The sequence below is a fragment of the Lethenteron reissneri genome, chromosome 9, assembly GCF_015708825.2.
Source record: "Lethenteron reissneri isolate LAM-NWPU_2019-01 chromosome 9, ASM1570882v1, whole genome shotgun sequence".
In the NCBI taxonomy this organism is placed as follows: Eukaryota; Metazoa; Chordata; class Hyperoartia; order Petromyzontiformes; family Petromyzontidae; genus Lethenteron; species Lethenteron reissneri.
This window is the reverse complement of record NC_083787.1, coordinates 8,529,996-8,602,084: the sequence shown is the minus strand read 5'-3', so window position 1 is coordinate 8,602,084 and position 72,089 is coordinate 8,529,996. Positions and strand designations below refer to the sequence as shown.

General features: G+C 48.5%; 2 protein-coding genes across 2 annotated transcripts; one reads left to right on the top strand and one right to left on the bottom strand.

Moving 5' to 3' along the window:
* The first annotated feature begins 13,885 nt into the window (after positions 1-13,885).
* Positions 13,886-44,007, top strand: LOC133339443 (solute carrier family 12 member 3-like). Its single transcript, XM_061547612.1, is given in 29 exon segments — positions 13,886-14,348; positions 15,035-15,169; positions 16,036-16,102; positions 16,568-16,576; positions 17,622-17,717; positions 18,353-18,492; positions 18,966-19,076; positions 19,873-19,984; positions 20,931-21,055; positions 22,294-22,378; positions 22,860-23,191; positions 24,714-24,821; positions 25,192-25,315; positions 27,447-27,548; positions 28,082-28,237; positions 29,137-29,236; positions 29,827-29,938; positions 30,674-30,808; positions 31,339-31,445; positions 31,791-31,873; positions 34,272-34,344; positions 34,471-34,502; positions 37,319-37,417; positions 38,022-38,133; positions 38,487-38,573; positions 40,680-40,815; positions 41,281-41,348; positions 42,434-42,509; positions 42,511-44,007. Coding segments are annotated over 29 exon segments (3,246 nt in total). The 5' UTR covers positions 13,886-14,087; the 3' UTR covers positions 42,574-44,007.
* Positions 44,008-45,514: 1,507 nt separating this feature from the next.
* Positions 45,515-57,829, bottom strand: TK2 (thymidine kinase 2). Its single transcript, XM_061547581.1, is given in 11 exon segments — positions 45,515-47,555; positions 49,691-49,771; positions 50,335-50,349; positions 50,351-50,415; positions 51,246-51,334; positions 51,775-51,848; positions 52,471-52,560; positions 53,840-53,893; positions 54,131-54,205; positions 55,205-55,242; positions 57,595-57,829. Coding segments are annotated over 11 exon segments (741 nt in total). The 5' UTR covers positions 57,653-57,829; the 3' UTR covers positions 45,515-47,453.
* Between the last annotated feature and the right edge of the window lie 14,260 nt (positions 57,830-72,089).

The window sequence follows — 72,089 nt, the reverse complement described above, 5'->3', positions numbered from 1 at the left end:
CCTCCTCGTCCACACCGGCCAGACGTCTTGGAAGAGATGGAATCATTCGCACTTCATCCACACACACGGGCGATGAACCCCCCACGCGAACCGCAGGTATGGACACAGAGGCAGCCTTTTAAAACGCACCATTGTCTCACCAGTCACCGCTGTATTACAAGTCCAATGCGCTCGCCATTAGACCGCTGGAGCATTACTACAAATAGTAATACAATGGCTTAAATCGTGAAGGTGTTTCCCCCCCTCTCTCGCTGTTTACGTAGCCCTGCAAGCACGAGCGAGAGCTGCGGTATCGGGGCGCTTCGGGTGTTTGTTCACGCAGCCCGGGCGATGCCGGCTGCGGCCGGAGTGCTCCACTCGCCGGCCGCGCTCGCTCGCTGGCCACTCCGCATCCTCCTGGCTCGAGCAGAACTCAGCAACAGCCCCATCCCACCCCCCGTGTGCGTCAGTGCCAAATGTTCAGCGTTGACCAGCTCCTCGCGTGTCCCCGTCAACAACACCTCTCCTGCCAACCCAGCGCATCCCCAAGTGCCCCGTGTCCTCCTACTGGTAGTCTATGAAAGAAGAGCTTCAACGCTCATCGGATTCCTCCGGTCTTAAAATAAGGCTCACGATGTCCGTCCCTCCAGTGAACGTTACATATTCCACAAGCATTCAGTCTTACTCATCATCCTCCAGATTCTGCCCTTTACTCCTCCTACCCATTTCCTTCCATCTCCTCCCCATGTATCTCTCCTCCTCCAACTCCTCCCCACCTCTCACTTCTTCTCCTCCTCCACCACCTCCTCCTCCATCTCCTACTCCTCCCCACGTCTCTCCCCTCCTCCTCCATCTCCTACTCCTCCCCACGTCTCTCCCCTCCACCTCCTCCCCACGTCTCACTCCTCCTCCATCTCCTACTCCGCCCCACGTCTCACTCCTCCTCCTCCTCCATCTCCTACTCCTCCCCACGTCTCTCCCCTCCTCCTCCATCTCCTACTCCTCCCCACGTCTCTCCCCTCCACCTCCTCCCCACGTCTCACTCCTCCTCCATCTCCTACTCCTCCCCACGTCTCTCCCCTCCTCCTCCATCTCCTACTTCTCCCCACGTCTCTCCCCTCCACCTCCTCCCCACGTCTCACTCCTCCTCCATCTCCTACTCCTCCCCACGTCTCACTCCTCCTCCATCTCCTACTCCGCCCCACGTCTTTCCCCTCCACCTCCTCCCCACGTCTCATTCCTCCATCTCCTACTCCTCCCAATGTCTCTCCCCTCTACCTCCGCCCCACGTCTCACTCCTCCTCCATCTCCTACTCCTCCCCACGTCTCTCCCCTTCACCTCCTCCCCATGTCTCACTCCTCCATCTCCTACTCCTCCCAATGTCTCACTCCTCCTCCCCCATGTCTACCACTCGGTAGGCATGACCGGCAAGCTATCTCTCTCTCCCTCTCAACCAAGGGCCTTGTGGTAACTCACCACCACGGGGTGAGTTCGCTGCTCGCGCGCGATCAGCAGGGCCCAGTGGCCACGTGCGTGGACACGGAGGCGTTGAAGCTGCGCTGCGATCCGTAACGCGGCAGTGAGAGCGCCACGCAGGGGCAGCGGTGTTTTGTAAACAGTTTTAATTGAAAAGGGTCACAACTTGGTGCATCCGCTTCAACAATTCTCACTCTTCGCACGGTAACCCGGGCGGTTGACAAAACAGAAAAAGGCCGCTGATTTAGGCGCGCGAGTTGTTTTACTTGCAGGCTTTAGAACGTACTCACTCACGGCTGTTTGTTGAGACAGATGTGAAGAGGCACTCGGTGATGAGGTTGGCTCGGCACCTGAATCCGAGGGAGTCAGAGCACCCGAGCCAGAATCTCGGAGATCATTGGGGTTTGTGTTTGTGTTCGTGTTTGTGTTCGTGTTTGTGTTTGTGTTCGTGTTTGTGTTCGTGTTCGTGTTTGTGTTCGTGTTCGTGTTCGTGTTTGTGTTCGTGTTCGTGTTTGTGTTCGTGTTTGTGTTCGTGTTCGTGTTTGTGTGCGGCGTTGAATGTTGTGTGAAAGCAACAGCTCCGAATCGTACAGAGGAAGAGGAGGAGGATGGACTTACGAGGTGTAAGACGTGGGGTTAGGATTGGTGGGGACACGGGTCAAGGCTCTGAAATTAAATGTTGCTTGCCCCCTCCAACCCCCCACAATCATCTCTACTATCTTAGCGGGATATCTATAAATGGATCACCCTGTATCTCAAATATTCTACCATATTTTATATTCATTTCCAAACCATCGACCGCGTCGTAAACACTCCGCCGCTGCTGCCTTCACTCCTTTAAAGGAGGAATGGACGAGATCCACTTTGCTTCTGAGCAGACAATTGAGTGGTTAACAAATCTAAAATAACGTATCTAATTTTATGCTATCAATCCATACGAAAGAAGAATAAGAAAATTGTATTCGAACAATCAATGAGTCTTGAGAGTAACAAACATGTTTTTGTCACGTGCACACATTTCCCGAAATGTACAAAGGTTACGTTTCGCCACGCCAGCTCCTTCCGTGCTCATCGGAACTCGGAGCAGATCGTCACTTCAGATGCTTTCCTGAAAGCGGAGGGGAGACTGGGGGGGGGGGGGGGGTTGGGGTCGGAGCCGCGCGTGCAGTGCGCGATGAGTCCACGGAGAAACGAACTCCGTTGAGTCCACGGAGGAGTCCTCGCTCTGGGTACGGCGAGAGCAAACCGAGTGCCCGGGGCCGCTGACTTGCCCGCGCGGTCCGTCCGTGGTGCGAACGGAGAGGACGGGTGATTGGGGGTGGGGGGGAGGCAATGCCGTGGATGAGAGCGCAATGACTCAGCACGGAGATCTCGCTCCCCAGGAAGCCCCTGCCAGAGATTTGAGCGTGGCCACAGAAGCCCATCCTGAGCGTGCCCCGAAACCCAGGAGGGCGAGCGACGCGTCCTGCTGGAGTCTCTGGACTGTCGTGTGTCGGTGGGGGGAGGGAGGTTTGGCAGATGCCCGAGCAAGGATGGCGTTGCAGTCTTGAACAGCGCGGGAATGAATTCGTTGTGTTGTGTGCTGCCTTGGTCCTGAAGTCTTGCAACCCCACAGCACGGGTTCCTCCTCCTCTCTCACCCCGTCCCCGCGACTTGGCCATTACAGAGAGAGAGAGAACAGCTCATTCATTGTCTGTCCATGTGTCGAGACAGAAATTGGTTCTGCTTATATTCGCTTTTACCAATGAGGCTCCAAGGCAACGCATGATGAGTTTGAGTTGTGTATTTCTCTTCGCGTTGAACAGGGTCACCAGAGTTTGTACGGAGTGCTCTTGCACACGAGCATCTGCTAATCCAGAAGCATTTGTTGAGCAAGCCTGACTGCCGACGAGACCCAGATACTTGAGACTTGTACAGGGGTTTTATTGCCCCATAAACAAACGGTGCTGGACAACGTTGGTCTGGAAAGCCAACATGCCGGCGGACTAACTTTTGTTGTTCTATGTATACGTGTGCAGAGACAGACGACGGATTCGCACGGTTACATTAGCTTCAACCACTCCGCGGTGCAGCGTACTGAGTTCACGTTCACCGCCTTGTTCGGCACAAGGAGCTTGATTTGGGGAGAGTGATTTGTTTTGTCTTCTCTCGCTCTTAATTTCCTAGCACGTGTTTTGTAAACAGAGGCCGCGTTAAATGGGGCAGCACTCCGCGTGGAAGGAACTCTGTTGGGGTCGTGAATGAGCAAAACAACCTCGACATGCACTGGGGGACCCCGCGGCGAACACGTGGACGGCAGTCTCCCAGAAGTCGTGCACCCACAACGAATCGCTTTAAGACAATTTTTTTTTTTTAAATGTCAAAATGTTTAACACGTAGGCTTTTACGACCAATATTATCCATAATAGAGGGTTTTTTGGGCTAGGTCGCGTAAATATAAATGTGTCGTTAAACCCGCCACCACCCGACACAGCCAATTAGTGAGGTTTGTCACGTAAACGAAACGTGCCACTTCGTTGTTGAGTAAACAATGCGAGTACGACGTTTCGCCGGTAATTACAACCAACATCATCAGGCGGAGAGCCAAAAAAAACCTCTATTACGGACATTAATTCAGAAGATTGTATAAATAACTAGAGCATGGTTCGGCAACCAAAATAACAAGAAGGGCCATTTTTTTTATTCGGTAAAAAAAATGACTCAATCGGTAAACAAAAAAAAAATGCACGTGACTACGAAACGGTGGTTCCTGAATAAATGACGGTCACGAAGCGGTTCCTTGAAGAGCCGCACGCGGTCTTCGGCACCGCAGGTTGTCAACCCCCTGAACTCGAGTGAGTTTGTTGTCTGTGCTGCATGATGATTACTCCACTCGCTATTTGGCTTGCAGTCACTTCCCAAATTGTCTCATGAACACCCCTTGGCGCCTCGACACGTACTGCATGGTAGTCACCGTGTAAAACACATTAGAATAAGGATGGTGAATTGTTCATGGCGTGATTGGGGTGAACAATGCATGAATTAATTGCATTATTTAGTTATGTATTCACATTTATCTTGTTAACATGCAGACTCGCATGCCGGGGAACAGAACTAGATTTTAAATTCCATTTACATCGTATAATTCGATATTATATATCGTTTTAAAAGTTTTGCTGGCTGGCTGGAGGAAGGACTTGCTTACTGAGTTTTTGACCGCTAAGTGTGCATTGGAGTGGTGGTACAGTGGTTAATGCACCATGCTTTGAATCCGGCGACCTGAGTTTGATCCTCGGCGACGGCTAACATTGGTGGCGAGCCTTATCTGAGCTCGACTTGCTGCACACACCCCATTCACTAACCCACACTTACCAGCATGGTGACGTATGGTCAAACCATCCCCATGACAGACACGACGTCGGAAGCATTTACCCAACAATAGATTAACAAAGGGATATTATAATATATTTGTTCATGTTATGTTGCACGTGTCACTCGCTGGAAGAGCACGTGGCAGCGAAAAGAACGAGAGACAGAGCAGAGCCTCACCATTCTGGCGAATTGCCCGATGATGCTGGATGCAATTACCAGCGAAACGTCGTACTCAAAAATGGTAAATGTTGTGGTTTCACGCTTCAACACACCGGTGGGCTAAAGCAGTGAACAATTTGTCTTTTGTCAACGTGACACTTTTTTACTGATTGGCCGTGTCGGGTGGTGGATGGTTACGACACATTTATAAATAACGCGATCTAAACCCAAAAACGTTGATTATGAAAAAATGCATTATCAGTTAAATGATTAAATGTATTTCTTTCGACAACGATTATTCGTGCACCTAATATCCCCTACCGTAATCACTATTTAATGGTGTCCTTGCATATTCAGACAATCCTACTTTAATCGAGCTCGCCAACACATTAACTTCAATGTGCCGCAACGCATTGCGCGCAAACGAGTTTGTTTTTTCTCCAGAAATATTAGATAATTATTTTTTTATAACCAGCGGACCCTCAGAAATGCCTACAATAGTGGCCACTTTGAAAGACTCCACACCGAGCCGCCTTGGCACAGCACCGCTAGCCGCTGGTTCTGGCGAGAACGTCAAGGAGTGGACACGCGACCTCTAGCAACTTACTCGGGGGAGGTTAGTGGTCGTGGTGGTGGTGGAGAGGCGGCGATGCGGCACAGCAACCACCCCCGCACCCCCGTTGCTCGCCGGCCAGATACAGCCAGCGACAGGTAGAGGGCAACTTGTTACTGGCGGAGGAGGGCAGAGTCGTCCGACGAGACAAAGCGACGCAGCGGCAAACAGCTGCGTGGCTTTGTGGGAGATTGCGCACGGCGACAAAGCATCGGAATGTTCTCGACTTACGCGTGTGCTCGTGTGTGCGCGCGCGCGTGCGTGCGTGCCTTTGTTGATGAAATGTTTTCATTCACCGATGTTTGTTTACGGGCTTAAATGTCGGGAAAGTGTCCGCGAGGGCTGCTGTACTAACTGGCAGCTTGGTTTGTTTCGTACAGAAGATTGTACTCTTCTGAACAACGCAAACAATTGCGTACGCGGGCGGTGTTTAAGAAAATAACCTAAATATATCCATCTCTCAATAAAAGAAAAATAAAAGAGTCCGCAGAGAGACAGGGAGAAAGAGAGAGCTACAGAGTACCAGATACACAAACAAACACAAAGATCCCCCGTATAGCCTTTCACATAATGTTGGGGCAAGTGCTGTTAGCGAGCACACACAGAAACACAGACAGGCAGGCACATTGGCACCCAGCTCAACAGCCTCAGCGAGGCTGGAGAGGGGCTGACTCCCCCCCGCCCCCCACGCTGTTAAAGGCTCAGCCACCCTAACATTCGTTGGAACAACATTTTTACACTCGCCATCGATTACCGTCAAAGTTGGCCAGTTCGACAAAGAGCCAGCTAGCGATGTCCCCGTGGGAGGCGTCCGCTACGACGCTGGAGTCAGACACACGAGGCCGGTGTCGGGCCCGAGCAAGGACAACTCGGCGCCGGTTGCATACGAGAGAGCATTGATACGTACTTAGAGCGCTTTCAGAGGATGTCAATGGGTCTCAAACGGCGTTGTTTGTTTTTGTATGTATGTTGGACTTCTTTCGCACCGTACGTAGCCAACCGCGTTTATCGGAGGTGCGGGGGAAGGACACAAAGCCGCAGTCACCGTGTTCCTTCCACACTCGATCATGGCTCCAAATACAAAGATCCCCCGTATAGCCTGAACAGACTGTTGGGGCAAGTGCTGTTAGCGAGCACCTATGAATGCCGGTACGGCGCACAAGGGGTGGGTGGCCAACACCACGCTCGGTCGCCTATGTCTCCCTCGTGGCGATGTTTACACACCGCACCATTTGAGACTGAGTCGACCTAGGGGAGGCCCAGGACCGATTCAGATCATCGTCACCAGTATTGGCCGAAAGCAGCAATTGAACTCGGCCCGCCGGGTTCCTAGCGTAGCGCGCTAACCGCTTCACCACCGCTCCTCACACACGCGCACACACAGACGGACTCATCAGATGCCATGTCCTTGAATTCGCAAGCCTCGTTTGACTTGCACAGTCTGCAATAGTCGGAGGGGGCTGCCATCACCCCAAACGTCGCCTGTCGTATATGTGCAAGGAGCTTCATGAATTGTTGCAACGCAAGACCCGCTTGAGAGATGGTTGAGGGCTTGGGGAGGGCCTTCATCCAACAGTGGATTGATCATGGCTGATGATGATGACGATGTTGAAGTAGCTTCGTGCCAGCTATGGGAAGCGTGCAGTGGGGGCATCACGGGTATGCGCCTTGTGGGGCGAGTCACGACGCGTGGCGTGCCAGGTCACTGCTCTGACGCTCACCGCGGGCGTGGTGACGCAGAATGGGTATCGCCTTGCTTGTGTTGTATCGTAGACGGAGGTACTCGGAGACGGAGGTTGAGTTAGGGGCTTCCGCCAGGGTTTATTAACACTTATCACTATCCCTGGTTCCCTCTTTACCCCTTCCACTATCCCCGTTCCTCCAGTGACCCCGCTTACGTTACGGGGTCTCCCTTATATACCCTCGGAGGGGTGATGTCACGTGCACTGCCCAGCGCGTGCGACCCCACGTCCCGTGAGGTCACCGCACCGGACAGCGCACACGACGCCACCACTCTCCTCTACTCCTCTACACTTGCATCAACGCACGTGATACATTCAGTCTAACACGTAGGCTTTCGCGACCAATATTATCCATAATAAAGTTTTTTTTTTGGGGGGGGGGGGGGGGTTGGGTTAGATCGCGTAAATATATAAATGTGTCTATTCTAGATTTGAAGCTTTCGTGACTGCAAGGATTCATATTCTTCGGTTTTTTTTCGGTAAAGTCACGTAGGTGAAAAATTAAAATTAATAAAAGTAAAATATTTTATTTTAATTTTACTTTTATTAATTAAAAAATTTTACCTATGTGACTTTACCGAAAAAACCTAAGAATATATAAATGTGTCGTCACGTGAACGAAACGTGCCGATGAGTGACTACTTCAGCACGCCGGTGTGTTGGAGAGTAAACCCACAGCATTTACAATTCAAAGTACGACGTTTCGCTGGTGATCACAGCCAGTGTCATCAAGCGACAGCCAGAATTGTGAACAAGTCCTCCTGTTACATGCACCCCGGGACATTTTGTATTCATAGCGGATATTATATGACGTGTGTCGGCAAATGAAACACAACCGCGCATGTACAAGTGGTTGCGAGCGAACGATGTGAGTTTTAAAGCGGATTTGCAATTTTAATTAAAACATTTTTAATTCTTCCGCATGTAAATCGAAAGTTATCGATTTCCGGAAAAGCTTACGCTATGTATTTTATGGAAGGAGTCACAATGACGATCGCTATGAGTATTATTGATAATTACAATCACAACTCAGTCTTTCTCGCCCTACACTGCCGTGCCATAACTGTAGGGGGGTCTAATAAATATTACGGTCGTGCTCGGCAAAAGATGTAGATTCTAGGGGGAAAAAAAATCTAAACTTGTCACAGTGTTCGTCGTCTTCAAATAGGTCACTTTATAATGACCATCATAGTCATCAACGATGATCGATCCACTGCTGCATGAAAGCGTCCATAGGCTGCCGCCAACTATTTCGATGCTGCGCACGCCGAATGACCACAACGAGTGTTTGATGAGCACAGCATATAGAAGCCGACCCTGATAAGGAGCGAAAGACCAACTCTGCGATAAAATAATAAGATTATTAATAATGTAATTAATATATCCTGATTAAGCCTCACTGAGTCTAAATGCGTTTTCATCTTGGTTCTGCATTGGAATGTTTGGCCAATTCCTTTTGCTGTAAAAAAAAAACGTATTGAATGCAAAACAAATTCACGACTAATCTGCAGATTGTTTGTGCCAGAGGGGACACAGGTGGCAAAACACATCTGAGTTACAGGATGTGTACCTAGGGCAGAGACGTATGCTGGGACTTACACCCAGGGCAGGAGGGCCACATCGATTAGGAAACATACACAACATGAATTCCGATAATTGTTTTTTTACCCTTTATCTGGCAACAACAAAACAAAAGGTGTCAGTTTTGTTGCCAGATCAAAGGGTAAAACAAACAATTATCATATTTTTTCTTCTGGCAAATGTGGTTCCAATGGGGAACATGAATTCCGTTTTGGCGAGAAATTGTCAACAGCCGGAGAGAACCCGACCAGTTAGCCAAGACCTCTAAGATGCCGCTCAAGGCTGAGCGAAGCCTCGGGCGGAGTTAGCCGCGTCCTTGGCGCGGCTGCTGCGTGCCGGCACGCGGCCGGACCGAGCCGGAGTCGGCGTGGTCGCAGTGGCCACGCCGTGACGACCCCCGCCAGAAGCAGCTCCCCGGCTCGGCCCGCGGGCCGCGCGGGCATTGAGTGCGCCGCGTTCCACGGTCCCGCACCCACGGCACGCGCGTGTTGTTGTTGTCGCTGTCCAGGTCAAGAGGTCATCGTGGCCAATGCTGTTGGAGTCAACCCACCTCCCAGGTCACTAATGCGACGATCCTGACGGTTTGAGTTCTCAACCTGGATAAATAAATACACTCGACACCTCGTCATTCTGTGCTTCCTGCTGCCTGATAAATTATATAGTTGAAAATAAAATGGGTACTCAACCTCCACGGACTGATCTTACACTATACCACCATCATGTGGCTTTAGGTCTTTCCCGTCGTGCCAATTCTGTCTCGGTAGCCTGCCCTCCTCCTCCCTGCACACATGCCTCACCCTGCAACCTCCTATTCCTGATTGCATATTAGAATTTATCAATAAGGCTGCGAAGTTTTGGCTCAAGATTATTACGAGCGAAACAAGTCACGTAGACCAGGTTTGCTCAACAGCTGACGATGTCTGTCGGAAGAACACGCTTGGCAAACTCATCAGAGCGTGTGGGACCTCTGGGCCATGAGTTATTGTAAGCCAACTGGAGTTCAAAAACACATTCCTGCGGAGGGAGCTGGTAGGAACGTTGGGTTGCTCGGTCAATGGCCAGGGTCAACGGCGGCGTGGTGTATTCCGCAAATATGAGTAGGTTAAACGTTGAGTTTTATAAGGGCACCACGGGGTGACCAGCCTCTCCCCACCCAGCCCCACCCCTCCCACCCCCCACCCAGCCCCACCCTCCCCACCCAGCCCCTCCCCTCCCCACCCAGCCCCTCCCTGCACGACAGACACAATAATCCTCTGTGGGCTGGTGTAACCAGGAGGTTCCTACCAGTATAACGAACTACAGAGGCAGAGATGAGAGCAGCTTGGAGTGCTTTTGGAAAACTGAGCCGTAAGAATGAAAAGCACCTCTACCAACAAACCAAGAGAATAAAGATGTAGCATCAGTGAGTATCGCCTCCTATACGACATGGAATCAGAAACTTTGACATTGACATAGGAAATGAAACGCGGATCTTAAAGGCGTTCACAGAAGCGAGGGGCTCGCCTACAGGAATGACAAACTCAAAATAAAGATGTTTTTTTATTTTACCAGGTAAGGCCCATTGAAGCTATATATATATATATTTTCAGAAGCGATATGACCAGAAATATAGACTCAGCGTAGTGGCTTATCATGTGGAAATTTAAAGCAGCCAAATACTCTGAACGCGTGTTGATTACAAATGTGTAGGAGGAAAACTGTAGAGCCCCGAGAAAAATCCACAGGACCGCCGGGGAGAACACGCAAACTCCAAATATACAGCCGTTGACAGGTTCAGGGATCGAATTCACAACCTCCTGCAAGCCAGGCGACGTAGTTGAAACATCTCGCTACCGTGGCGCCGTAAATGTTGAGAGAAAGAGGAACGCGTCTCATCAGGAGACACGCGCAACCAGGGCCGCCAGGCCGGCTGGTTGAGCACACATCACGAGAAGCGGCGATGGTCAGTGGTTGAGACTCCACGACAATGGAAGCCCCTGAGAGATACAAAAAAAACCTCCACAGCGGAGATGACGCGATGGGTCCACGTGCACCAGCTGGCAGGATTGTTGCATCAAGAGGCCGTGAGAAGTGGTGGCCGAATTTCGATTTAAAAGCTTTAGTGACTGCAGGGATTCATCTTCTTGGTTCTTTCGGTAAAGTCTACGTGACTTTACCGAAAGAACCAAGAAGATGAAGTGGTGGTCGCTTGGGAACACTTTCATTCAGAAGTGGATCGATCATAGGCGACGATGACGATGATGAAATTGTAGGTTTGGCTGAATCCTGACCATCATATGTCATGCTAATCCCATCATATTAACCCTAAACCAGAAGCAATATCGAGGTGTACTGTGGGGTGATGCTAACGTCACTCGGCTCGTAGCCGAGTCGGGTTGGATCCAGTGAGTGAGTGCGTGACGCAAGCATTCCTCATACCCACATCTTGACTCATCATCAACATCAAGGTATGAGTTCACTCTGTTCACTGTGAGACAGGCGGGGCATGCGAAGGTGTGTTCATTACGCACGCACCGTTCATCCCCAGCACCCCCCCCCCTTCCTCAAATCCGGATTCTAATATTTGGTAATGTTAGATGAATTGATTCAAAGTCAGCCACCCGTTAAAGAGCGTGCGTCGAATTGGGACCCAAATGTTGAAGAGAAGGTCCATGCCAATAAACATCTAGAAGTGCACCGGTGTTGGTCGAGGCAGGCTTGACTCTGCTGATCAGACGCTGGATGTCGAAATCGATCCAGAGTTTGCTCGTAGCGGTACCATTGCTGCTGAGATTATGCACTCCCAGAAGGTCGTGTGGTTGACAGGAAATGTAATACGAACTTTCATTTTCTTATACGCAGGAAGGAGTTACGTTGTCTGCTTATTCATTATACGTCTCCACAACGACGTTAATAATTAACGTGTCCATTACAGAGTCGATTATCTCGTTGACGCGTTTTGTACCGTCTCGTTTGTATTGTTAGGGAACTCGTGTTCTGCATGGCTCGTCCCACCAGCCGCATGATCGAATGTTTACGAATCGCACAGGAATTTCCATCAATTGTACGCACAGGGACAAACTTACCTGGGGGGGGGGGGGAGTTAGGGGTCGGAAACTTGCGGCTCTATATCCGCACAAAATATCCATGAGTTGAAAATTAAAACGACGCTTTAAATCTACGATAATAAAGGTGTTTGTACATTTACATCGCTCCCGTAATGTAAGTTAAGCGTTTCGGAGCGAAGTAATTTTTTTGCGCCAAGGGCAAGGGTCGGAAAAACCCGCGACTCCAGAGTTGCATGCGACTCTTTGCTGCGGACTGCTTCGTGACCGTTATTCATATTCACCACACAGTGCATTGCGGCTCTTGAAATATTGATGAGTTAAAAAAAAAACTAATTCGAACAAAACGTCTCTTTTTGTTACACCATTTTGGTTGTCGACCCTTGCCGTAGGGTAAAAAAATCTGCGCTCCGTGACGCTAAACTTACATTACGGGAGCGATGTAAATGTACTACTACTCTTATTAATTATCATGCATTTAAAGTGTCACTTTCAGTTTAAGCTTACAGATATTTCGTACGAATATAGGTGTTCGCCAACAGCACTTGAGTTTGTTGACTGCACACGGGGACCTTTGTCTTTGTTTACAGTGGTGCATAAATACGCAACAAAATTCAACACATCCGTCAGTAACGCTGCCCTAACCACGGGGGGGAACATATACAGCAGTCAGAGGCAACGCTTTGGGCATGGTCCTTGTTCACAGCAGAGAGGCCTCCGTGGGGCGGACGTGGCAATGATGGCCCAGGACAGCGATGAGTGGACGAGGAGCACAAATCCGTGAGACTCCACACGACCGGGGAAGTGCTGGGAAGATGAAGAACGGAGAAATAAGTTAGCTGCTCCCCTGTCGCGAGTCGTGGGGGGGGGGGGGGAGCATCTCGCGAGACGGGCGTCCCAGAGGCGAGGAGGTTTGTGTAGCAAGTGGCGGTGTTGTCGCTTCTCGCCGAGCACTCGTGAGCGTTGACAGTCAACACGATCGCGCCCTCCTCCTCCTCCTCCCCGTGCTGCCTGTCAACCCGTGTCCACTTTCCCCAGCCACACGGATTGCACGGGGGGGGGGGGGGGATGGGAGTGGGGGGTGGGGGCGCGTGTTTACTGTCAAGCCTATCGAGCGTCGTCAAAGCGAGTCAACTCGATTGCAGACACAACAGCTATTTACACTTTTATTGCAGGTGTGTTATTGGGCTTTCCCTAAAATGTTGCCACAACTGCACTATCGGAGTTGCGCCACGAGACGAAACATCCGGTTGACATCTCTCTCCCAGAAAGAGTTGACAGAGGACGGCCAACGGAAGCGGACATCAAAGAGCTACCACTGAGGACTCTTCGAGTTCCCTCTAGTCCACAGAGGAGTAGTTCGCAGCATTTTTCCCACCCGCGATGCCACTGAGAGCAATCTTAGTCGCATGACAGTCGACCCGATAATAGTTCACGTTTGGAGATTCAGTTCAGCCAAATGGGGTGCAGCACCACGTGATTTGTGATGATTTTTGGTGCAACGCTTGGAGACCAGACTTTGATGATGATTATTTAACAGACGGGCACGAAGAGTGCTGTGAACATGATGTGCCGCACTTCTGGATTTGTAAAAACGTATCCGCGAAACACGGGAAAAAATGTGTCGAAATAGCGTCTATATCCTTTATAACACTGAAATACCCCAATCTCCCCCACCCCCGCTCCCCCTTCTACAAGTCTGACCTTCAGTCTGCGGTGGTGGTGGTGGATGCACATCTCCGCAGGTACCCTCCGTCTCTGCAGGTACCCTCCACCCCTCCCCCCCGCCACACCGCCGTGACTTTCCGCGCCGAGGGGGTTTGCTCCGGCGGGATCAGGATCGAGCACGAAAATGCGCACGAATTACGCAGTCTCTCTCGCGGCGTCCCCTCGGCCCTATAAAGTAACGGGCCGAAACTTTGTTTACGTCCCAGTTTGGAAGTCGCTCTCGCAGTCGCGGCTTTTGCTCGGGGGTTCGCTATCGCGACGCGCCAAGTCGCAGCCGGAGCAGATCCGTGAGCGCGCGGGCACATTCGCTGCGCCGTCTCTCGCGAAGCGAGACGCCGCGTGCGTGACGGCCGTGTAGGGGGTCACGGTAGTAAACCTCCCTCGCTCGCTCGCTCACTCACCAACCAAGAGCCATGGAGGAAATTTCGGAGGCGGCTCCGTCTGCCAACGGGCACGGCCGCTTCCAAGTGCAGCCCAGGGAAGACGGCGTCGGCGGCGCCCACGACAACTACGCGTACACGGACACGCACACCAACACCTACTACTCGCGCACGTTCGGCCACAACACCCTGGACCCGGTGCCCAACTACAACTACTACTGCCGCACGGGCACCATCCATGGCAAGAAGGCGGCGCGAGCAACCATCTACGACCTGCACGCCACCTACGTGAAGGTAGGCACACGCGGTCTCACCCACCCACTCCCCCACCCTCCACCCTCCACCCGGTGTGGTGGTGCCTTCATCCAGCAGCGGATAGGTCAGGAGCCGTGTGCTCTGCGTTCACAATGCTGATAAAGCGAACGCGTGAATCCTGCCGTTGTTGAGTTTTGTTGATTCCCTGCGCGTGTGTTCTTGACACGGAGCGCGCGATATCTCTTGGCTTGTGTTGAAGTGCACAGTCGAGAAACAACGCTCGTGACCCTCAGCGCTCTGTTACTCCTCTGCTAGGGTTGTTTGACCATACTTCACCACGTTGGTCAATGCGAGCCGTTGAAGGGCGTGGTGGGGGAGGGGGGGCACAACCGGTTCAGACATCACTCGACACCGATGTTGGCCGTGAATCCAACTCACACTTTAAACTGCGGTGGCTGCATAAACAGCGCTACACCACGCAGCCTCATGCGTGCGCGTGCAATGCGTGGCAAGCTCCCCCCCCCCCCCCCCAGGTCGATTCACCTTCAAAATGAGTACCGACGCGTGAACGTCACCACCAGGGAGACAAAGGCGGCCGGGCGTGGTTGTATCCACCCAACCCCTCGTGGGCAGTGCCGGCCTTCATAGGTGCTCGCGAATAGCCTCAACATTCTGGCTAAGGCGATGCGTGGGGATCTTTTGTCTTCGGTGTGTGCGCTGTGCAGGACCCTTCGGCGGTGCCGTCCACCCTGCAGCATGTGTACGGCGATGCCGTGCTGGAAGACGTTCCGGACGGGGAGCCGGTGGAGGAAGTCAAACCGCCGGAACCCATTCTCTTCGGCTGGTTCCGTGGCGTCATGGTGAGCGGCGGCGGTGGTGGTGGTGGTGATGCTGCGTGAATGTTTGTTGAACTTCTTTCGCGCCGTACGTAACCAACCGTGCTCATTGGAGATGCGGGGAAAGGACGACGAGCTAAACACAAAAGAGCAATTCTAAAAATAAATTAGTTTTCAAGCCCGATTCGAATTGGCATATTTGCAGTTATGGGGGCAGTGTTCCCTCTAGGGAACAAGCAATTGCAGGGCTGCGCCTTAACCTGCCGCAATCTTCAGCATTGGTCAACTGTGCCCTGCCTTGCTTTACAACTGTATCATGGTTTTAAGGCCAACTATCTCTCCTTTCTGTTTTCACGAGAGGAAATAAATGCGCGTTCACATCATTTCGTGAATTGCTTCAAAATGTCTCGCAACGCGAAACAGCAGAAAGTATAGAGTTATAAATGACACAGATCGCGACAGATTTCCGGGCTTCGTTAGGCTCGACTGGATAGCTAAACTACTAATTCTCATACTCTTAGGTTTTTTCGGTAAAGTCACGTAGGTAAAAAATTTAAATTAATAAAAGTAAAATAAAACAAATAAAAAAATCCATGACGTTTCGGAAGCAACACAAGCCTCCGTCTTCAGGTACGTGACTTTACCGAAAAAAACCTAAGAGTATGAATCCTTGCAGTCCCGAAAGCTTCAAATCTAGAATTACTCATTCTCAGTGGCGCCAAATTCACGGAGTGCCCACCGTGACCACTCTGCAGGTCATACGGCAGCCGTAGTCCAGGTTCCTTCCTTCCAGCAGTGAACTTTGAGCAACAACGACAACGCAGCAGCCGACGACGACGACGACGATGCCCGCCGTGACACTTTTGGCAACGTGTTCTGTCTCGGGGCAGATGCGGGTGATTGTGAACATCTGGGGAGTCCTCATGTACCTGCGCCTGCCCTGGATCACCGCTCAAGGCTGGAATCGGTAAGCAGTCATCTCCTCCTGGCGTACGGCGGCGGTGGTGGTGGTGGGGGGGAGTTTGCTCTTATAAAGTGTTAACTTTTTTGTTGATATTTTACCAGGTTAAGGCCCACTGAGCAATATATAGCTCTTTTACTGATAGCAACCTCCTGGTTACACCAGCCCACAGGGGATTATTGTGTCCGTCCGTCCGTCGTGCATTCAAAAATGGTAGGGGTGGGGCTGGGTGGAGAGGGGAGGGTGGGGAGGGGCTGGGTGGGGAAGGTGGGGCTGGGTGGGGGGTGAGAGGAGTGGGGCTGTGTGGGGAGGGGCTGGTCACCCTGTGGTGCCCTTATAAAACTCAACGTTTAACCTACTCACGCCGGCTTGTGCCCGCCCTCACAGTCGTTGACCCTGGCCATTGACCGAGCAACCCAACGTTCCTACCAGCTTCCTCCGCAGGAATGTGTTTTCAGTAGCGATGATAGGTCATCGGAGTGGCTTATCAAGTGGAAATGTATTAGCAGCCAAATACTCTAAAACGCACGTTTCTAAATGTGGAGGGAAAAACCGGAGGACCCGGAGAAATAAAAAAAATCCACAAATATACAGGTGTCAAGGTTGGAATCGAACCTATGCCCTCCTGTATACGAGGCAAAGTAGTCAACACCTTGCCACCGGTGACGCCGAATCAGGGCAATGCCGTGTGTAAAGATCGTTGGGTTTTTTTCTTGCGAACGTTTACAATACCAGGTGTGTGAGCTTTTGTTGTTGTTGTTATTATTAAATGCATGAAACGCTATTGCGGGTGGCCGCTACACGAGCGAATCTCCGCGGAGGCGTTTTATCTGCGCGTTATCTTGTTGTATTCGCCACAAATTCGCTAACGAATGACCATGTTGAGTCGTGTACAGAGGTCACAAACGGGTTTTGATTCCTTACACGTACCCGGCCGCAAACGGGTACCCGTACCCGGCCGTACCCGTACCCTACCCGTACCCGGCCGGGTACGGGCAGGGTACGGGTATCGGGTACCTGATTGCGACCTCTGGGATGAAGCCATGTTGCAGGCACGGGTGGGTTGATTCTAGGAACTTGAATTGTGAGAAGAGACAAGACGTTGGGAAATGAGTGACAAACGGTTACTCACCAGTGACTCACGGTCTACCCGTACCCGGCCGCACCAGGGTATCGGGTAGGGTACGGGTATCGGGTACCCGGTTGCGACCTCTGGTCGTGTATGACGATACAATGTCGCGTCGGAGCCGGACCCCATAGCGTAATGGTCCTTGCCTCGAAGTCGGGCAGCTCACCGGCATAGATCCGAGCAAAATCCAACTCTGCTGATGAGACCATGCGTGCCTAAACCTTGCTGAAATGAAGCCCTCCCGGCTGATGGGATGTGTGAGGAACGCGTTTTGTTTGTTGGCCATGTCGAACGGAGGGCCGCGCGAAGGAGACTTAATTGCTCGCATATTTATTGAGCGGAGTGGAGTCATGTTGACGCTGCTCTGTCTGCCGTGGTCTCTGCAGGGCTGACGTGGGTCATCGTGCTCGTGGCCGTCATCATCACCTCCATTTCTGGCCTTTCCATCTCCGCTATTTCCAACAACGGAAAGGTGGCTCGAGGTGAGCTGACAATTTCCCACCCACGACCGATAATAATCGTCGGACTCTTAACGCATTCGCAGTGCATACGTCGTGGCCGATGATGGCGATTGTGACGATGATGATGGTGGTGGTGAAACACTTCATTGAACAGTGTCGCAGTAAAACAATTGATACGTAACGGTTAAGTCACGTAGTTGGAAATAAAATTTTACAAAGCACGACGTTTCGATCGCAACACAAGCGGTCGTCATCAGGCAAAGGTGACGACCGCTTGTGTTGCGATCAAAACGTCGTGATTTGTTTTAATTTATTTCCAACTACGTGACTTCACCAAAAGAACCAAAGAGTATGGATTCCTGCAGTCACGAAAGCTTCAAATCAAGATTACGTAACGGTTAATTCATACACATAAATTCTTACGCTGCATGCGTCATCGAATGATACGTCTAATGATTAATCATTGTTACGTGTATCTGAATTAGGTTCAAATGCTTTCTGTTGGGTCGTGTAACAAACAATAAAGCACAAACGAGACTGAACAAACGAAGAAGAATGCAAATGATACGCAAAATCTTGATCACAAAATCAAATTTGGCGTCTGCCACGGCGTCTACCCGGTTGACCCGTGGGTGTCTGGTCGGCTTTGTGCCCAGGTGGGACCTACTTCATGGTGTCCCGCACCCTGGGCTACGAGTTGGGTGCTCCCTTCGGGATCCTCTACTCGTTCGCGGCGGCCGTGGGCATCGCCATGCACACCGTGGGCTTCGCCGAGACGCTGCGGGACATCTTGCACGTGAGGACCCCCCCCACACTGTGCGGTGCCGGCCCCCCACAACCCTCGTGTGCTTCTGATTCACAGGCCCGTGTTGATCACCCGTGTTGATCACCCGTGTGATCACCCGTGTTGATCACCCGTGTACGTGTGCACGTGTTTAACGGTGGGCAGCGGTAGTGTAGCGGTTAGCGCGGTTACGAACCCGGTCACCCGAGTTCGATTCCAGCTCACGGTCCTAGGTCGACTCAGCCTCAAATGAGTACCTGGTGCGCTGTGTAAAAAGAAAAAAAACCCAGCGCCACTGGGGAGACAAAGGCGGCCGGGCGTGGTTTGTTCGCCGCCCACTCCATCGTGTGCCGTGCCGGCTTTAATTGGGTGCTCGCTTACAGCACTTGCCCCAACAGTCTGTTCAGGCTATACGGGGGGGGGATCTTTGTCTCTTGTGTTTAACGGTGCGCTCTGTGCGTTCCTTTGCCGTGCGCGCGCGTCAGGCCTCGAACCTCATCATGGTGGACAAAGTGAACGACATCCGAATCATCGGCGTCATCACGGTCACCTTCCTGCTGGCCATCGCCATGGCCGGACTCGCGTGGGAGAACAAGGTTCGCCCCCTGACCCCGGTCACAGCCATTTGGCCGGTCACATGGGATTTTATTTTACTTAGGGGCTATCCATTTAGTAGGTTCGCAAAAATATGTCAAAACTTGACCCTTCCCCCAATCCCTGTACGCACGCGTGATTTTTACACCCCCCCCCCCCCCGCTTGACGCACCCCCTTCCTCGAATCCTATAGAACGGCCGATATTTAATCCACGCAGAAACGATCAAGGATTAATAATATTAACGTATTTTAAAAAAAGATAGTCCACCACCGGACTACCTAACTTATTTGAAGGCCAATGTCGACAAATAATTATCGAGGCTTCACCCCCCGTTTCCTAAGCGTACGTACATTTACACTATGGGGACCTCATTTGCCGGTAAAGAACCAATTATCGTACGTACATTGTCAGTAGACCCCCTATACGCAAGCGTACGCATTTGGGTTAACCCCCCCTCCCCCCTCCATACGTACTAAATGGATGGCCCCTTATTGCAGCGACCTAGAGCGCTCGCTACGGAGAGTGACCTTGGTCGTGGGTGGTGCCAACGGGACATTGGCCGACGCATGGCTCACGCCAGCGTCGGCCCTAAATTTTGTATCGCTATTCCGGTTTATGCGTCCTCTCTCCCTTCGCGTTCTGGGTTGAAAAGGGGGGATATGGGCGCACTCTTGCGCATGGCGTCGGTGGCAGTGGCAGTGGGCCGGGCGCTGGGGGGGTAGGGGGGGTCTTTAACGTCGTGCGAGATGGGAGAGACGAGGGGTTTCTCACGGTCCGCGCTGGCGTCACCCACCAGGCCCAGCTCATCTTCTTTGTCCTGATCATCATCTCGCTGCTCAACTACCTCCTCGGCACCGTTATGCCCGCTACGCCAGAGAAGATGTCCAAGGGATTCTTCAACTACAACGGTGAGCGACGGGAAAAAATTAACCCGTAAAAACAAATTTTTTCACTATAAATCCTTTATATGCGTGGCATCGGTTTTATTTTATTGTTCATTTCTGTTTTTCTTGAGTAAGAGTTTCATTTTTATCACATTAGTATTTTAAATAAAATATGAAAAAATGTTTTTCCTAAATCAGCAGTTGTCCTGCTGTATCGGTTCCGCCTAATGACGGTCGCTTGTATTGCGATCGAAATGTCGTGATTTAATTTAATTTATTTTATACCTACGTGACTTTACCGAAAGAACCACAGAGTATGGCGTACAGCCGTTTCAATACGAGCACATTTCTTTTTGCCTAATTGGTCGTCTTTCTCCCTCGTGATGCGACTTTGTAGGATGAACGTTGAGATGTATAAGGGCACGGGGTGACCAATAAGGTCTGAATTTGTCTGCAATAAGGTAGGGGGCACTGATAAGGGGTTGACGGGAATGTAACCACAACGTGCAACTGCGTAGACTGCGATTCCTCACTCACATCGTCGTCATCACCGTCGGCCGTTGCCTACCCACTGCTGGATGAAAGCCTCCTCACTATATTCGTCAATGTGGATTTGTGACGGAGGCACCTTGGATCAGTTTAGATCAGAGGTCGCAAACGGGTTTTGATTCCTTACCCGTACCCGTACCCGGCCGCACCAGGGTCGCAAACGGCTACCCGTATCGGGTAGGGTACAAGTATCGGGTACCCGGTTGCGACCTCTGGTTTAGATATCACTCCCCACTGGAGTTGTGTTTGCTGCTTTATGCATACACACAAACACATTAAAGGGGGCAGGGCTGCATCTTAGAAGTTGTGGTATTTATTCAACATTATTAACATCCAAAGTTGCGCAACGGGTTGGACTTTGTGTGAATTTTACGCGCGTTCTACAACTAAGAGCCATACTTTGTGCTTATTTCGCTTCCAGCAAAGATTTTCTCCGAGAATTTCACTCCGGTGTTTCGCAACACGGAGTTCTTCCGCCTGTTTGGAGTGTTCTTCCCGGCCGTCACGGGCATCCTCGCAGGGGCCAACATCTGCGGAGACCTCAAGGTAACGGACTCTGCAGCCAACTCGCCCGGCTATCGGCGCAAGTGCACGATACACATCATCAGTCTTAGTTTTTTCGGTAAGATCACGTAGGTAAAAAATGAAATTAAAATTAATAAAAATAAAATAATAAAAAATCACGACGTTTCGGAGGCAACACAAGTCTCCGTCATCAGGTGGGACCGTCACAGCCAGATTTGTTATTTTTTATTATTATTTAATTTTTATAATTTTAATTTCATTTTTTACCTACGTGACTTTACCGAAAAAACTAAGAGTATGAATCCTTGCAGTCACGAAAGCTTCAAATCTAGAACACATCATCAGGTTCAAGTTTCAAGTGTATCTTCTATAACCGGTCGAGAGTTGGGGCATTAGTCTGCCAGTAGGGAGCGATGATTGTTTCTCTTGTGTGTAAGCCCGATTTGATTCACTTGCAGCGTGTATATTTTTTTATTCACGATGGCCGACCGTTGCGTACGACGCGAGGGTGATCTTGAACGTCCGCTTTGAAGCACGTCATATTACTGTGCATGATACAGCCGCAGTGATTAATCAGGGCGGCCTCGGGATTTGAACCGTGAATCTCCGGAGCAGGCGGCGATCGCGCGAGCGCCGATGCTCGGTACCCCACGTCACCACCCAAGGTGGCAATTCGGAGTTTCCACCGAATGTCAAAACTTGTCTCGAGTTTTCTCATATTAAACCAATGTAGCTCAAAAAATTCCCTCCCAGAAGGCCGTGTGACTGATGGGATGTAACCAAAAGAACAAACCTCGTGCTTTGTATGTGAAGGGACAGATATGGAAAGGGGGTGTATCATCCGCTTATATTGCGACGTGATGAACATTTTCACCTGATATTTGTCCATTCGTCACTCGTATATAGTTTCACTCGTGCTGCCAATCTAAGAGCCTCAGATTATTGAACAGCGAATACCAAAGCGAAATAATTCCGCAGCACAGTGCCAACGTCGCATACCCGACCGTCACATATCTGCCCTGACCGCTTAACCGCTTACACACGCAGTGCAGTGTGTGCGTAATGCGGGGCATCGGTCATTTGCAATGGTCACATCCGATCACACATCCGCCGAAACCTCGGTGCCCAACGGGGCCCGGGTGTGAGACGTTGTGTGGTCATCGACACGAATCAGACTCAAAACGCGACGTGGTAGCTGAGAGCAGCCACACTCCAGCGACGCCGCTTACGATGTGGTTTTGTGCGAATCTTTTGTGAAGGACCCAGCCTCTGCCATTCCCAAGGGGACGCTTCTGGCTATCCTGACAACGGCCTTGTCCTACCTCATCATCAACACGACCATCGGTGAGTGGCTCCCCAGCTTTTGGCACAACGCGCATCGCGGGGTCCCCCATACGTACGGTGGCGCAGTGGTTGACACTCGTGCCTTGCAGTAAGCAGCGCCTGGGTTTGAGTCCCTAACTCGGGGCGCCTTTCCGCGTGCAGTTTGTACGTTATCCTCCTGCTCTGCGTGGGTTTGCAACGGGCTCTCCAGTTTCCTCCCAGAGATAACCCCCCCGCCCCTGCCGTCATGCACAATTTGACCGGTATTGGCCAAACATAGCAATGCTGAAACATGAACGTGCCTACAAATCATTCAACTGGGGATAGAGCAACATTGCCTCCTGCTGCAAAAACCTGGCAGGAACCCTTCCTGACCAAAAAAAGATTCTCTTTCTCGTGACTCAACACGACTTTGCTGGGTTACACAAGCGCAACAATGACAACAATAATTAGCAATTTTTATTTTTTTTATTTAAAACCGCGGCGGTGGCTTTGGTCGCAGGTGCGGTGATGCTGCGCGACGCCACTGGCCTCCTCTCCGACTCCTTCTCCTGGGTGCCCTCCGCCAACGGCACCAACTCCAGCCTCGCTATCGCCAACGTCAGCACCACGCTGAGCTCCATCAGCAGCTTCACGACGAGCAACGAGACCGCGAGGACCACCATCGCCACGCTCTTCGCCTCCTCCGCCTCCTCCGCCACCGCGGCGTCCGTCCGCGTGTGTAACGGCAGCAGCAAGCTGGGCTGCGAACTGGGATGGAACTTCACTGCCTGCAGCCTCTTCAAACCCGACACCACGTCGCCCTGCACCTTCGGCTTCGTCAACAACTACCAGGTGCCGGACGCGTTTTGTGTCCGATGGAGGATTCACCTGCTCTCCGTTTGGACATCATCTGTGGGAAATAAAGGGCTTTGTAGCTCATCGGATTTCTCCAGCGTAAACATCCTGATAATTACGACTTTGATGAGAGTGCCGTTTGTTGCTGGTCACGTGACGTTTGGGGGACTTTGGGCCCACTGCGCTCAGCAACTGTCAAAACAATTACAGCAAATACAGGGTGCTTCAGAACAACGTTAGCACTTACATGGCACGATCGTTTTTAATGGAAAATTAATGGATAATAAACTGTAAATTGATAACAAATATATGCTAATAGCTTTAAAAAGTCAAAGAGTCTCCAATTTCCATAATAGAGGTTGTTTTTGGGTTAGATCGCGTAAATATATTAATGTGTCGTTAAAATCCGCCACCACCCGACACAGCCAACTAGTAAGGTGTTGTCACGTAAACAGAACGTGGCCAATTCGTCACTCGTACAGCCACACCGGTGTGTTGGAGGGCCAAGCCACAACATTTACAATCTGAGCACGACGTTTCCACGTGTTCGCCATCGTTGTCAACGCGTGCCTGGAATTTTCTCCAGGTGGTCTCCAGACCCCGGAGACACAACACTTCTCGTGGTGTTGTTGGAAATTCTCAGAAGTGTTAACATTTTTTTGAAGCACCCTGGATATGTTCCACCTCGTTCTGCGCGGGTTCGGTTCGTGCCGATCGCGCGTAATACATGCAGCTGATCCATTACCACCCAACAAATAAACGCCTTAAAAAAGGTCTTTTTTTTAAACAACGGTTTTACTAACTGCATTTAATTCTCGGTCGAGAAGTACGTCAATGGCGCCTGAGACACGCGGCGCCTGCGTTTTGTGCGAGTCGATTCCGCAGTTTAGGTACCTTTCGATTTAAAGCTTTCGTGACTGCAGGGGTTCTTTCAGTAAAGTCACGTAGAAGGGAAATAATAAAATAATAAAAATAAAACATAATAAAATAATTCTCACGACGTTTCACCTGAGGACGGCTGCTTGCGTTGTGGCCGAAACGTCGTGAGAATTATTTAATGTTTTATTTTTTATTTTATTATTTCCCTTCTACGTGACTTTACCGAAAGAACCAAGAAGAGTTTAGGTACCGCGGCGTTTTTGACCTACACAAAAATATATAATGAAAAAGCCGTCAATACAAAAATTGCAATTGCTTGAAAAGAAGCAATTAATTGATGAATTGATGCCGATTTTCATACAGGCATGCATTGTCACCGGAGCTGAGTGCGTGTGCAAAAATTTTTAATCGATTGGACAACATGAAGTAGACTAACTTTTGATTACAATATTTGACCACGACAAACACAAGTGAAGTTAAATAAAACCCGTTGATAAAAAAAACTCCCGCGCTCTACGCGTCGTCTACACGAGCGACGTGAGGTGGCGATGCCGCAGAGCGAGAAAGAAGCGGGGAGCACGGTTTGATGTCAGCGCCGCTCTCCCATGCGTCACATCCGCCGCCTTCGTGCCACCCCAAGGTGATGGCGATGGTGTCCGCCTGGGCTCCGCTCATCTACGCCGGCATCTTCGGAGCGGCCCTCTCCTCCGCGCTCGCCAATCTCATCAGCGCGCCCAAGTGCTTCCAGGTGAGGCCGTGCCCGGGGGTGCACGCGATGCCTGCCCCCTGCGATTTCTCCACCGGGCACTGTGGCCATCCGCCGTTCAAAACGTTGCCAATCCACTGCTGGATGAGGGCCGCACCCCCTCGCGCCGTGTGGGTCACAGGAGATTATCAGACCAGACCTCGAGAAGACACGTCGGTCAGTGCGCGTCGGTGAAGGCGGGCGGGGGAGTTTGTGTGCTTGAGAGCACAGAAGCAGAGTGCCACACGGCATTGGATGTCTGCCGCACTGGCCCGCGCTGTTACTGCTCTGTACGAGTGTGGAGTTACTTCTTTACTTTGAGTTGACGCGCATTTTGGCACTTGTTTATCTCCCCTCTTCCCCACCTTCCCAGGGAGTGGCCAGGGACAACATTTACCCTGGAATCAGCATCTTTGGCAAAGGCTTTGGCCGCAACCAGGAGCCACTGTTTGGCTACTTGCTTGCCTACATAATCTCCATTTGCTTCATCATCATCGGTAAGTTGATCACTTTCAAGTTTATTTTTAGTGAACTGGGTTAGAACTCAAAGAGAGACGAGGGATGTTCTACCGAGTCACCAAAATGACAAAAAGCAATTTAAAAAAAAACAACCACATTACATAACAAAAGGTATAAAAACTGTGCACACGCACAAATAATCATAAAATACAATTTTAAACATGTGAGCGCAAATTGTGAACAATAGCCACATTAGACATTAAAACATCTAATCGACATACTCATTGGTTTCACTGCAGCTCAAAGAATCATCCCGTAACAAAAGTTGGTTTTGGCAAATTACTTTAAAAAAGAACATTCATAGTAAAATCCAGTTAAAGCAACTTCAAAATAGATGCGGGTGATTATGGCAGGAGTGTGTAAACATGCGTGGACATGTGTCACACCATTGGTACTCATTTGTGTCTTCTGCCTAACACAAGCCATTGATTTCGTATCGTCTCATTTCACCAATGCAATTGCACAATATCAATGAACCGTCAGAAGTGCTATTGCTGAACTTGTTCAACTTGAATATCGTTATTCTTGGTTCATTCGGTAAAGTCACGGAGAAGGGAAATAATAAAATATTATTATTTTCCTTCTACGTGACTTTACCCAAAGAACCAAGAATATGAATCCCTGCAGTCACGAAAGCTTTAAATCAAAATTTGAGTATCATTGCTAAAAGTCAGCGGCAATGATGACAGCGGCCGCATTGTCTGCATTGCGATTGTTGTGATACTATACTACGATTAATCGTACGATGCAAGATCCACAATAGCATTACTTCATGATTATCGCCGTTCAGATAATGTTCTTAAAAGAATATTCCCTGACAAAATATACAAACTCGTTTATAATAATGGTAAATAAATGCCGATTACCCACTACATCAGTGCTTTGAAAAACATTTTCTCGAGTAGCTGATGGTGGCGGTTAAATGGTGTTATAATATTTGCAGTCCTGCCGGATTAAGCTATTGCGGGCCCTTTAGCATATGTTATAAAGGGGCCCTAAATAAATAAAAACAGATAAATATTAAAACACAAACGTTTTACTTGCATAGTAAAGTCATTGTATTTTTTCATTTGCTATACAGCCAGATACTACGACAAATAGCTAACCTCAAACACCCAGTCGTTCATAAAAGTTGAAGGCGGTATAGAACTATAGTAATAGAGCAAGTGCAGAATCACTAAACCGGAATTGATGGCTTGAAAGCATTTAGCGCGGGGCCCTTGAAAGTGCGGAGCCCGTAGCTTATGTAGCTACTTTTGCTACTATTATTATCCGGCACTGCCTGTAATCAGTTATTATGTATTCATAATCAACGTTTTTGGGTTTAGATCGCGCTATTTATAAATGTGTCGTAACCCTCCACCACCCGACACGGCCAATCAGTAAAAAAGTGTCACGTTGACAAAAGACAAATAGTTCACTGCTTTAGCTCACCGGTGTGTTGAAGCGTGAAACCACAACATTTACAATTTTATGGTGGTTTCACGCTTCAACACACCGGTGCCCGATGATGCTGGATGCAATTACCAGCGAAACGTCGTACTCAAATTGTAAATGTTGTAGTTTCACGCTTCAACACACCGGTGGGCTAAAGCAGCAAACTATTTGTCTTTTGTCAACGTGACACTTTTTACTGATTGGCCGTGTCGGGTGGTGGAGGGTTACGACACATTCTAAACCCAAAAACGTTGATTATAAATAATATTGGTCGCGAAAGCCTACGTGTTAAACAGTTATTGTGTAATTTACAGCACGTGCGATATAAACGCTGTAGAATATAGAGATCCAAATAGAGATCCAATGACGAGGAGGTTCGTGGCAGCTCTATGTCTGGAGCTGTCTACGGACAAATTAATGAACTGATATCCACGTGTAGGTGAATAGTGGCGTTCATGGCATTCAATATGTCGTGACAATTTTTCATTTTTTGTCAATAAAGAGATCAGAAACATTGATCAACGTAATTTGGTATCACGTTGCAAACTGGCGAATCATTTGTTTCTGTCCACGGCGAGTGATGCAGAGTGTTTCTCACCATGAACACGGGAGGAGAATTCTCATCAATCTCACGGTGAAGCTCCATTTGATGCCGTTCGTATGTTTTTGCAGCCGAGTTGAATATCATCGCGCCCATCATCTCCTGCTTTTTCATCATCTCCTACACCATCCTCAACTTCAGCTGCTTCCACGCCTCCTTCATCAAAACTCCCGGTGAGACGGAGTTGATGCAAATGCCAATCGATGTGGAGGGCACGCAGCTAGCAGCAGCACGACGGCTCCTGCATTCAATGTCTCTCTCGATGAGCTCTGTGGAGCTCCACTCTCGCGGAGGGGGGGGCCCTTTAACCAACAGGTGGTGTGAGCAAGTGATTTCCAGGGTTGCACTTTTACCTTTACCTTACGCTGTAGGATGTCCGGGTCTATTACAATTGTAGTTATTTATATCATTCATAATGCGTTGTGATCACAGGAGGGTAATATTAATTTTAGCTCGCAGTGTTGCTGTAACTGTAATTTTAATTGATTCCAAGTTTGCCCAGGGCATGTTTAAAACGGACGTTACTCATGGCAGGGGGTTGAACCTAGGTACCCGCGATCGTCGCGCAGTGCCCCAATCACTACGCTAGCTGCTTCCCAAACAAAGCCAAAGATTGCGGGCACAGTTTATCCTTTCAAAATGTTGGGGGGTGAGTGCTCTTGGGGCCAAGCCGAGGCTCACGGAGCGTTGTTTGTTCCGTGCGCAGGATGGCGCCCCGACTTCAAGTTCTACCACCCAGCGGTGTCCTTCATCGGTGCGGTGCTCAACGTGATCGTCATGTTCCTTCTGCTGTGGTGGGGCGCCATCATCGCCTTTGGCATGTGGATCATCCTCTACCTCTACGTCACCTACCGCAGGCCAGGTGTCAATTTGCGCCAGCGTTTCCTTCATACGTTGCGTCTCGACACTTGCTACGTCACCTTTGTATTACCCCCCCCCCCCCCCGCCAATTTCTATACCAGTTGCTTCAAACGTTGTCGCGTTATGTGATGAAGAATCCATTCGGATCTCTCTGGCCCGCACAAGTGGATACAACAAAGCCACCTCTGAGATCCCTTAAAGTAAACTCTGGTCCACAAAATGGGAGAGGGGGATGGTAGCACTTTCTCACCCGCTCTGACATAGGAGCTGGCATTTATCAAAATTAAGTGCAGAAGAACATTTTATGCGACGGGGTTATTTTTTGCGCAGTCATTGGTGACTGGGCAAAAGTCATCAGCTCACTTCACTTGATGATAATTATATTTAATCACAAGACAGCCGACGGGTTTCAAAGCCAGGATCTCAGCGGTGCCAGCTCGACGCTCTAACCTCCGAGCCGCAGGGCCACCTGAGCTCGGCTTATGAAAACTTAAAAACACAGCTCAAAACTGCTCGGAGTCAAATGTGTCTCCGTAATCGAATGATCGAATGAGCATTGGGAAGCATTCGTCGACGTCCGTGAACCCTTGCCAGTGATGCCAATTCCACATTGATACGACGAGGGTCAGTCTGTGAAGAAGTGACTGTGTCACAATCGGACCGTTGTGAATTTAAAAAATATGGTTGGGAGTTCACTCAACTCATAATCTCTCCAGGGTGAATAAAATAAGTACTACTTTGTGAAAAGTCAGACTGCATCCTATGGCGAGACTCAATTGAGCAAGGATATACCGATGGTTTGTGAATAGCACTGCATGTTAACCCGACCATGCGTCGACAGCTGGCAGTTAAAACTGGACGCCTCCAGATACTAACAACTTATGTGGTCCCTCTTTGCAGATGTGAACTGGGGTTCATCGATGCAGGCCATGAGCTTCAATACTGCACTCTACACGACCCTCACTCTTGATCGGGAGCTGTACCACGTCAAGAATTACAGGTGACAACACACCAAGGGGATTTCTGTGTCTCGCGCCTTCATAGTCATACCGGCTACCTTAAACAATTCCAGTACTGAGGAATCATCATAGCCATTGATTTTGCTGGCCTGTGTGTTATGGGTCGCCTTCATCCACCTCAACTCCAGGACTGTGGTTTCGGCCCCTCTAATCTCCTGTAGAGGCCTCCTGCGTGTTGGCCGCGAGTCACGCCACAAATCTGCACAGAGCACCAAGGCTCCCTAAATGCCTCCCCCTTTAAATTCCCCAGCCGACTGTGCTGGTGATGGTCAACCGATTCTTGAGGTCGAAGTCTGCCCCCTCTGCTCTCAAATTAATGCTCAGCAGTGCTCATCAGCATCGATGGTCCCCGAACCAGGAGTGGAAATTCCTCATTCCTACGGTAGAATTATTATCTCGGGGAGGACAACCTATGTTGATCATTGCTGTTATTGTTGTTGTTGACCAACCTCAGAAAGAAGAGAGGCTGAGACAGCGAGTTACTGCCGGTGGTTCTTTATCCATCTACGGCTAGAATCCACTTTGTGCGTATGAGCGCCTGACGATCCCTGTGACCCGACCGCTCCTGCAGGCCCAACTGCCTGGTGCTCACGGGGCCTCCAAACCTGCGGCCGGCGCTGGTCGACTTCGTGGGCACCTTCACCAAGGACATCGGCCTCATGGTCTGCGGCAACGTCCTCGTGGTAAGCAAGGACGCTTCATTTTTCCTGGTCTCCTGCATCACGCAGTGAAAATTACCCAGTTGGCAAGGGAGTTGGGTCTGTGCCATCCGTGGCACCACTGATATCCTGGGTTCGAATCCAAGGAGCCTGGCCATATGTTTAGTTTGTTGTCCTTCCCCGCACCTCTGATTGCTGCACGGTTGGCGACGTAGGGCGCAAAAGTAGTTCAACATACCACAAATATGCAATCTACACAAATTTACAATGAGGCCATGCAATGTACGGGTTTTTATATAATATTATGTACAAGCCATTATCCATTTACAATACTTTATTAAAGTCGTAATCATCATAGTGTATCTTGCAACACTGCAATTAGCAAACAATGAAACGACGAATATTACAACAAACTCTATTAAGGCCTCTGAATCTCGGAACGCGCAGGCGGTTCAGCGTCAATTTTATTAGAGAGGCGTAGCGCTGCCGCTTTTAAAAACATTGTACTCACCGCAAAAAACCATAGCCACACGACCACCACACTCTACGATAGCTGGCGCCAAGCTGTGAAAGACGCCGTTCCGCATGGCCTTTTACTTCCGATTCCGTTCCGATGACGGACGCGTACGTCAAAACTGATTACGTACGTCGTACTTCATCAGCACGAGAAAGGGTTAAATAGGTGTCGATGCGTGTGCTAGCCCGCGCCCTGACCCTGGCCTCGCGCCGGCCTTGCACCTGCGTCTCCCCTCATCGCAGGGTCCCAAGGGGGAGAAGGTGAAGGAGCTGCTGGAGAACAACCACAACGAGTGGCTGCACAGGCGCAAGGTGAACGCCTTCTACACGGGGTTCGTCGCCACCAACATGCAGGACGGAGCCTTCGGCCTGCTGCAGGTCTGACGCAAGCGAGCGCTCCGCACGGCCCGCGTGGCCAACACACGTCGGCTTCGGTCAGTGATTATGGCCAGGGTTGGGGGGGGGGGGAGCGGGGAAAGCATCTGTGGTGCATGTTAGCGTCCCTCCCGTGATGGAATAGGCATCCCCCTGTTTTTACTGTGCACTCAGGCCGTCCGGTGTCACTGGCACATCGGTCAATCCATTACCCGTCAATGTCACCGATGACGATTTGTTTTTAAATCGAACTGCCCTTCTTTACGCCGGGGCGTCTCATAGCGCTTAACACGTGACAAACAACTTTCGTCTCGTCTCATCTCCTCAACACGTTTTTGAAAGGACCCCCCCCCCCCCCACTCCAGGGGCAGTTGTCCCTGTGCAGCACAGGGTGATTCAGCACCTCACCTGCCATGTGGGCATTACTCTGGCATCAGGTGGGGGCGATGATTGCTGCTGTGTGTTGCAATCCCATGCTCATATGCGGAAGGAAACCGCTCACGAGTGACGGCTGCCGTTGTTTTGCCCCGCAGAGCACCGGCATTGGGAAGCTGCGCCCCAACATCCTCATTATGGGCTTCAAGAACATGTGGCAGGAGGAGGAGTCCATTAACATGCACCACTACATCCAAATCATCCAGTGAGTGCTGCTCATTCGCGCTGCCCTTGGGAAATTAGGAAACGCGCCACGGTGTGCCTGCCTGCGGTCGCCAAAAAGTCAAGTCAGGCACTGCTGGCAATATGTGCAGACACCTGCCTGGCCCAAGTACACGTACCATATGCAGTACTACAATGGATGGCCCATGGCTATCACGGATGGGAAATCACAAAAGGAAATTATTTTGTTGAATTGCTCATCATTACTTTAACATGCCAAGGTGCTGTAGTCCATGTTGGTGAACACCGATCCGGCTCTGCTAACCGGTTCTTCCAGCTGCTGCTGCTGACGCGGCGACGCCGTGATTGCACCCTCGTGTTTCCACAGCGACGTGTTCGACTTGAACATGTCCCTGGGCATCCTGCGAGTCAAGGAGGGCATCGACATCACCAGCATGCCCGAGACTCACGGTAAGCGACCACAGCACAAACCAGAAGAGTCGTGGAGTAACGGGGGGGGGGGGGGGGATACGTGTTCTTGTTCTCTCAATTTGCACCGACCTACCGGATAATGCTCATACGGGATACACTTTGTGCTGGGCCACGTAATGATCTGGCCAAATTGGCGCTGTAAGACCGTCCAGCACCCGACGTAGCTAAAACGAATGAATTTGTCACGTGGCGTACGAGCGTTTAATGCCCCAATCGTTATTGGTTCAGCCTCTTCCGTGAGTTGCGGCACAATTCTCACAGCCAAATTTGGCGATGAGATACGCGACGTCTTTTAACTTCGGTTTCTCAAAAAGCTCCCAGCACGTGGAATGAAACGTCGGACATCATGCCGAACAATGCGTGGCACAAACCGAGAATGCATCAGATGGATAGTTTGATCGGTGTTTATTTCTTTGCACATTTGCTCTCCGTATAACAATCCAGTTTCCTTAAGAGCTGTTTTTAGACAACGTGGCTTATCATCCTTGTGTAGACTGTATACCAAGGTCATTTTAAGCTATACAATATTTCGCAATGCATTTGAGGTTCTCGAACAAATTGAAGCAATTTATGTCCACATTTACACATCGCAATCGGACAGTCACGTTGAGATGTGCAAGTCATCGTTGATTAATTTTTAAATATGGGAAATACTCCATCTAAAGTTCGAGATAAATATTCAGAGGTACAGCAATACGATAATGAACTCTCCTCTCTCTTTAGCAATGAGAAAGCAATATCTAAAAATTAATCAACCAAATGAGGCATTGAAGGCCTTTGGGCAGTAAAATAGGCCAGAGTACCTTTCAGAGGGGCCCTCTAGAGCTCCCTAAGGTGGAAGCCCTTCCACCAGCAGTCGCGCGAGTAAGCAATTGCAGGGCTGCACCTTGACCCTTTCGCGCATTATTTTTTTGACTAGTTGTGCAATTAGGATCATCTGCATATTTAAGTCAAAGGGCAGTGTCCATTCTACTCTAATTAGCATTGGGGGCAGCACTCAACTCCCTTGTGGACCCAGAGTCACAATCATATGTTAGGGACCAGTTGATCCCATTCAATGACCTCTAATTGATTCTGCTCCAAATGGTGCTTGTTTATATTTATTTCAGACTGATGATGGGCTGAGTAGGCCCTGGCCGGGATTTGAACTCTTAACCTGGGCCCAATCGCTTATTTCAGGAATGGTGCATTGCTGATTTCAAAAATCTTGAGTTTCTGCCGAATGATTTTCATGGCGTTGCTTGAGCAATCCATCTCTTGGGAGCAATGATTCTGGCTTTTGTAACCTCTGTGCGTCTTGTCTGCTTATGGTATTAGCTTTAGAGCGACTTCAGGCTCAAATTTGTGATGCTTTTCACTTAAAACTATGCCAAGCATTGTTAGGAGAAACTTAAAAGATTCTGACCAACATCTAGGAAGTCTAATTCTCCCAGATCATTATGTGGCCTAACCCAAACAGCACTTATGAATCATACCATCAGCTGAAAAACCTTACACGCTCGGGTAACCAGACCATCCTGTACTTGCCTGGACAGTTTGCTTGTGAGGACCGTGAGAAATGTTTCGATGCATCTGCGAAGGTTTTAGCAGTGGTGCCCCGATGTTTGTTAGGGTTGTATACCACGCGGTGTCGATGTCAGTGGTTTCGGGATTAAACCGCGTGTCGTTCGTGTGTACGCTCGAGGTTTCGCTCCGCGTGCTGGGAGCTTCGGACCTGGAAACGCATCGGATGGCTCGTTCGTAGAGACAATGTCAGGCACCGCTTCTTCCAGAAAGCACAGAATAGTGGGGGCATTCTCGAGTGTAGTTAGTGCGCATTCGTGAATGGGGTCAACGCGATCCGAGATCGGGTTGGGACGTCACTCGCCACTGATGTTAGCCACGGCTGACGGAACGCTTATTTTAAATCCTGGTGACTCACAGGAGTCAATAGTGATCGCACATTCCCGTGAGACACCAGGACTTAGACAAGCGGTAGCAACACCTCGGCTGGATGCGCACTGCCCGAGGATGCCTCCAGTGTGAGAGGAGGCGAGACGCCGTGAAGAAGCTCGCAGCAGCGCTCGCCACAGCTATCCCCAAAGAGCAGCCTGTTATTAGAGCCTTCATCACATTCCAGTGAGTCAATCGACAGGCCCCGTGTGGTGGGGTGAAGCGTGGGTGACCCCCACCTCTTCCGCGATGCGTATAGCCAGCGTGGAAGAGTAGGCCAAAAATACCTTACCCTGCAGAAGTGCTCTCTAGTGCTTCTGCTATTGGGGAAGTTGGGGGAGGAGTGGGGGGGGGGGTGCTTCAGCTGCCAGGAGCGTGATTGCAGGGCTGCACCTGTGCCTTTACCCTGTGTTAACGACGTCGCTGTTTTGTTCTGCTCATCCAGTCAACATGGCTTTCCAGTTTGACGCGAATAGCAAGTCCTCTCGCAAAGTGGCCAGCCTTGTAGCAACGTCAGCGTAAGGATCCGCAGCAAATGCACACAAAATACTCGATTTTTGCACCTCCCCGGCGCCAGATTGCATTCGCGCCACGAAGCGTCGGATACGTCTGTTAAAAACATTTCTTCCGCGTTCTTCCTGCAGTCTGAAGAGCGTTTCCCCGAACACGGCGCAAGGTATAGACGCTGCCGCTCTCCCCTTTTTGCTGTGGCACCTTCTTCTGCCTCCCTCCCCCCTGTACCGCGGTGAACACTGAAACTGAAAAGCGGAAGCAACACACGAAAAAAGGCCACTGGAAAACAAACAAAAAACGGAGGTGGCACGAGCACTGTCGAGCTTGCTAGCAAGTCGGGTTACGGGATGGCTAGCTCTCGTGGCCGGACGGCTCATGTGGTTAATGCTGACGGTCCCACCTGATGACGGAGACTTGTGCTGCCTCCGAAACGTCGTGATTTATTATTTTATTTCTATTATTATTTCCACTATTTACTATTTATTTTATTGTTTACCTACGTGACTTTACCGAAAAAAATCCTAAGAGTATGAATCCTTGCAGTCACGAAAGCTTCAAATCTAGAATTAATGCTGAACACCTGATAATGTTATGGTTAGGGTTGAGGCGTCCGATTGGCCATGGCACGTGTCTCGGTCATCGCTTGCCCCTCCTTCCCAACGCAACGCGTGGCATTTTTTCAGATGTTGGCTGCTTTTTTGTTTCTGGTGTTCACGGTGACAATCTTAACTCAATCACGATCGTCAGTGGTGATTTTGCCACAGCTGACCATGGTTCCCTAACATTTAACATTTGTAGGTTAAAACAAATAACGGCTTCACATTAACAGCAAATGTCCAGTATATTACAGTACTGCAACATTCCAGTATGGTATTTCAACTAGTGGGACTGTTGGCAGATCGCTTAAATTAGCCCATCATCCTTACAGTAGTTTTTAAAATAGGTACAGCTTTGTGGGAAATCACCATTGGTTGTCTTGTGTAGACAATGGATATTGCCATAGCAATGTGAAATTTCCACTTCCAGTTCAGCTCAGGGCTGTAAATGAGAAAATTAGCAATGCCTGCCACTTTTTACGAACACGGGGAAAACCTTTGACTGAATATACCATGGTGATCTGTGCCAAAAACATCATTCGCAAACCTACCGGGCTTCATCCTTGTCTGGGAAGCAGCCCCTTTGAGCACAGCTTTTGTGCACGCGCGGCAACCATACATCTTTGTGCTTCTATCCACAACCTGGTGAAGAGAGCCTCTTCCTGAGATGTAAATCGGGTCAGCGGTGTTTCACACACTAACCTAACGTATCGTGATCGGCGGTCTTAAAATGAAATCAAATGAAAGGCAATGAGATAATTTAACTGCCATTGGGGCGAATGACATTACAGGTGAATGGCAGAGCGAACGCTCGCTTCCCAAGGCTGTATCTGTGGACCCTGTAGCCCAGTGCCGGATTAAGCTAGTGCGGGGCCTGTAGCATGTTATAAAGGGGTCCTAAATAAAAACAAAACCCACATAAATATGAAAACAAAAATGTTTTACTTGCACAGTAAAGTAATTGTATTTTTTCATTTGCTATACAGCCAGATCATACGACAAATCGCCATACTTAAACAGCCAGTCGTTCATAAAACTTGAAGGCGGTATAGAACTATAGTAATAGAGCAAGTGCAGAATCACTAAACCGGAATTGATAGCTTGAAAGCATTTAGCGCGGGGCCCTTGAAAGTGCGAGGCCCGTAGCTACTACATATGTACATATGTAGTAGCTACGTTTGCTACTGGGATAATCCAGCACTGCTCTAGCCGGGTCAAGACAAAACAACGAGAGTCCAATTTCGCGCAGAAATTCACCGCGGATCCAGAGACTTTGCGCTTTGAACGGAAACCACGTTACGTGGGACACGCACTGCAGGGGGTGGGGGGGGACGATTCACGAGTGACTTGGCCCCAACGCCATCGAACGACCCGCAGCCACGTGGCGCGACGCACGTGAGCACCTTGCAACGTGCTGCGCGCTGAGATCGATTATCACGAACGTGATACGCTCTGGAAATGTTCTTCATGTTTATTGAAATATAATTACACTGGTCAACACAATTTTTCTGGCATAAGGTGTTCCAACGGGTTTAAGGTGATTTTGGGGTGCCGATTACAAATCTGGCATCGGTTTTTGTCTATCACATCAGATTTTTGAGATATCAAATATTGTATTTTCAATAAAAACTGCAGAAGAAAAATCTTAAATAAATGTGGATATCTACATAAAATGATATTATAAACACACTATCCTCAAAATACAGCACCATGTTTTAACACTAAAGCAGTCACTGACTCGCATCAACTTGCAATCATAAGTGACAAGAGTTAATTTCGGGTAAAATCAATAAAAATGGGATATGCCGATAGGATAAAAATGAGATGTGACAGAGCAAATCTGAGATCAGATTTGGAATCAGCACCCTGAAATTAGTCTAAAACAGCTGCAAAAATTTTTTTTTTTTGTTGACCAGTGTTATTACGAACGTGATACGCTCGTCGAATCGTGCCTGGGAGAATCACCGACCCGCACTGACCAGCGTGGCGATGTTACGGTAAAATAAATCCCCGTGACCTACACGGCGTGGTGGGGGGGAGCGACCTCCTTTCATTGGTGGATTGAGATTGGCTGGAATTGATTGATTAATTTCATTTTACTATGCGTTTATACAGTTATATAACGTATCCATTCACACACCTGTGGATTCTGCATGTATTCTAACAGAAGCGTAATCGAGTGCTTAAAACAAATCGTGACCCCAAAACAATAACGAATCCTCAAATCGTGGGGAAGGGTTCGTCGTTACCCCTCTAGTGCCGTGTAAACTGGTCGGTGCATTGGGGAGATGGTCGGCACACAGGGGGGGGGGAGGGGATGTAAGTGGGGTGAGCCGTGCGGTTGCGGCGTCAACTCATTGCTCCTGTGTCCCGGTGCTCGCAGAAGGCACCGTCCAGGAGGGGATGCCGCAGATCAGCACCGTCTTCCAGTTCAGCCAGGGCAAGAGGACCATCGACATCTACTGGCTCTTTGACGACGGAGGTTCGTCCCACCGGGGTTGCTCTGGGTGCCCTCAGTCTATGGGCCCAGTACAGACAATGAACCCCCACGGGTACCACCTGAGATGACCAAATCGTCGTCGCTGTATTTAAATGCCTCGACAATGTTATCAACAAAAAATAAGTGCAACTCTATAGAAAGCCACCAGGCATTTGTCTATTGGAGAACATCGTTCCAAAATATGAGTATGGCGCAGTGTTCTTGGTTCTTTCGATAAAGTCACGTAGAAGGGAAATAATTTACCGAAAGAACCAAGAAGATGAATCCCTGCAGTCACGACAGCTTTAAATCGAAAAATATGGCGCAGTGGTTACCGCGGTCCACAAACCTGGACGATCTGAGTTTCATTCTTGGCCACTGGTTAACATCAGCAGTGAGTGATATCTAAACCAATCCAGGCCCCATCCCCCGCCACCAACCCCACCATGACTGATAATGATGGGAGGGAGGCCTTCATCCAACAGTGGGTTGACCAAGAGCTGCAGATGACGACTCTTGTCGTGTTGAGTAAGTGCCACGCTGCGTAGCTTCCCTGCTGTCACGTTGGCTATGGAGTAATCCGCCTGGGCGGTTGTGTTTTCTCCAGGCCTCACGCTGCTGCTGCCGTACCTGCTGTCCAAGAAGAAGCGCTGGAGACACTGCAAGATCCGCGTCTTCATGGGTGGGAAGCTGGACCGCCTGGAGGAGGACAAGCAGAAGTAAGGCTCGCGCCAAACGCACGTTTACTTGCGTGCAGCGAACGCGGGCGGATCCAGCATTGGAATGACAGAGGGACTGAATTTGGGCCAGAGCTGCTTTAATTTGTGGGGGAAAAACAACTGGATTCACCTATCAACAAAATTATGACCGCAGTTGGAGTCCCCGTCGTGTGCCTCTGCGTCGTGGCCAAACGTGCGGAGTGCACGCAGGAGAGAGCGAGCGGTGGAGACCGCTCCTTGACGCTCGTGCCGCGTGAGCGAGTGAAGTGACTCGCGGCGTGAGCGAGTGAAGTAACCGGTGGAGTCAGCGAGTGTAGTAACCGCTGGTGTGCGCCACCTCTCCATGTCCCCAGCATGACGCGGCTCATCACCCGATTCCGCCTGGACGTGGACGACGTCATCATCCTGACGGACGTCAACAAGAAGCCGCGCACGGAGAAGTGAGGACGCGTCGCCGACACCGAACTAGCGCTGCTCTCCTCCTTCAGTCATGTCCAGTTTGACTGTCCAGCTTGAGTGTCCAGATTGAGTGTCCATCTTGAGTGTCCACCTTGAGTGTCCACCTTGAGTGTTCAGATTGAGTGTCCATCTTGAGTGTCCATTTTGAGTGTCCACCTTGAGTGTCCATCTTGAGTGTCCATCTTGAGTGTCCATCTTGAGTGTCCACCTTGAGTGTCTAGCTTGAGTGTCCATCTTGAGTGTCCAGATTGAGTGTCCATCTTGAGTGTCCACCTTGAGTGTCCATCTTGAGTGTCCATCTTGAGTGTCCAGATTGAGTATCCATCTTGAGTGTCCATCTTGAGTGGCCATCTTGAGTGTCCACCTTGAGTGTCCATCTTGAGTGTCCACCTTGAGTGTCCATCTTGAGTGTCCATCTTGAGTGTCCATCTTGAGTGTCCACCTTGAGTGTCCACCTTGAGTGTCCACCTTGAGTGTCTAACTGGGTGATGTACAGTTAGGCTTGCCACCTCTGAGCTACACAAAATGTGGCACACTGTCACGGGGTGAAGAATATCTCACAATAGAGGACAAGGGGGGAACTACATCTGAATGCATTGCCTTGAGGGGGGTATAATTTCGTCCTACTGACAAAACCGAGACTTGTAGTCTCCTGGAAGAACTCGCCGATTTACAAGGGAAGCAGCAACCTCCTCAGCAGGAGGAGGTTGCTGGGGAAACCAGAAGAGTTGCCAGGTAGTGAGTTCCCAGCCCGGTTAGGGGTCATACACTCAGTACGTACGCATGGAGTGGGTAATCCCAAATGCGTACGCTTGCGTATGGGGGGGGGGTCTACTGACAATGTACACATAGGGAACGGGGGGGGGGGGGGGGTGAAGCCTCAATAATAATTCGTCTACATTGGCCTTCAAATGAGTTAGATAGTCCGGCGGTGGACTATCTGTTTGCTTAAACACGTTAATATTATTAATCCTTGATCGTTTCTGCGTGGATTAAATATCGACCGTTCTATAGGATTCGGGGAGGGTGTGTCAAGCGTACGTACGCAGGTGGGGGGTGTAAAAAGTACACGTGCGTACAGGGGGAGGGGTCAAGTTTTGACAGATTATTGCGTACCTACTCAATGGATGGCCCCTTGGAGTCAACACGGCCCCTCAGCCCTTCAGGGTGGATCTAATCAGCACCACCACGTGAGCGGTCAGCACCACCACGTGAGCGGTCAGCACCACCACGTGAGCGGTCAGCACCACCACGTGAGCGGTCAGCACCACCACGTGAGCGGTCAGCACCACCACGTGAGCGGTCAGCAGCCGTTGTCGTTCACTTCTCAGGAGAGACCGGCGTGATGAATATGAATGCTAAAGCTGTCAACAATCCACACGGTTTACCCCTATTCTTGTACAGGGAAATTGAGTCTTTAGGTCCATACGGTGTATAGCCGTTTAAATAGGGGCAAAAAAAATCTATTTGTCTGTGTTGCTCCCTTGTGATGGGACTTTGTAGGATGAACGTTGAGATTTATAAGGGCACGAGTTGACCAATAAGGTCTGAATTGGTCTGTTAATAAGGTAGGCACTGGTAATGGGTTGACAGGAATGTGAATGTGGAATTTACACTTCTGGCTCGGCTCCCCCTGGCCGAGCTGAGCACTTCTCCTTGTTCACTGTACGAGATGTCCCCGCATCGCGGGCGGAACTCACTTCGACCTCTGTTCGCTTGCGTCATTCAGCTCGCGATCGCACGCACCGTCGAAAACTTTCGCTCATACTCCAGCAGCGCTCCATGTACACCGCGGCGGACCAACGCTCGCGGGCGGCAGGAGGTGTCGTGTGTGCGGCAGAGGTCGCAATCCGGGTACCCGATACCTGTACCCTACCGGATACCCGGCTACCCATACCCAGACAGGTACGGGTATGGGTACCCGTTTGCAACCCTGGTGCGGCCGGGTACAGGTACGGGTAAGGAATCAAAACCCGTTTGCGAACCTCTGGCGTGCGGTCGTGGCCCTGCGTCCCCGATCCCTCTGCTGACCGATGCCCGTGCCCCCTCTCCTCCTCCTTCTCCTCTGCTGTGTGTCACCTCGCCAGGATAAAGCAGTTCGAGGACATGATCTCTCCGTTCCGACTCAACGACGGCTTCAAGGAGGAGGCGGAGGTGGAGGAGTTGCGCCGCGACTGCCCCTGGAAGGTGTCCGACCACGAGCTTCTCTCGCTGCGGGACAAGGTGCTTGCGCTTTGTTCACCCTCGCACGCTGCAGTAAAACTCACGGCTCCCGTCTCGAAGAGAGTGGCGCTGCACCCAAAGCGGCGATTTCCAGGATGGCAGAAGGCACAGCCGTGAGCGTTGGCTCGGTACTGGAGGCGGCACCTGACTCGTAGACTGGGCCGTATGCCGCCTGTGACGTGCAGAATGTGGAAACGTGACATCCCGGGTCTCCGAACCGGGCAGACGCGGCTGACACTAAGTCCTGGCCGTACCGCGTTGGCTTTTTGGGCTTCACATTCCTTGACCCCTTGCGTGGCCGCTTGCACAGCGGCTTGTTAACGCACTCCGGGGCAGCCTCCCGGCGCTTCGGAATATGTAGACGACCGTGAGATGACGCCGCAGCACAGCGAAGATATATACACAGATCAGCTTTGAGATGATCGCACCCTCTTCACGTTCCATGTTTTCGTCTCTCTCTTTCAGACGTACCGGCAGCTGAAGCTGAACGAGCTCATGATTCAGAACTCCAACGACGCAGCCCTCATCGTTGTGTGAGTAGCGCGGGGGGTCCATGCTTCAGCACAAGGGCTTGGCTACTACGTAGAGAGCCTGCGGGCGCCACCACCGCCTGCTATTGTGGAACGGAACGCGTAGTTGGCGGTGGACTGACCGCCGCCGAGGTTAGTTTCAAATCAGGCGTGGGGAACCTACGCCCCGTGGCTTCAGTTCACGCGGCTTATGGCCACATGAGGTCTAGCACTTCAAATCGGCCCACCATCGGAATTTGTTCATCGCTGCCGGCATCTTAGCTGCACTGGTCGGGTACTAGAGGGGCCTATATTTCGACCTGGCAAAAACCCTCTTAATTTTCGCTTGCTTAGTAAAGGTGAGAGTTAATTATTTTGGCGTTCTTCATTGGTGTGTGTTAATGTGTCGCCCGCCTAAGTGTGTTTCAAATTCGTATTCTGCCCTCGGTGAAGAAAAACGTTCTCAATACCCTCTTTTAGAAAATAAAAGAGTAGCGTGCGTTCAGTCCACTGCAATCGATCACTTATCTCGGTTGTCAACTAACCTGCTGTTAAGGTCACGTAGAATGGAAATAATAAAATAATAATAAAACATAATAAAATAATTCTCACGATGTTTCGGCCAAAACGCAAGCAGCCTGGGGTGCGTCATTCAGACTCTGTCTTCTCGACAGACCTGTTCTTCACCTGAGGACGGCTGCTTGCGTTGTGGCCGAAACGTCGTGAGAATTATTTTATTATGTTTTATTATGTTTTTTTTTTTTATTATTTCCATTCTACGTGACTTTACCGAAAGAAGCAAGAAGATGAATCCCTGCAGTCACGAAAGCTTTAAATCGAAATTGAACCTGCTGTTGCCACTCTAGCAGAGGCGGAGCATGGTTGGCAAGGGACCCTGGTGCACGACCTGGAATGGAGCCCTCCTTGTCAAATTCTCGCTTCTTTGAAGCTTAGTACCTGGGCCCCTCTACCCCGTGGGCCCTGGAGCAGTGGCACCACCTGCACACACGATAGCCTCACCACTGCACCCGAGCGCTCTTTGCCAATCGTCAGCGTGCACGATCGGTGACATGTGCACATTTTTTGTGTCGCTGATTTGCGCCGTGCAGGAGCCTGCCCATGATCCAGAAGGGACGGTGCCCGTCGGCGTTGGGCATGGCCTGGCTGGAGGTGCTCAGCCGGGATCCTGCCCCCAGTGCTCATCATGAGGGGCAACCACGTGAACGTGCTCACCATCTACAGCCAGTGACGCATGCTCGCGGAAAAACCACGCTCGCAGCCCGCTCGCACGCACGCACGTGTGCAAGCACACGGTCATCGTAAACCACACTCACACCCAATCGCTCGCTCACACTCTACTTAAACCATAAACTAAACTATTTTTTTATTTTACCAGGTAAGGCCCACTGAGCGATATAGTTTCTTTTTCAGAAACGATCTGGCCACAAATGATAGCCCAATGAAATGGCTTATCACGTGGAAATGTATCGCAGCTAAATGCTCTAACGCATGTTTCTAAATGTGGAGGGAAAAACTGGAGGACCCAGAGAAAAACCCATGCGACCACGGGGGGAACATGCAAACTCCAAATATACAGGCATTCAGGGTCAGGATTTCACCGACGACCTCCTGTATACCAAGCGAGGAAGTTAACATCTCGCCACTGCAGCACCCCACTTACACACACACACCAGCCCAGTCACCCAAGCCGTCATTCCTCCAGACTCAATTCTCACGTGCACCCGGCCTCATTCGCACGATTGGCCACTTCCACCGCAAACCTCCGTCCACGATCAATCGTCATTCACCCACGCGCACACGCACACGCCAACAGACTGGGGAATGTGCATTTTAATTCCCTCTTATTTAAGTTCTAATTGCAATCGCTAGTTGTATTTGTATTAACTTAACAATAGTGTAAGTACACAGTTGTAGAATACAATGTTCGTTATTTTCTTTGAACCAAAAACGGAGGGACGTTTCATGAACATTGACTAATGTGATTGACTAATACCGGCCACACGGCTCAGTGGGAGAGCGAGTGGCTTCACAATCAGAAAGGTTGAGAGTTCAAATCCTGGTTGGGGGGTGGTGGGGTTCACTCAGCCAATCATCCCACTGGGGTCGATTAAATAAAAACCACTTTGCGGTGAAGGCAACAGTGATTGTCCTATTGAGGTACTCCCCCCCCCCCCTACTATAGGAATGTGGAATTTCCACCACTGTGACTCAGGGCTGTAAACAGGTGATGGGCACCAATGCTGCAATGCCCACTTGCATAGGAACTCACTTTGACTCCTTATTGACTAAAGGGTAGTTGTGTGCAATGGAATTATATTTTCCTTCAACAATGAATATACTTTTTTTATTCACCGATTGAAAACACGTATTCAATATTAAACAATTATATTGTATTTGCTCTATATATTTTTGTGAATCAAATAAGTGCTATATGTATAAAAATAAGGGTTGTTTTTTTTTTGTAGCTCCGAAAGACGTAATGGATAACTTAGATGACATTTGATCTATATTGCAGGTCTTTCCATAAGGGTATAATATCCGTGTCTTCGTGTAACGTTAACTCTGCTGCTACACTTCGGCCTGGCGCGTGGAGACTGTAGACCAGCTTCCTTTCTGCGACGTTTCACTCTTGTTGGCTAATAAATTAAAATGCGAGTCATTTTATGCTCTCCGTGTCAATATTCAACTTGTTTCGCACCTTCCTCCGAACGTCACCTGAATATGCATTCTGCGGTCCGGATCGGTTGGGGTGGTGGCCCTGGAAATGTTCAACAAGATTTTAACCCCCAGGCAGAGCCACGATGTTCCACCATTGCTTCTCCCAATATTTCTTCACGGTCTCTCCTACACGGCACTTTATCCTCGGTGATAAATGACCCAATCAAGTTGGCCGTTTTGTCCACGAGTAATTGGCGTCAAAGCATCAGTCCCTCCACATCAACGCATACTTTCCCTTTGTGAGTGCATCTCAGCAGCGCAGTGGAGCGTACATTTTACTGGTAGGAACGAAGTGGACCAGCCTACAATAGATTATATCGTCCGTCCGTCCATGTAGCAACATCGCCCCTACTGCAAACACTTCGCATTAACCATATAAAAACCTTTAGACTCAGTGACGCTTTCCTGGCTAAACAAGTGTAACATTCCCTTATAATTCCCTCAGATAGCTTTTAATTAAAATATTTAAATTAATGAGGCTTTCCTGGCTAAACAAGTGTAACATTCCCTTATAATTCCCTGAGATAGCTTTTAATTAAAACTTGTAAATTAAAATTTAACTCACAGCGGCCTAAAGCCTACAGCTAGGCCTAAAGCCTCGAACAACGCCTCAAACTCTCCCTTCGTATCGTTCCCCCGCGTGTGTGCAAGGGAGTTAATGTTTAACAATGTTACATTCCCTGATGCTTTTAAATAGAAACATTTAAATTTAAAGCTTTTACATAAATATTAAAAAGTTAAATTAAAAATTAACTCACGGCGGCCTAAAGCCTACAGCTAGGTCTAAAGCCTAGACCTAGGCCTCAAACTCTCCCTTCGTATCGTGCCCCCGCGTGTGTGAAAGGGAGTTAATGTTTAACAATGTTACATTCCCTGATGTTTTTTAATAGAAACATTTAAATTTAAAGCTTTTACATTAAAAACAACTCCCTACCCCCCCCCCCCCCCCTCGTCGGCAGCTCTCCAGCCTAGAGCCAGGCCTGGGAATCTCTCCCCCGCTAGGGGTGTATTGGGCGGGGCTACAGCGGCAGGGGGCGGGGCTACGCGGGGCTGGGCGGGGCAACGGCGGCAGGGGGTGTGGGCATGAGGTGGAGGGCGGGGCTACGCGGGGTTACGGCGGTAAGGGGCGGCGCAACGAGCTGGGGGCAGGGACATCGAGATGGGGCGGGGCCACGGGTGGCCGGGACGGGGTTACGCGGGTGGAGGGCGGGGTCACGGGGCATCCACTTATTGGCGGCCATTTTTTGTCATTTCATTTTATTATAGCCATTCAATTGTTCGTTTCTACCAGTCCACCCCGCAGGGTCCTGTTCTCACCGCGTGGACTACACCTGTCCCTCACGTGTCCCCCCCGTGTCCCTCACAAGGCCTTCACGAGGTCCTTCCGTGGCCTTCACGAGACCCTCCGCACGGCCCTGTGCGGCCCCCCGCTCGTATTCTTTATTTCGCTGCCGGTTCACGAGCCTCCTCCGCCACCTCGAGCAAACGCCATTCACCGTGAATTTATGTTACGAAAAAATATAGCACGTGGTTAAAAAAATAATATATAAAGCACAATTTTTAATATGTCTTTACAAAGCTCACACCAATCACAATGAATGTGATGAAAAAAAAACATCTACTGGAAAAACCAAATGCTGTTTTACTTAACATCTGCAACTTCTCAGCAGTGGGTTATGGTCATTATTCCATTGTAAATCATCTCACACAGTGGGGGTTAAATTCGCCCTCCTCTAACCATGAGTAAAATTAGCCAACCAGACCTTAAACTACCTCTACAACACTTGATAATGAATGCCAACTCCATGCTCCATCTATAGCACTTACACCAGGCCTCAGATTACATGTTTAATTTATTTCCCACCGTTGGAGTCGATGGTGCATGCCTGTAACGTAGTGGGGCGAGGCGAGGTTGGTGACTCACAAGGACTGAGTCACCAGGTTCCAGCTCCTCATCCCAAGACGAGCAGCAGCCAGTAGGCGGCGGTGAGCAGTTGCCGTGCACCCAGAGAAACATTTCGGAAGTCGCAAAATTAAAGCCATGTTCCAACTTAACAAGTGCTTAAAATTAAATGTATCGTATTCTCGAGACTACAAGATGTGCTTGGTCCGACCTAAAGGTCACAGCGGTGTATACGTAATGGAAAGGCTGCTAAACATTTAAACGTATGCACATCAATTAATAGCGAGCACATGGACAGACTTAGGAGATTTTTTTTACATCTCCCAAAGCACTTCCTTAATGATGAACAAGCATTGAGACACCCATTAAGACGTTTATGGTGTCCAGATCACAACCACAGACTACATCTATAAACAAGACAACTTGACCTGTAAAAATGTTTTTGTGCTATTTTTTAGTGTGGAAATAGGCAACGCAGTGGAACACTTTTCTCGTTCAACGTTGCTAATTATCAGATTGCTGACCTCATTCGGATGGGTAGATTTGGGTTTCCCAAATGTGAATCAGTAGTCCCACAAGTGAAATGCATACATGATCTAAAAGTAAAAATAAATTGCTATGGCAACACAATTATAACCACTATTCCTCCTACGTTTCATAAGTCCACCAGACATGGCCACAAGGTACACGTTCTACTGCTCTTCAGGAAATGTATAGGGTAATTTGCCCACCCACACATTGCAAAATTATTTTTTACCAAATATCTCAACGCATGACCCTGCTGAGAAATGCCAGCCATTCCCATGGCCACGGGCACACAAAAGCTCGCAGGCCCCGGGAACTGTCCTGGGCCATCCTGGCGCAGCTTGGAATGCATCCCAATGATTCGAGGCATCTAGGGTTCCCGTGCGTTCAGCCCCTTCCACACCCTTCCTCCACCAGCCAGAGGGAAGTCAATTTAATGTTTTTCTAACAATATTAAAAGGTTTGGGTTAGGTCGCCCAAAGCTATACGGTACGAAAGAAGTTCAATATATTTACATATACATACATTATATATTAATTTTCCACCAGTTATTTTTTATTAAACAAAAAGCATGGGCATAAATTTGACCTAGGTGAAAGAGACCAATGACTGCGCTCTCTCTCATGTGTTGACCTCATGACCTCACGACTGTTTGTGAGCACGGCCAATGTAAACAAACAGGCTACCTTGTAAAAGCATGCCCAAGCCGGTACAACATCCAAGCCAGGTTGGCCCAGCAAGGAGGGAATGCAGGCTGAGTCCAGTCGCCCGGCTTAAGAACCAAACCGAGAGCAGACCCGGCTCGGTACTCGAAGTAGGCAATTCGACAGTCAATAAAGCGCTCCTGGGTAACTAAAGGCCGTAATACAACATTAATGTAAACTTGAAAGGGTGCAAGGCTAGGGTATGAAGTCACATCGACTGGCTGTGGAGGTCACGTGACGTCGTGATCGGTGTGGAGGTCACGCGCCGAGCGTGTTCTTGGAGTTGGGCCGCAGGATGCGAGGTCGTGCCTCTTCGAACACGGTGTACATGCGCTCCAAGCTCTCCTCTGCTGGGATCACCTGGAGGTCACCGTCAAGATAGACATTTACATTGCATTACATTTACCTTGAAACAAATGCCCTTTCCCCCAAAAATATATTCTGATTGTACGCTCAGTGTAATGTCATGGAGAAGAAGACATTTCCATTTGGAATGATCACAGCTAGCAGTATAACACGATGTTTAAAATATAATTGTCCTGGATTATGATATCACAGAACTACTTCTTAAGTTACCTTAGACTCTTTAATTAATAACGTTTAAAACATGTTTGTTGAATGGCAATGAAATAAAAAGTGTTAATTATCAGAGCTGGAAAAGGTAAGAAATATTTTTAAAATATTGGTGTTTGTTTTGGTCAGGCATTGATGATCGCAAGCTCGTTGGCCAGATTGGAACACAGGCCCTCAGCAATGCCGTTCCAGAGTGCTTGCACGTGGTGCCAGGTGTGGAGAGAACCATTCAACCCCCCCTGGAAATTCGATGCATCGCCTCGATAAAAGTGTGGCGATTCGATCCTCAAACCAAAACATTTTTCTCACAATAAAGTCAACGATGACACGGATACAATTTTTTTTTTAAGATTTGTTCATGAGAGTATTCATAACAAAGGTTATTTGGGTTAAATCACGTAAATGTGATGTTAAACCCGCCACAAAACCATACAGCCAATTATTAAGGTATGTCACGGAAGCAAAACGTGACAATCAGTTACTCAGTTAAGGAAAGCTGTCTTGGGTGTGGACCAATCAACTTCAAGGACAGTGCATGCATTATCAGAGTTATGTTTTTTGTTTGCATTATGACTGCAGGTATTGTGGTCTATGCAAACATGACTCCTTGTAAAAAAAGGTGTCAGTTTTGTTGCCAGATAAAAGGGATAAAAAGCCAATTATCATACTTTTTTACTGGCAAATGAGGTTCCAATGGAATCAGTTACTACTTCAGCACATCGGTGTGTTACAGAGTAAACCCACAACATTTACAATTCGAGTACGCCGTTTCGCTGGCGATTACAACAGTATTTATCACAGAAATTAATAATACAAAGCAAACTCATTCCCCTTGGATAAGTGAAGTAATTCTGTTACATTACAAATCTAGCCTGTTGAGGTTGTGGCAAGAACTCTAAATCAGATTTCTGCAGGCTCAAATGCAGGACAGGGGGCCCATCGTGCTTCCAGGTTGAATAAAATAAAGCAACACATTTGTCAGTAACACTGCCTTAACAGAAAAATATCTATAATAGGAGACGTTTTTGGCAATGGCCCTTCTTCATAACACTAAAATAATAAAATATTAAAAAATACTTTTTTTTTTAAGCACGCTTTAATGAAATGTACTGTCCGAGCTGCCCCTCCCCCTGCCCCCTTACCCCATCGCCCTTACCCTCCTTCCACATCCCCCGCCCCTGGGCGTGGCTCCCCGAGGCTTGCCGTGACGTAAGGGACCGTGGTGATTTACAGGCAACGTGAGTTGAGCGTGGAAAATTAGAGCCGTAAAAATAATGTTTAAAAATATGTTTTTTTAATGATAGAATATAGTATTGTCATCAGTATGGCATACCTATACCAAGTTTGCAGTCGATACGACATTGGGAATACGGTTGGAATTGAGTTACAAGATTCCAGGATACGACAACACACAGAGTGAGTTAAATAAAAGCGTGTAAAACGTTTAAAAATGTCATGGATTTTTTATGATAGAATATAGTCTTGTCATCAGTATGACATAGGTATTTCAAGTTTGCAGTCGATAGCACATTGGGAAGTGGGTAAAAATTGAGTTAGAAGATTTTTTTTTAGGCTACAACAGACGGAGTTAAAAAAAGCGTGTAATAATAAAGTATCACTTTGTGGTAAGGAAACAAGTGGATGTCCTCATGGCAAGACTAGCAAATGTCAAAGGAATGTGGAATTCACACTCTTGGCCAAGGGCCGCTATCTGAAGTGAGCACTATCTTACACCCACTTCAGCAGAGACATTATTATACGAAACGACACCTTATACGCTACAATCAAATCATGTTCACCACGGTGGACGTTCACAGCACTCCGGGGTACCTGCACCCGCCGGCCACAGAACAGATGGCGGCAGTCATGCCACCCCGCACCCTTCTGTGTGATCGTGCCGGCCCGTTCATTACTTTACTCACCAGCACAGGAGCCGGCAGTCGGAAGATGCTCTTGTCCACAAGCCAACTCTCATAGAGCGAGTGCAGACTCTGCAAGTATTCCTGCACACGTGCACCATTTTACTCATCAGGTGTGCAAGCTTCGGCTTCATTGAGATGTCCTGCAGAACTGTCATAAAGAACGAGAACTCTATAATTTATATAGCGTCTAAATGCAATTACATCCGAAGGTTATTATCATCAGCAGCCATGATCAATCCACTGCTGGGTGGAGGCATCCCCAATTCACGATAACCTCCCTCGATCCTGCGATATAACACATTCCTGCGGAGGGAGCTGGTAGGAACGTTGGGTTGCTCAGTCAATGGCCAGGGTCAACGGCGGCGTGCTGTATTCCGCAAATACAGTATGCCCGACTGTGAGGGCGGGCACAAGCCGGCGTAAGTAGGTTAAACGTTGAGTTTTATAAGGGCACCACGGGGTGACCAGCCCCTCCCCACCCCCCACCCTCCCCACCCACCCCCCACCCTCCCCACCCACCCCCCACCCTCCCCACCCAGCCCCTCCCCACCCAGCCCCTCCCCACCCTCCCCTCCCCACCCAGCCCTCCCCACCCAGCGAGAGACCGAGAACAGAGGCACGTGTCGGCCGTGGGGAGCCCCTACCAGCGGAACGATGCGCTTCTTCCTCGCGGCTGCGCAACTTCAGACGCTCATGGCAAGTCTGCGGGGACGCCTGAAGGTACACTGCGTTGTGAAACACAGAAACATAGAAGAGCAGAGGGACAGAATACGGATAAATAGTAATACATTGGCGGCGACATGAGTGCGGTGACAAGGCTTAGCGCGAGCGCGTTTGCCGCTTGTTGCAGAGATTCGGCAGTTCGATTCCAGCAGTGGGTGTGATAAAATAATGCCACACATCGTACGCTTCAAGGTGGACTTTAAAGAGCCCGTCAATTCATTCACAAGAGTAGGCCAATGTGTGCGGGCATTTCAGGGTCAAAGTTATCCACAAACACATCAAATTGAGATCATACCGAGCGATCATCGCCCCCTACTGGCAGACTAATGCCCCAGGTCAACCTTGCAAATGAGACTCATCCTGGCCTCTTGAGGTCTTACCTGGTTACGCAAAATATACTTGACACAAAGTAACAAACTGGTAGCTTACAAGCGAGGGTCGTGAGTAGGCATCGTTTGTTTCTCACGGCCCTTGCGTTTATCTTTCAATTTAAAGCTTTCGTGACTGCAGGGATTTATCTTCTTGGTTCTTTCGATAAAGTCACGTAGAATGGAAATAATAAAATAATAAAAATAAAACGTAATAAAATACAATTCTCACGACGTTTCGGCCACAACGCAAGCAGCCGTCCTCAGGTGTGTCTGTCTTCCCTATAGACCTTGTTCTTCACCTGAGGACGGCTGCTTGCGTTGTGGCCGAAACGTCGTGAGAATTATTTAGTTTCATTTTTGTTATTTTATTATTTCCCTTCTACGTGACTTTACCGAAAGAACCAAGAAGACTTGCGTTTATCGTCGCGAGGTGGCGTGCGCGAGCGCTCGCCGGTTCGTACCAATGAGGTCGACGGGCATGGGGATGGTCTTGGCGAGCCAGTCGAACCACTCGCTCAGCACGGCGTACTCCACCTCTGGCATTAAGCCACTGCTCCACAAGGTAACACAAGGCGAGGGTGGGGGGGGAGGGGCGGATTAATCGACACTTCTGTATTAGAAGCACGTAACGATTCAATAAAATGTGTCAATTGCAAGGGAATCTTACGTCTCATAGTACAGTATCGAACCGTGTACTTAACAAAAGATCGGCGGTAGTGAGAGGTATCGCGTTCGCTGGATTCGAGAGGGACGTCCCCATGGCTCTATTACAACGCTTACTTTTCCATTCTCATTATTTCATTAAGGTGAAGTGAATTAGCAACGCCATCTTTGCGGATATTAAGGTTATTAAGTCATTCTCAGAAGCCTCTGCGGAGGCTTGGTGGATGTCGGTGATGTTGCCTGCGAATCAGCAGCACGGGCAGTGTCTGATCATGTGATCCATGATCTAGCAACTCTTCCATTAATACTAGGATGCAGGTGGTTTACCTTCGGAAGAGGTTTTCGACAAAGATGTATCTTGCGCTGAAGATAGACCTCTCCATCATCCTGACTGGGGCGGTCTGCATGGGATGAGCAAGAGGTGCAGTTCATCACACTGGAATACATCTGCTTAGATTCCTCTAGAATTAGTTTGCTGCAGGTTAATTCTTTGGTGAACTTCTACAATGCCATAATTAACACTGCCTAATGACCACGTTGGAGGTGACGTGGAATTTGTTTATGTATGATTGAACTTCTTTCGCACCGTACGAAGCCAACCGTGCTAGTTAATTAGAGGTGCTATTTCTAGTCCTTTAACTTATACAATTTATACAGTGAGAAGTAAGAGCTTGGAGTCGGTTGTAGCTAAGCACGAGTTGCAGGATTTTGTCAAAGTAAGTGACGATGCGGTGGCATCAGTGGCACTGCTTATGATGGCCTCTTGACCTTGGCCACTTATGGATGACGACCTTCTCAAGCGGTGCATATCGTGGACACTGTTTGACCATAACTTCCCCAAGATGATCAGTGAGCACAGACATGGAGGCAAAGGTGTGCAATACATAAACGTATATCGCTGAACTGCTGTATGCTGCCCACAACATTAGCACAACCCCACAGAAACCTATGCCAACCTGGCGTGCGTGCTGTTCGAGCATTCCAAGTACTACGGCTATAACCCAGGTCTGGGTGTTCGCTTACCGATGGGCTGGTGTGATTCATGATCATGGTGAGCTGCACGTACGTCTGCAACGTCAGGCTCCAGCGCTTCGGGTCACTGTATAACAATGCCTGCCACACACACACACGAAACAAAGATCCCCCATATATTCTTAATGAGCTGTTGGGGCAAGTGCTGTAAGAGAGCAGCAACTATGAAAGCCGGCACGACACACGATGGGGTGGGTGAAAAGGACCACGCCTAGCCGCCTTTGTCTCCCTAGTGGCGATGTTTATACATCACACATGGTACTGATTTTAGGCTGAGACAAGTTATCTGTTTCTGATAATCGTCGCTGATGTTGGTCATGAGCGGGAATCAAACTTATTTTAATAACATCAGTAGAAAGAGCCGGTGTGACAAAGCAAAGAAAATTGCAGGAGTATACTCTGCATTGACATGTAATCGTCTGGTCTTCAATAATGTTGCATGACGTAACTGATGAGTAGGGACATGGAACAAGGGTGATTCAATCAGTCTAGGCCTTAACATGAATGTTCATTTTTAAAAGTCAAGTCATGGGAAGTAGTGTTGTTGTAGTTATAATAATACAAAAAACAGGTCCCATCAAGCATTACCAATATACATTACCTCCAAAGGTAAATTAATAGATGGTCTGCATACAAGCTTCCCAAATACTTACATTGGTGTCTGTAAACGGGACATCTAAATAGGTAAACGCTACGTTTAAAATAAGTCATGAAATTTCTGTACGCAGAAAAGAATTGAGTCTTTCTGTAAGACGTTTGGAGAAATAAATATTGCATTTGGAAGTACCCAGAGAAGTCTACACGTGCGTGGTGACAACACAAAGATCCGCACAGATGGGCTCACAGACTGATTCTATTTAGTATCATCTCCTGGCCATCTCGCAGTCCAATTGTTTCGGAATGTTCAGGAATAAATGTATTCCTTTGTGTTTCATTCAGTGTAATTCTTGACAATATATTATCCCTGCGTCATGACCCTAAGTTGCAAAATTTCAGAATTTACTTCAAAATGTACAATTTTAATAACCAGCAGCAACACTGCCCCCCCCCCTTCACTGATGGTCTAATTTAAACTTGCATACCGGTGCTTCGTCGCCTTGTGTCCCTCAGGGACAGCTCTCAACCGGGGTTCAGTCCCCCAGGCTAAAGAAAACTACAGCTGCGACTTGGAATTATTGAGAGGAGTTTTGATGCAAGGTGCTTTGAGTTGCAGAATATGTAAGTCCCCTATAAATTCGAATCATCATCGATATATTCCCATATAAATCCCTCGTGTTTTCTTCGCAGAGTTGTTTCTCAGATAACAGGATTCATGCACAAGAAACTAACTTCCAACTCGGAGGGTTCCAGGCTTCCTTACCAGGAGATTATGGCCCCAAATGTTTCTCCACTTGGTAACTGGCTCGGCGACCACCTGAAATGTGACAAATTGCAACACGGCAGTGAGACACTCATCACACGTCAGTAACGAAATTCACAAAAGCCTCTCGATTAACTTAAGGCACCGCTACAAGTAATCACACACCGCAGCATTTAGTTTGTTGTTCAGATAAAAGTCTCACGAAGTTTCTCACTCCAAATGTAATGAGCTGCATTTTGTTTTATTCACACGAAGGCTTTCGGAACCGCTGTGCTGACGTGCGGTACGAACCTCAATACCCGGTGAACCCTGGAAGTATTCCAGGCATTTTGTTTTTCCACACCCAATGTTGCCTTCGACTGATATCTGCAAAATTACAGAGCACACAGCAAAGCCTATTCGTGAAAGAAAAAAAACAGGGAGGTGATTTATGTGACTCGAATGAGTAACCCAGACAGACGTTAATTATATATTGCTATAAAAACACTAACCGGCACTGTCTCTCAGCATCATTGCCCACTTAACAGCTCGTTCCATTTCCATTGTCAATGTCTAAGTTCCTGACGCCCATGCACTGCACGGGTTGAAGATGATCTTTTAGGCGCATTGGTAATTCATACCCAGTCAACCCCTTAATTATCAGTGCCCTACCTTATTACAAACAAATTCAGACCTTACAGGTCACCTCGTGCCCTTATAAATCTCAACGTTCATCCTATAAAGTCTCATCACAAGGGAGAAACACAAAGACAAAACACTGTTTTTGCCTGTATTGAAACGACTGTACGCCGTGTGGACCTGAAACTCAATTTCCCTGTAACAAGAATGCTGGGTAAACCGTGCGGGTTGACAGATATGGTAATGCGTTCTTTGGTAATCTTGAGGCACATTAACATCGGTAACAACATACATTCAAGTTTCATTTATTAGGTGTAGCTCTGTGAGCCATGCGGCTCTGAAGTCGGGTGCAATCGCAACAAACTAAATATGAACACAGAACATCCCAAAGCGCCGACGTGCAACAGAAACATCCTGGAATAAACCAGCAAATATTGAAAAAGCGTATTAAAACGCTGTGTGCAAAAATCACAAAGTGGTACAAGCCAACAACAACAACAACCATAAGACAATTTAGATTAACCATATGTTTTCGAATCACCAAAATAAAGCTATAAAAACAATGTAACGACAGTAATCATAGAAACTGTGATTCAAAACTTATTGCAAGGGCACGTAAGACGAAATGCTCTCACCAAAGCTCTCAAGTTCAACATGTTTCATGTCAAACAAGCGAGGTTGGCAAGTGTAAAACTAACGTCTTATAGTTATTAGACCACACACACACACATTATAAAGACAACTCACCACAAGATTTTGTCTCCTGGAACATCCTGTGCTGAATCCTGAGGCAGAGAGCAAACACGGGGCCGGTTAGAAAGAACTTCGCGTTATCAAAGCACGTATTGACATCATGAAGGGATGGGAGAGCGATTCCCACACATTTAACAATCGGGTAGTCGTCCGACGTTTCGCTGGTAGCTACAACCAGCATCATCAAGCAGTTGTCAGAACTGAGGTAACTGCCCCATCATCAACTCTCCAACATCACCAGCGTGTGGAAGTAGTGCTAAATCGGAAGCAGCGATAAATCGAACACGTTTGTGATCAATCGGACACGTTTGTGATTAATCGGAAGCAGTGATCAATCAAGCACGTTTCTTCACGTGACAACTGTAGTATAATTGACTGTGTCGGGTGGAGGAGGGTTTACGACACACACTTCACTCAAGGGACCTCTCCCAAAAAGCGATTATTAATCATATACTGTAGGTCGCGAAAAACCCCAAGGCTTTTGATTTATAACAAATCATTCGAACCGATCGAAAACTAGGTTTGAACGTCAGTTGCGGATTTATTAGACATCATTGTCCTGTGTACATGATACCTCGAAGTGAAATTCCCGTGTCCCACTCTCCACTCTTGCCGATAACCTCGATCGATCCGTGGGGTAATTCCCATGATCCGATCATCTCGGTTCTTCCCGCGGCAGCGATCATCACGCTCGCCCCAATGTTTTAACCACATTTTAAATGTTGCCCGCAATTGGCGGCACATTCAACCCCACTTTCACTTTGCATCCACAAATAAGCCATCCGAAAAAAGCCACCCACATTCATCCTGTTACCGAGATGCTATAACCCTCACCACCAACCACCACCACCAACAAACACCACCACCACCACCAAACACCACCACCAGCCACCACCACCAACACCACCCACCACCACCAATCACCACCAATCACCACCACCACCAACACCACCCACCACTACCAATCACCACCACCACCAACACCACCCACCACCATCATCCACCACCACCAACCACCACCACCACCAATCACCCACCAATCACCCACCACCACCCACCACCACCCACAATCAATCACCCACCACCACCACCCACCACCACCAACCACCACCACCAACCACCACCACCACCACCAACCACCACCACCACCCACCACCACCACCAACCACCACCACCACCACCACCACCACCACCACCACCACCAACCACCACCACCACCACCACCACCACCACCACCACCAACCACCACCAACCACCACCAACCACCACCACCACCAATCACCCACCAATCACCCACCACCACCCACCACCACCCACAATCAATCACCCACCACCACCACCCACCACCACCAACCACCACCACCAACCACCACCACCACCACCACCACCACCCACCACCACCACCACCACCCACCACCACCAACCACCACCCACCACCACCACCACCCACCACCACCACCCACCACCACCAACCACCACCACCAAACACCACCACCACCACCAACCACCACCAACCACCACCACCCACCACCACCAACCATCAACCACCACCACCACCACCCACCACCACCAACCACCACCACCACCAACCACCACCACCACCAACCACCACCACCACCACCACCACCACCCACCACCACCAACCACCACCCACCACCAACAACCACCACCACCACCACCACCACCAACCACCACCACCACCAACCACCACCCACCACCACCAACCACCACCACCACCAACCACCACCACCAACCACCACCACCCACCACCACCAACCACCACCACCACCCACCACCAACCACCACCACCACCAACCACCACCCACCACCACCAACCACCACCACCACCCACCACCAACAACCACCACCACCACCAACCACCACCGCCACCACCAACCACCACCCACCACCACCAACCACCACCACCCACCACCACCAACCACCACCACCCACCACCACCAACCACCACCACCCACCACCACCACCACCACCACCACCACCCACCACCACCACCCACCAACACCACCACCCACCACCACCCACCACCACCAACCACCACCACCCACCACCACCAACCACCACCACCACCCACCACCCACCACCACCACCCACCACCACCACCACCCACCACCACCACAATCAACCCGCGACCAGTGTGGTGAAGTATGGCAACAACAACAACAAACCCCTCGCCACCAGCGCACGCAATGACGGTACGAAGCAAGCCCCCCCCCCATCAAGTTACAAGTCGACTTGTCCCCCCCCCCCCCCCAATGATCATGCTCGTTATCACAACAACAACAACAATCATCATCATCATCATCATCGACAGCATCAGCAGCCGTGATCGATCCACTGCTGGCTGACCCGAAGCGGCCACTCGCCTCTGCGGAGGGCCTCCGCTGCCCTGCAGCAAGCCGCGCTCAGCAGCAGGGCGCGCATTGTGAGCCCGTGCCGACCACGTTCAGACAGCTTGAAGAGCAGCAACAACAACAGCTACAACAACAACAACAGCAGCGATGTTTAACTTGCGCGGTGACACCACCAGCACAGCACAGCACAGGCGTCTTCTGTTTCCGTGCACATGCCACGGGGTTCTTAGGCTTCGGCCCCGTTCAATGTCCCGTTGCCATATCAGAGGGTTTATCTCTGTGTGGGTTTTTGTTGACCTCTTGGGGTCAGTAATGTTAGAATATTGCTGGAAGGAACCTCCTGGTTACACCAGCCCACAGGGGATTATTGTGTCCGTCCGTCGTGAATCAAAAAATGGGAGGGGTGGGTTGAGAGGGGAGGGTGGGGAGGGGCTGGGTGGGGAGGGGCTGGGTGGGGAGGGTGGGGAGGGGCTGGGTGGGGAGGGTGGGGAGGGGCTGGGTGGGGAGGGTGGGGCTGGGTGGGGGGTGGGAGGGGAGGGGAGGGGCTGGGTGGGGAGGGTGGGGCTGGGTGGGGGGTGGGAGGGGTGGGGCTGGGTGGGGAGGGGCTGGGTTTGGAGGGTGGGGAGGGGCTGGGTGGGGAGGGTGGGGCTGGGTGGGGATGTGAGGGTGGGGAGTGTGGGAAGGGGCTGGGTGGGGAGGGGCTGGGTGGGGCTGGGTGGGGAGGGGCTGGTCACCCCGTGGTGCCCTTATAAAACTCAACGTTTAACCTACTCACGCCGGCTTGTGCCCGCCCTCACAGTCGGGCATATTTGCGGAATACACCACGCCGCCGTTGACCCTGCAGGCCATTGACCGAGCAACCCAATGTTCCTACCAGCTCCCTCCGCAGGAATGTGTTTATTGAGGCTTCATAGCTATCAAACCAACAAGGTTTTACCACGTGTTCTTGTGCGGGGAAATTGAGTTTGCAGGTCCATACGGCGTGCAGCAGTTTAAATGCGGACAAAATAAAATGTGTTTCTCGCTTGTGATGATGGGACTTTGTGGGATGAACGTTGAGATTTGTTAGGGCACGGGGTGACCAATAATGAATTTGTCTGCCATGAGGTAGGGCACTGATCAGGGGTTGACAGATACAAGACTGTCATGAGGTAGGGCACTGATCAGGGGTTGACAGGTACGAGACTGGAGGAATCCCATGAGCTGTGAAGCTTGTTTTTTACTGATGTCCAGTATGGGTGGGTCACATGGGGCCAACCCATTAATTAAAAAAATAGGCAACGTTTCGGGCAATAGTCCATCTTATTCATATTCTTAGGTTTTCGGTAAAGTCACGTAGGTAAAACATTTAAATTAATAAAAGTAAAATAAAAAATAAAATAAAAATCACGTTTCGGAGGCAACACAAGCTTCCGTCTTCAGGTGGAACCGTCACAGCACGATAGCTGTATCAAGTGATACGATAGCTGTATCAAGTGATACAGCTATCGTGCTGTGACGGTTCCACCTGAAGACGGAAGCTTGTGTTGCCTCCGAAACGTCGTGATTTTTATTTTTATTAATTTTAATTTTTTACCTATGTGACTTTACCCAAAAAACCTAAGAATATGAATCCTTGCAGTCCCGAAAGCTTCAAAAATAGTCCATCTTGTCCATCTTCACAGCACATGGAGAGGCCAGGGGAGGGAGTAATGTGCAACACTGTCGACACAGCAGAAACATCACCAATTTACTGTCCTCCATTCTGCTTTATAAAAACAATTAACTGCCGTATTCACATTGTTTTTGGTTCTTTCGGTAAAGTCACAGTGACTTTACCGAAATAACCCAAGAGTATGGATTCCTGCAGTCACGAAAGCTTCAAATCACGTATTCACATAGTTAAATAAATGAAAATAAATAACCAGACAATTGATCTCTTTCCCATTTCTGTCCCTCCACGTAAAAAAAGGTAAAAGTTTGTTGTTACCATCCAATCTCTGCACCGATTTCAGTTGCCACCTGTCTCAGGCTGGGTCTAACATTTGTGCAGTAAACTCATTTAGAATATGGCAATACCACCGCATCTCAATTCCTGCCACCCAAACACAAACGCCAACACCTGGACTAATAACCCTGAGCCTAATTTCGACATTCAATGTCTCATCCCGCAGTCAGGCAGGCTTGCTTGAACCAATGCTGAGCTGAACGATGTCGACAGTACAGCATCGGCAATTGGGACCCACTCAATGAGGCACCAAATGTCAAAACCGGTCCAGTTTTGTGTTGAACCAATGCTGCCGAAAGGCCGTATCCCTCAGGGGATGTGTAAAATTTTTTTTTTAATGTGTGCAGAAATGTAAACTATAATCACGTCTAAAACTGCCAACTGTGTTCCTCCTGTTAAGTAATACAAACACAACAGTATATCACCACACAGCAATGCTCATTGTGTTGTTGAAGGGGGAGCACAGGACCAGTTCAGATATGATTCACCAGTTACCACTCGTGTTTAGTTGTGGCTGGGAATCGAACTGAGGTTGTGGAGCACATTGAGCAGTGTGGCAATCACTCTGCCACTACTTAATGGTACAGTACTGTAGATCAGAAGGCAGCATAAGAAAACTGCTAATAGGTTAGGTTTATTTCATTAAAAAAATAACCATGTAATGCAAAAAACCGAGAGGGAAACACATTATCTATACATTTATTTTAATGTGATGACATCATACATTGAAATTCATCCAGTGGCACATCCAAGAGTAAGTATGAGCTCTTTTCTTTCGCTGGAGGATACATTTTGGCTTTGTTTTTTTGTCCGGCAGGCAATTGTGCTGTGAAAGCAAAGTTAGACTGAAGGCATTACAAGGCTCGATTTAAAGCTTTCGTGACTGCAGGGATTTATATTCTTGGATCTTGACAAAGGTTGATATGCGCTCTGCTCCTCCCACCCAGCTTAAAATACGCTGCCAAGCTTCGCAGTGTTCATTATGACGCTGTCTTTCCGACAGCTCTGTTCTTCACCTGAGGACGGCTGCTTGTGTTGTGGCCGAAACGTCGTGAGAATTTATTTTTATTATTTCCCTTCTACGTGACTTTACTGAAAGATCCAAGAATACGCATTACAAGTCGTTGACCTCATCCGACTCGACGTTGGTTGTGACACCAGTCAAACACAAGAAATCAATTTTCCCCATAGGGCACAGCTTGGAAGCTGAAGATTTATTTGCAATCGTGTTCAGCCTCTGCATATTTGTCCTGCAACACCTTATGCATCAGACTTTAATAAGCAACGGGGATTGTGAGCAAAAGGGTCACAGAAAACTAACCTAACCCTTAGGGAAAGGGACAAGCGAGGTTTAATTTTGCACGATATTTATTTAAAACATTTTTAATCCGAAAAGTGAAACCTGAAATTGTCATCTACAATAAGTGTGAATCTCAAGAAAACCTGGAAGGTATTACACGTGTTTTAATTCAACATCTCAAAATATAATTTCAAACTGTTGCTCACACAAAACACAGCTGACTCTGACAACCCTAAACATAAAAAATATATACACAGTACAAATAGAATATAAAGTTCCTGCTTCAGAGAACGATAAAAAAGTGATGTCATATACAAATGTCAATCACATATGTGGGATTGTATAACAGAGCAAAACAGTGCAATATTCTTGCATAACTATTCGTACAGCTTGAAATAAATTATTTGGATGCGATTGTGCGTTATATTATCAACATTGTCGAAGCAAGCAACCACTCAAGGCAATTAGTTGCCTGGTAGTTGACAGTTACCAAAATAAGACGTCTAATATTCTTAATACGGTTGTACTTACACACGTACAATTCCAAGATGTGTATATTTTCATACTTTAACACTATTCACACGAGTTCATGCCTACGATATCTGAAAATGTTTGCACTAGACAAATGTACGCAAACTGGACCAGGTCTCGGCTTAATACGGCACTTGTTAAGGGACGTGCGTAAACACATCTCCTGTGAATGCAGAGATCGTTTTTGGCACCATTGCAGATGTGGAAGATGAAGGCCACTTTTGTGAAGAGAGCGTTTAGACATCGTTCATTTTGCACGCTGGATTTTCTTGATATACGTCACCATGAAAAAACTAAATAGCTAATTATTTGTACAACTTGCTGTAGTGTGATCATTGCTGTAGTACATGAGTTATCTATGAGTAACCCATGTTTCTGTTACTGCCTTGTAAGCATTAAACAAGATACTCGCTTTCAGAATTGGTCACTGTACACTTAATGCTACTGAAACACTGTTTTTAGCACCATCGCCCCCTATTGGCACACTCATGCCCCAAATCACTCTGACATTGTCAAAGTGTGTGACTGCTTTCCCCGACCTTATTCCAACTTTTAATGTTACTTTATTGTATCATATCATGGGTCTCTCGATTGGAGTAAGGTATAAACCTGCAACATAAAAAAACACTACACTATGCTGCTTGATTTAACCTCAAAAATCACTACTAGACGCTATAATTGGCCTAAATCTGACAATAAACTAGACGTGTCAAAATGGACTATTAATCAAGCATAACGAGAGTGAAAGATCATTACAGCCAATGCTGCCGATGTAAATACAATTAGCAATAATTTTCTTAAGTGACCCGTTAGCTGTAGCATAGTTGTCGGTCGACCTCCAGGGTCGACCGGTATAGTACTGCACCATCTCGATTTCGGTCTTCCATTTAGTCATCAACCTATAGAAAACATGGCATCCCAATATTTATCATTTTCAAGACATTGCCTGAATATTGTCCAGCTGTATAACAGCTGTGATAATCCAAGCACAAAAAACCAAGGCCCCTTCACTATGAACGGCCCACTTACGATCACAGTTAATATTTGGCTAAATTAAGCCTTAGAATAAGGCTTTTAATTTCAGGATTTGATGGGCTTCCTCTAACCACCCATCCACAAATGTCCCTGCCAATCAAACACCCATGAAGCCACTTGTAATTGTAAATTGTGGTATGGTGAAGGACCTTTAGAGGGGGGTACAACACCAGAACTGTTTTGCAAATATTTCACATGATCAAGGGACCTTTCTTGCCAGTGAAACATGCAAAAAAAACATATTACCAGAGCATGTTTTTGTTTGCATGTTCACCACAAGTATGTGTGGTTAATACAGACATCATTCCTTGATGTTTTAACATCTTAACACCTGTTTTATTGCCAGAAAGGGTAAAACCAATTCTTATATTTCACATATTGGCAGTTTGGTATTTTATAGAGCTGGTGGTGTCTAAACTGTAGAATACCATCTGTGACCCACAAGCTCCTTCACAAATCCATCAGTGTTCCGCCACTCATGTTAAGTTGAAGTTCACAATTACGCACAGTTGGACGGCTGACCTCAGCTTGAGTAGGCCCACTGAAAATGTGTGGCCAGTACATTTGCTGTAGAATCCTTTTGTAAATCTATGACTCTCTTGCAGGAATTTCTCTTCCAGGTATTCTTGAAACAGGCCATTTTGATTTCACCGTTGAGATAGATTCTGAAAAGAGGCATTAGGAAAATGGCAATGTCTTCTAGATATACAAATGTAAGCTTCGTACAGGTCCTGTGTAAAGACTTGTGGCTTCAAAAAAAGCCTAATAGAAGCATTATTTTCATATACATTCATGGTGACGTAAGCCTCCTTCGCTCCTTCATTCTGGTTTCCACTTACAAAGGCAGTGCCGTAGCGATGAGAGGCAGTTTACCCTGGGCCTCAGAGGTCGCAAACGGGTTTTGATTCCTTACCCGTACCCGGCCGCACCAGGGTCGCAAACGGGTACCCGTACCCTACCCGATACCCGGCTACCCGTACCCGGCCGGGTATCGGGTAGGGTAGGGGTACCCGATTGTGACCTCTGGGATGAAGCCATGTTTCAGGCGCGGGTGGGTTGATTCTAGGAACTTGAATTGTGAGAAGAGACAAGACGTTGGGAAAAGAGTGACAAACGGTTACTCACCAGTGACTCACGGCCTACCCGTACCCGTACCCGGCTGCACCAGCGTCGCGAACGGGTACCCGTACCCGGCCGGGTACGGGTAGCCGGGTATCGGGTACCTGGTTGCGACCTCTGGCCTCAATATCAAGGAGCCCTCATCAGGGGGAGTCTCATGTGGCATTTTGCCAGAGGCCTCCAAAACACCTTTTGGTGGCCCTGTACAATGGACCATAACCCCAACAGGCAGCAAAGTATACTAATGACTGCAAACAAGAACTAGTGGCATTTTGAAACACGTCCAATATCTCAAATACACTTTACTTGAGAAAGAGTGTGGAGTGGCTTCCACATTGGCAAGAATCTGTGGCCAAGAAAAATACATAACTGTGCTTAGTGTTATTCGCAAATAAATGCGTGTGTCAATTTTTTATAATGCATTGATTCATCATTAGATCCTTCGTATCAAGTTCTGGGCAGCATCATGGCAGTCATTACAGCTCATTAGCGAAAGGTATGTGCTTTGCTACGTGGGTTATGCTACCATGGCATGGAGCAGAGTGCTGGCCTGCACTGGAGACTCCTTGTAGGCGTGCACTTCCCTGATGATAGGTGGGGCTGGCTCCAATTCCCCCTCCTCCACTTCACTCTGCAAGACAAACAAACAAGATGCCACAAGCACCGATGTTTACTCAAGCTAGGAACTGGGACACCCGGTCATAAGAAATTCTCAACGGCATGAGATACGTGTCATTGTTTGCTATGTATGTGTCATTTTGGACACCCCTGCAAATGAGGTGTTCAATCTCAAGGAATCATCCATGTAACCCTTGTTTATATTTTCAACACTGCCAACGTAGAATGACAGAACCAGGATACAAAGGATCGCCACGTCCGTTAGGAACGATAGGATTAGTATAAGAACCCAGTTGTGATCTAAGGCAGGAAACCAAATAATGTATCATGTCGCTGAGGCAGGAAGATCACGGCAGAGCAAAGAGAAACGAGAACGGAAAAGAAGATTGAAAGAAGAGTGATGGGCGACAAATAGACAGTACAGTAAAAGTATTAATTGAGGAAACGGGTCAACAAAAGGAGACCAAAGAACAGATCAAATGGCTTAATTGGAATCATTATACGCATCAACCATCACCCACTCATGCCCCAAATCACTCTTGCAAATGAAAATATCCAGATCTACCAATTTCTCACCTGGTTAATCAGAATAAACTTGTACCTTAACACATTGATCTCAGCAGGTAACAATTTGTTGTGTTTGTAAGAGTAACAAAAAAAAGAAGTGCTCAGCGCAGACCTGTGTGGGCAGTCGAGCCTCCCGGCCGAACATGAGGTAGAACGGCGAGTACTGCGTGGTGCTGTGCTTTCCAACGCGGTACTCAAACAAGCTCTGCTCCACGCGGCTCTCCCAGTCGGATGGGTGCTGGCTGGCCACCAGGTTCACACAGCCCTTGAGCGCCTGGTTTGTCGCCTTGTGCAGCCCGCTGGCCCACGGGTGTGACGTCACCACTCCGCCACACATCGAGAACCGGCCGCCCAGGCATCCATTAACCTCACACAAGGAGATATCGGTTTGGATATGGGGTTACTCGTCGATGACAGTGAAAAAGCACACGTGTGTAAGGCATGGAGTGCAAGGCTGGGAGGCCATGCTGCCAGAGATGGTGAATATGATTCCGTAGCGCAAATGAAAAATGTACTTTGGTGGAAAGAAAATCTTCCAGATTTTCTAAAATATTTAAAAAGGACAATGATCCCCTTCAATCAGCCAGAAGAGGAAATAAGGCATTGTTACATTTACTTCTACATAAATAGAAAAAGAAATAGCCGAATAAAAAACAATCAATTGGTCTGGGAGTAAAACCTCTGCGCTGGCGACACTGATAAAAGTCGGGTCAATTTGGCCAGATATTTCGTATTAGTTACTTTTTCTGTTATCCCCAATTACATTACCAAAATTATTAGACATTGCTTTAAAATAAAATATTGGGTTGTAGTGTCTGTCTCACACATTACTAGTGTTATCAAGTGTGGCGATGTACAAGGTATGCAACTGAACCAGCTGGTGGCATGAGATTGACTAGTAGCAGCGTGAGACTAGTGGGAAGGGATTTCCTCCAAGTTCTATATCATTTAGGTAGAGCGGTGTGGTATAAATCCAATGACCTGAGTTCAATTCCCTGTCGTGTCAAACAACTGTGGCCAGATATATCGGAACTGGTCCTGGGCGTCCTTCCTACTACGTACCATGGTCAAACACCCCCATAACCACGAACATGGCAGACCATCATCCAGCAATGGTTTAATAAAAGGGCTGGAATTTTTTGTATTTTTCATAATTGCAAGAAATTTGTGCCATCAACGTCAGATCATGAGACAAAGACAGTTCTAAACAAAATGCTTGCAGAGTGTAGTGCACCACCTTGTGTTAAAACCAGCCATGAAACACGACATCTGACAACCACAGTACTTCTTGAATTTCTTCAATAGGCCTCAACCCACACAAGGGGAACACCGTTGATAAGCTCTGCTCAGAGTTCTACTGAAGTAGCAATCAAACCAAATGTTTTTTTACAATTTTCAAGAAATAGAATCCAATATACTGTATATGCATTTGAAAGAGGTTTTTTTTGTATTGTCACGACCAGGGCTGACCATCAACGCACTATACTAGAGAACCTGGGTTAATTATGGATGGTTGCTGAAATTCAAACCTAGGATATCAGCAGTGGTGGCTCAGTACCAATTGTCGTGTATGTGAATGTATGGCAATGGCTGCTGCAGACACTAATGCCAAACATATGAGTATGTCAGTAGGTGTCCCTATATAACAGTGTCTAATCGTAGACCAATACTTTTGCAGTGTGTGTGAAATGCACCACTTCTTACGTTGTATTTAAAAGGACACACACTACATGGCAATAGATTATCACAAGGCAAACAGCTTCACATACACACAAGATGTATCTACCCTATGCAGATGTTTAAAGTTTCCGCAGTAGTGATTTTTTAATGGGGAAAACATTACTTTATTTACCTGAGTGACAAATTCCTTTCCTAAGGATGAGAACACCTTCCTGGGAAAGCCATACCTGTAAGAGAGCAGCAGTTATTCCAGTGCCTGGGGTATAGCAGTACCACACCTGAAGTGGTGGCTGCAATAAACTGCTTTGTTTATTGGCAACACTCATACTGGTAGGAACCTCCTGGTTACACCAGCCCACAGGGGATTATTGTGTCTGTCCGTCCGTCCGTCGTGCAGGGAGGGGCTGGGTGGGGAGGGAGGGGCTGGGTGGGGAGGGGAGGGACTGGGTGGGGAGGATGGGGAGGGGCTGGGTGGGGAGGGTGGGGATGGGCTGGGTGGGGAGGGTGGGGCTGGGTGGGGGGTGGGAGGGGTGGGGCTGGGTGTGGAGGGGCTGGTCACCCCGTGGTGCCCTTATAAAACTCAACGTTTAACCTACTCACGCTGGCTTGTGCCCGCCCTCACAGTCGGGCATATTTGCGGAATACACCACGCCGCCGTTGACCCTGGCCATTGACCGAGCAACCCACCGTTCCTACCAGCTCCCTCTGCAGGAATGTGTTTTAGCCAGGTGTATATTCAGCTGGATTCATACATTTACAGTTAACATTTTAGACTGTTGTATACTGTTAAAAAAATAACAACGTAAGTTCAAATGAGAACAGGTCCTCATAAAAAAGCCAAGGACAGTGCTCATCTTCCTTGGGGGTCTGCAACCAGTGGTGAAAATTCCACATTCTTATGTTAGGGCCAATCTCTCCATTGCATAATTATCGTCCACCGGGTTTCCAGTTAAAAGTATGAACAATTACTAAATATATAGAGATTTGTTTCTCAAGTGTCTCAATAAATGCATCCAGAATGCACTTATTTGAAATAAAGAGATGTAAATATTTGTCCGGCTATTGAGTAGGGATCCGTTTTTTTCAAGACGGTACAAAGTGATTTTGTATCTATCTGAAAAAGTTTCTTAACTTAACAGCAATTATTTCAATAAGTGAACTGGAAATCATGTAACTGCTGACGACCTACAATATGACACGTATTGTATGGACACCAGAGCAATGATGCGATAAGTCAGCCCAAAATTGGGAATTGAGTTTGCGACTCTTCAACTGTGAGTCAAGCATTCTGCCACAGTGCCACCAGTCCATATTTTAAAATCAAATCTCATTGCGATATCATCAGACATGTAATGGATTTTGCCACTGCCATCTGTTGTCCACCATGTAATCTTGCAGCTTATAAGACCAGTTATGGATGGTGGCACATCCACGCAATGTCCAGGCACAGCCCCGCTTAGCTTCTGAAATCTTATGAGATCAGCGATATTCCAGGTGATTAGGTCAGAGACCAACATATTATCATTTTGCCACGGTGCAATGGTGAGCATACTGGACTTGTAGACCAGAGGTCACTAGTTGAAACAATGGACAAGCTTTTTTAATCCACTCGCCCTCTGTATGAATGGGTGCACCACGGTTAGTGGATAGGCAGGTCATGTGTGGTGGGGTAAAGTGTGGATATTACTCTTAACTTTGGAGCTTTCGTGACTGCAGGAATTATTCTTTGGTTCTTTCGGTAAAGTCACGTATAAAGAAAAAATAATAAATTAAATAATAACATACGACGTTTCAATTGCAACACAAGCAATCATCATCAGGTATAATGAAATAGCGACATTACTTCCAAGATATCTGGCCAGCATGGAAGAGATCAAATATCTCTGAAGCTTCTTCGAGTGAAGGCCCTTCTACCAGCAGTGGCGAGAACAATAAATTGCAGGGCTGCGCCTCTAACAACCTTTACCAATGCACTACACAGGAGCGATTATGTAACACAAATGTGTCCATGTGTCACGTGCCATGTGTAAAGACTAATGTGCTCAGTCACTTAATGCAGGCAAAACCTTTTCGTCATGACAGCAGGTTTCCTCTCACCTGCAAAAGACGACAGCCAGCGCAGACGCCACGTGCTCCTGAGACTTCTCGATGAGGGGCACGGCCTCGGCCCACTTGCTGAAGTAGTCGATGAGCAGCAGCAGGTATCGATTGGCACGGCTCGTGACGGGCAGCGGGCCGAGCACGTCGAGGCCCAGCACCTCCCAGGGACCCGACGCCTTGAGCAGCTTCATGGAGGGCGTTGCCACCCGTCGGCTGCCCTTGTTGCGGCAAACCTCGCAGGACGCGATCTGCCGTGTCCCACGCACGCAGCTTAGCCTTGCCGATCGTGTGAGCATTTCCTCTTGGCGAGCACTCACGAAGCCCAGCCACAGCACACAATTAAGTTTGCCTCTTCAGTGCTGTTGATACACAATTCCAGATAGTCATTTAAGGCCAAGTCAGTTTAAGATATCCCCTGCAATGGACTTTAGCCATGGCACATATATACACAAGCAAACAAATGAAAGCCACCATCTAGCTACAATTACACAGAGGTAAATGTTTACATGATTTCAATATGTAAATAGGAGACTGCTGAGGTGAGCGTCATTTACAATACATTCATAATATATTATTCTGCAGCTATCAAGCGACGAGCTCACAGTAGATGAGGTGTGCACTAACTGCACACAAACTTTAACAATGCACACGAAGATGCAGAGCTTGGCTTACAGCTGATCGCAATAACCCCAATTGCTTGAAATGAGGGTTCACTGGATGGGCGGTTTAAAGGTCAAAAGGCTTAGCTGGCACAGCGCTGATCTGGCACTGATCGACCAACTCCTGTTAGCAACTGTCGGTGAAAACAACAACACATCCTGTATCCACGACTGATGTTGACACTCCACTCAAGTCACTCATTTTAGGTGGACTGACCAAAGGGAGATCCAGTAACTAGTTTCCAATGGCTACTGAGACACTAAACACTCGTTTTCACTGTACAGCAATTAGCATATTTTTATTTTCCAGTGCCACCACACATCCACCTCCCCGCATGACACGCACCAGATTTTTGACGTCACTGATCATGCCCAGCCAGTAGTAGTCCGCCTCCAGCTTCAGGATGGTTTTCTTCTGACCAAAGTGGCCCGCACCATGCACACTCATCAAGATGTTTCTCTTCTCATCCTCGTCCATCACCACCATCCGCCGCCGCTCCCTCTTTCGCCCCACGTAATACAACACCTTCCCTGGCCGTGGCAGACAGCAACTATGAGCAGACAGCCTTGGCAGACAGCAACCATGAGTAAAGGGTGCATGCAAACCTAGCAGGGTGCCCCGCTTTCAAGTGTACCCTTATATATTTTTGTCTATTTCCCAAATGTTATTCCGACTATGCCATCAGTTTCACCCATTGAGAGGAAGTATGTCCATTCGCATATCTCTAACAAAGCAGGGTGACCCTTCATGTTAATGAATGGCCCATGGGATTGTACATCACAAAGCTACCTCTGAGTGATCTCAGGTCCATACAGTAGGTGGCAGCACTTTTACGCCGGTTGTGTCACCGAGAGGAATGTCCCGTGCACAACAGTCAAAACTACATTTTAAATCCACATCACATTTGTGGAACCAAATGGGAAGCCAAATGTAATATTAAAGTTTTTTGGGCAGTCATCGGTGATTGAGACTATTCAACTCCGTGGGGCTAATGCAGGAGTCCACATTGCTTGTGTGCAATTGGTTAAAAAAGATTTACAAGTGGAATGTGAAAGCTGTGACTATAGTGGCTTTCTAAATATGTGAGTATGCGCAAGCCACATGTTTAAAATATCACCAATATTTATCAACCTCATTGATCTGACTGAAGAAGTTGAAACGCAGTACTGTATCAAGAAAGATTAAAACCTTGAAAGGCTACAATTTTGTATGACTCTTTAGACTGTGCCTATTAGTTGTATGTTCAAGACTAAAGTAAAATATTAAAGTACCTTCAAGCAATACTGGGGTGGAGCAGTGGTACAGCCGTGGCGATTATTGCTTTGAACACAGTGAACATCAATGTTGTATCCCTGGCCATGGCTAACATTAGCAGCAAGTGATAGCTGAACCAATCTTAGCCCCCACTTCACACCAGTCCCCGTTGACCATTTTAAAGTATGGGCAAACACCCCCCCCCCCCCCCCGCCACAATCAACATTGTGTGGCTGGACAAAGGGCAGATAAGTACTGTGTTACTCCTAAAGGACTCGGTTGATCAGCAATTGGCGTGCGGTAGGAAAAGTGTGGGTACACGACGCCCCACCGTGCCTCGGTCGCCAATACGTCTGGCTAGCATGGAAGAGTAGGGCAAAGTACCCTCAACAGGGGACCTTTCGAGGTCTTTAGAGTGGAGATCCTTGTGCCAGCAGTGGCATGAACAAGAAGTTGCAGGGCTGCACCCACCCCCTTTATAAGGGACGTGTATAATGTTTTATACCAACCTAAGATGAATGCAGTACATTATGCCAGACTGACGATTTTTACTCAAGTTTTTCTTACTCCATTTCTGTTAGGGTAATTTGTATTTCTCGCTCCAGATTGTTTTCTGATGCGGTGGCACAAGCCTATAATCCCCAGCAGCATGCAGGCAGGTTGTTTCAACGAAATGGCACTGCTCGGTCGAGATCAAAACACTGTAAAAATGTCCCATGGCTTAACATTGCCTTGGTAACAACTGTCTACTGACCAGCAGGCACATACCTTCCAACACAAACTTGTTGGCACACTTGCGCAGGGCCCTCTTCTTGTTCTTGTTGTGCAAGATATGCTCCGGGAACTCTGACATTTGCAAGAAGTGCAGGATGTCATGGAAGTTGAAGTGCGACTTGGGATCCAGCTGATCCGAGGATGATACCATTTCCAGGTGTACCTCTACCCCATCGTTCTCCTCCTCCACCTCTTCCTCCGAGCAGGGCACATCACCGGGGCAGGGTGGGGCTTGGTGGCTGGCTGGGTCCAGTGGCACGGGAAACTGCTTGGTCATTCTCATAGGCATGGAGATGGTGACTGGCACGGGCTCCAAGAAGGCTGCACTCAGCGTTAGGAGGGACTGTGCGTCTGCCACCGTGTACTCTGCCATCGATTCATATGCCGTGCTGTTTGAGCAATAGACAAACACGTACAGACATGGGGACACATTTAGTTACACTTGCATAAAGTGGCACAAGCTGGATGCACCGGTTCAGTCAGCAAGCTTCCATCATCCCTTGACTACACATTATGAATGGTGTTGACATTTACGTGTGCTTGTAGGTATTGAACACAAAGCACTGTAGTTGCAACAACAAGGTACATTGCTGTAATTATCTTCCGATCAGCGGCTATGCAGCACTAAATATTCTGTGGAAAAGAGGCAAAAGGCTGCTTTATTCTGGCTTCATAACCCATGGGCAGTGACAAGGAACCCTAAGAGTCTTAGGGTTATCAGTGTGGTTCTCAGATGCTCAAGAATCAAGTGCCCTAAGTATCCTAAAGCTGCTCTATGTGCTATTTTCCCACATACGTACAGTATTCGTGTTCGTATCTGCATGCAGCCTAAGTAATTGCGTGCATACAACGCTCCATTCACGCGTCTCAAGGCAACGTTGA